Source organism: Olea europaea, chromosome 5, assembly GCF_002742605.1.
Source record: "Olea europaea var. sylvestris chromosome 5, O_europaea_v1, whole genome shotgun sequence".
Classification (NCBI taxonomy): Eukaryota; Viridiplantae; Streptophyta; class Magnoliopsida; order Lamiales; family Oleaceae; genus Olea; species Olea europaea.
The window spans coordinates 12,912,867-12,984,955 of NC_036241.1; the positions used below are offsets into that span (position 1 = coordinate 12,912,867).

General features: G+C 34.4%; 3 protein-coding genes and 1 long non-coding RNA gene across 21 annotated transcripts in view; 2 read left to right on the top strand and 2 right to left on the bottom strand.

Moving 5' to 3' along the window:
- The first annotated feature begins 2,388 nt into the window (after window positions 1–2,388).
- On the top strand, window positions 2,389–4,060 carry LOC111394701 (NAC domain-containing protein 104-like). Its single transcript, XM_023020645.1, has 3 exons — window positions 2,389–2,802; window positions 3,390–3,652; window positions 3,758–4,060. Exons 1-3 carry the CDS (start codon window positions 2,640–2,642, stop codon window positions 3,911–3,913), a joined length of 582 nt encoding a protein of 193 aa, XP_022876413.1. The 5' UTR covers window positions 2,389–2,639; the 3' UTR covers window positions 3,914–4,060.
- A 19,732-nt stretch (window positions 4,061–23,792) lies between these two features.
- On the top strand, window positions 23,793–46,561 carry LOC111394702 (phosphatidylserine decarboxylase proenzyme 2-like). The gene is made up of 21 exons (XM_023020646.1): window positions 23,793–24,237; window positions 24,351–24,430; window positions 26,524–26,548; window positions 27,298–27,357; window positions 27,563–27,631; window positions 29,195–29,284; window positions 29,366–29,416; window positions 30,106–30,189; window positions 34,971–35,062; window positions 36,282–36,437; window positions 36,811–36,895; window positions 37,080–37,191; window positions 37,499–37,599; window positions 39,507–39,554; window positions 41,264–41,410; window positions 42,521–42,616; window positions 42,702–42,776; window positions 42,858–42,950; window positions 45,450–45,536; window positions 45,629–45,679; window positions 46,163–46,561. The coding sequence occupies exons 1-21, from the start codon at window positions 24,004–24,006 to the stop codon at window positions 46,304–46,306; spliced, it is 1,980 nt and encodes a 659-aa protein (XP_022876414.1). The 5' UTR covers window positions 23,793–24,003; the 3' UTR covers window positions 46,307–46,561.
- Window positions 46,562–46,771: 210 nt separating this feature from the next.
- LOC111394703 (putative clathrin assembly protein At4g02650) lies at window positions 46,772–49,615 on the bottom strand. Its single transcript, XM_023020647.1, has 2 exons — window positions 48,670–49,615; window positions 46,772–48,155 (listed from the first exon to the last, which is right to left on the bottom strand). The coding sequence occupies exons 1-2, from the start codon at window positions 49,310–49,312 to the stop codon at window positions 47,050–47,052; spliced, it is 1,749 nt and encodes a 582-aa protein (XP_022876415.1). The 5' UTR covers window positions 49,313–49,615; the 3' UTR covers window positions 46,772–47,049.
- An 18,988-nt stretch (window positions 49,616–68,603) lies between these two features.
- The window catches only part of LOC111394704, a 15,399-nt gene continuing 11,913 nt past the window's right edge, over window positions 68,604–72,089 (bottom strand). For 13 of the 18 annotated variants that reach the window (XR_002702682.1, XR_002702679.1, XR_002702678.1 and 10 more), the window contains one exon: window positions 68,632–72,089. This exon is cut by the window's right edge. This is a non-coding gene — a long non-coding RNA (uncharacterized LOC111394704). The other 5 variants (XR_002702688.1, XR_002702677.1, XR_002702686.1 and 2 more) reach the window with 5 other exon arrangements.

Consider the following 72,089-nt stretch of genomic DNA (forward strand, 5'->3'; position numbering starts at 1 on the left):
AGCTTACGAAAGAAGTGATTGTTTAAGAAGTACTGAATATGATTACTGTTGATAATCATGATTTATTTGTTTGATCCCAATATTTTTGAAATATATTTTTCTTTCCGTTCTCTTCAACTACACATTTTTCAATAAAATAATATTACACGTCAGTTTAAATATTTTCTTATTTTTTAACCACACATTTTTCATCAATCTGCTATTTGAAAATGCATTCTTAGCTCAAAAATGGGGCTTAAACAGGCGCTAGATGTGTTATCTACAGTTTCTTGAAAAAAAGCCAAATAAAAAAAAAAAAATCTAATTGTTGTAAATGCATTGTAAGAAATTAGGGATGATATTAAGCTCGATCCACGTACAAAAAAAGCAAGCAACTTTAGATGCATATTTTAAAAGAAGAATTGAATAAAACAAATATAAGTCGCTAAATAAAATTTTATGTATTTAACTAGTTATTATTTTATATTTTCGTTAGGCTTAAATAATTTTAAATAATATTATTGTCTTATACATTTAACCAGATTGTTAATCTAGTATATTTATCCGAATCGGACCCATTTTTTATTATTTAAATGAGGTTATTAATTTATCGAGGTTATACTGTAATTGCAAAATTTGTCTCCAACATCAAAATCTCTATTAAATTGTTGTGGCCCTCAGGTGTCTAATTTTATAAATCTATGTTTCATTTACCAACTTGGACCAGTAACCAAAAACATACGAAGTAAGACATTTTATTAAGACCTCGTAATTTTTAAGAATCGGGTTTTGCGTAGAATTGGACATATTAGTTCTTGTAGAATACGAAGGGGAGTTAATTATGTTCAAGCAAATTATAAAAATATTGTTCCCCTAATTACAAATGTACGAGATTGGGTAATTTCTTAGTCCTCAATCTATACTTACGGATTCTAGAGTACGAGAAGAGGAACACCTTTCGTACCTATTATATAGCAGAAATGATATTCATATAGTAGAAGATTAAGGTTTGCAACGAGTAGAAATCATGATAACGTATAGGTCCCGTGAAAGTTAGAACCTTTCTTGTTTCCAATAGCTGACTGTGTAAATATATTTAAAAAATTAAGAATAGTTAGAAGTGAGCACGGTCTAATTCAACTTGGTATTAAAGAGAATCGAATCGAATTGAACCAAGTATCTATGAGAATCTTAATAATGAAATTATTGGTTCCATATCCAACTATGGAAGTGAACCGAAACCGAACCAATTGGTTTCTATTCTATAAAAATAAAATATAAAACTAGTTGTTAGGTTGAAAATAAACAAAAATAAAATATAAAATCACTTGTCCTTCTTATATTCTAACAATATAAAAAATCAATTTAACAAGGCTACAAACAAAAATCCACTCCAAAGTTCAAGATCAACTCACAAAGGCCATAAAAATGATATACTATTAAACACATAATAAGCAGTAAAACTTCGATTGAAACTCAATTCTTAAGAAAATTCATATGATAATAATCTGATTATCTTTATTAATTCTTAAGGTTCTTAATTCTTGATGGTCGATCACTGTGAAAACAGCAAGAAATTTGAATTATAATTAAATATTGAACTATATATATATATATATATATATATGTTTATTGCGTTGCATTAAAGTTATGAATTTGTAAAACATTTATAAAATTATTTAGACTTGAATTTTAATTACCCATTAAAGGAAAGAAGAAGCGTATAGAAAATTAAATTTTAACATGACATAATTTTGGGGTCTAATGTTAAAAGATTTAGTATATCTTGATGCAAGTAAAAAGAGAAATTTGGAAAAAACGAATTCACTATTGGTTTTCAAAGCAGAACCAAGAATCCAATCGGAATTGATTGGTTCTCAATGTATGGTCCCAAAGTCGGCCCAACTATTAGAGGAATTGAAACTAAACTGACCGATTCTATTAGACTTCGGTTGGGTTCCACCGATTTCGGGAGAAAGTGCCCCCCTATAAGAATATTTTTTTATTTTATTTAAAGACTTAAGACTAACTTACTACTCACTCAAAAAGTTAGGGATCGCAAATGCCATGCTCCCTCATACAAAAAAAAAATAAATATGAGACTTGCAATTGCTTACCATAACAGACTCTTGCTATACGTAATTTAATAATCACCTGCTATGTGTATATCACATAGAACGACCGTCGTAGTATACATCAAATAATGACATGCCATGTGCATGCTATGTAAGACGACTGTCGTAATGAGCATTTGCGCAATTACGAATAGCATTACTTTAGAAAATAAAAAATACACACCCTACCATGTCCTATCCCACTCCATCCCTTACGGTAGGTCCCTACGTCCCATTAGTCCCATATGAAGAAAACCTGTTGCTTGGAAAGCATCCAACATATATATCCCGTTTTCTGCCGTCTGTGAGAGCTGCATCCACACTTTTAAATGCCAAAAACGCCAAAACTAGAAGAGCATGTTTCAATCTTGATGGTGGTGTTGATCGAAAAAAACCCATCCTTGTTTCTCACGTCAATCCCTTTCTCTCTCCTCTTTTTCGTACCTATAAATATATCAGTCTCTACCAGTATAGTCTCGTCATCATTCTTCTTCACAGTATTCCTAAGTATACATATTCTTCTTCATTTTGGTAGGTTGATCACTAATGGGGGATAACAATATGAATCTGCCACCAGGTTTTCGATTCTATCCAACTGATGAAGAGCTTGTGGTTCATTTCCTCCATCGAAAAGCAGAACTCTTGCCTTGCCATCCTGATGTCTTTCCGGATCTTGACCTTTATCCCTATGATCCATGGGATTTAGAGGGTAAAACCAATTCTTATTCTTTTCTTATTCGCGTAAAAGTTATATTAGAGAAGCGACGAGTTTGCTTAGCCTTTGTTTGTCAACCATTCTACCAAGTTATTTTTTCTACAGTATTCATTTTCAATCACACATTCTTCATTTAATAATATTACACATAAATAAAAAAAATTTCCTTCTTTTTTAACCACATATTTAAATCATCAATCACTGTTCCACAATACACTTTTTGAAATTAAAGGGGCACAAACAGGCCCTTATTCAATTTATTATTCAACACTCTCCTCAATCTACGCTTGCGGGCCACATTCACTTTTTATCGAACCACCAAATACATGCACAATTTTTCATAGATAGACATCCGCTCGACTTGAATACCAAAAATATTATTATTTTATTATTGAAGATATTCAATCCAAAAATTGGATCAATTACATTTTGTTCAAACACAATGGCCCCAATTGGCCCTCAAGTGGCTCTCCCTATCGACCTCTTATGATACTATGTTGAACTAGCTCAACTAAAAACTTAAATATTCAGTGAAAGTGGATATATTACTTATTTAAATGTGTTTTTTCTATGTGATGTAGGTAAAGCAATGAAAGAAGGCAACAAATGGTACTTTTATAGCAGAAGGACACAGAGTAGAATTGGTGGGAGTGGATATTGGCAAGCTGTAGGAATTGATGAACCAATTTACAGCTCTAGTACTGCTAACAAAAAGGTTGGGATGAAGAAATATTATGCATTCTACAATAGCGAAGGTGTCAAAACTAATTGGATGATGCAGGAATATGGGATTTCAAACTCTTCTTCTAGTAGGAGATCATCAAGAAGAAGAAATTCCAGAATAGTAAGTACATATTTATATAATTTTTGTAATGTTGCTTATCTATGGAATAACATTTTATTTTTAAATTTTTTGAGTAAGAAAAATTCTTATTATATTTTCTTGTAGGATTACAGTAACTGGGTGGTGTGTCGAGTGTATGAGCGTAGTGGGGACGATGACGATGATGATGACGACGACGATGAAGACGGGCAGGAACTTTCATGCTTGGATGAAGTTTTCTTGTCGCTTGACGATCTTGATGAAATTAGTTTGCCAAATTAGATCCAAAAATTAAATTTCGGAATCTAATGCCCCGCTTTTGTAGAATTTTCACAAAATGTTGTAGCATATTAATTCAATATATTTATGATGGGAATCTGTACTTTGGACGATAAATATGTAATATGATCTTTTAAATATTTATGCTTAGCCGATGATATGACATATTAATGAAACGTAAAATCAATAAATCAGAAATCCATGCACAACCAATCACATGCAATGTAGTACTAAACTGATAATTATATGCCCCACAGTTGCTTCAAACTTGTGTACACTCGATTGATCCATTTTCATGATTTTGTTGGGGGGCTTTTGAGCATTTTCTTATTTTTGGTGAGTAGACCTTTTAGCTTTTTGTGCTATGATAGATATTTGCTAGTTGCCTTGTACCACAAAGCTAATTAAGGAACTATATTTTTCTATTTGATGATTGATTATGAAAGCATTAGTCATTTGTGAGGAAAGCATGCACCCACAAGCTTGAAAATATGTCCATCAATCAAATAAATTTGTTTTATATTATAATTTATTCGAAGTTAGTAATTGGTTTAATTTAATTTGTGTTGGCCTAACTAGTTTTCATCTCAATCTCAAATAAGATTGCTTGACTCGCGTCAAATTGAATAGTAATGGATTTCATGCGTTCATATTTTGATCAATTTGACCTTAATTAAAGGGCGTTGGGAGATTATATTGAAAATTCAATCTAAAAGAGTTCGATTAGACTTGAATAAAATAAATTTGGTAAAATTTATATTCATGAGAATCAATATTTTTCCTAATCGATTGTGAAACAAACAACTACGTGTTATAGAGGTTCGTATTCGACATAAAAATCGCTTTACATGTCTTTATTCAACCCCTACACTGTTACTAAATAAAGAATTTACCATTATCAAACAATATTTCCTCATTACAAAGACTATGCTCCACCACCAAGAGCACAATTCCTTCATGTAAGTACTACTCATTCTCTATAAGTAGTAACTTTCATGCAACTAGCAACTACTTATATTCATCTAAATTGCAATTAATCTATAGCTTTGAATCCATCCCTTTTTTTGTCCTCATTTTTAACTCATTTTTTTCATAGAAAATTTTAACTATACATTTCGTGGAACCTAACGACCACACTATTCATCAACATTTATCAAAATTAATTAATAAAAATTATGATATTTAGCTGTACCAAACAAGGGTTCTCCTTTTCCACTTTCGACAAGTTAACGACTACCTTTGAAATAATTATAGAAGTTGATGTAAAATGAAGTAATGTTGTATTTTGTTAAAATTAAGATTTATACGTGTAGTCTAATCTAAGAGGTTAAGTTTTTGGATAAGTTTGTTTTATATGGTATCAAATCATAGCAAAAGACCTAGATTTGATTCTCGATGGCGACCTATTTATTAAAAATTGTACACTTGCGAGGTTTTGATGTGAAAAAAAAAATGATTTGGCCTATATAAATCGACAAGTTGAAAATAATATTTAAATAACTAGTAACCGGTACATAATTAATACCTTAAACATTGAATTGAGATGGTTAACGAATTTTCCTTGCCGAGTAAAAGACGAACAATTTGCCTTTTACTTTCATTTTTTGGTCAAAATTGCAATAAATTACTGGAAACTTTTCCATGGATTATGGAAATCATGGAATATTGCGGCATTGCACTTCTTACCTCCTTTATCTATTTACTTTAATTGCTTTACCTTTTCCTAACCTTCAAATTACCCTCAGGATCAGGCTTGATTGATGTATCTTTTGCCCAAGTATTAGTCATGAATTCACATTGACATATTTTGATAGAATAATGCCATTTATAGTTGTTCAGGATCGCAATTATTCTACGTGTATTAAATCACTAACCGTTACATGTATGTCACGTAGGATGACTACGATGATGAATGACTGCAAATAACATTATTCATTTTGATATGACACAAAAATAGCAAGTTTATTAATCACTTGCTGCGTGTCATATCATCATAATAAATATACATGATCAAATAAACGCTAGAGACCGAGCTTCCGCTAAGTTTAAAATCATCTTTTAAAGCATAATTTAAATCATGTATTAAATTTTAGTAGATTTTGATAAATGTTCATGAAATGTTTAGTTGATAAGTTGTGGATTTCATAGAATTTGTGGTAGAAAATGAGTTTAAGGATAAACGAGTTTTAAAAATGGAGGATCAAACGGGGGCTAAATAGTGATACAAACAGATAAAATAATAATTTAAATAAAAATTTATCGTTGAAATATTTTAACTAGGTGAAAATTGAAGTGAGAGAAAGACATGACTTGGTTAACAAGTGATCCTGATTGTCAGCATGTGTATAGAGTGCTTTCAAGAAAATCACATGTATTGTAAAATATAACTTTAATTTTGTATATATTATGAAGGACGGACAAAGATTCCTTGCTTAATTAGCTCGTCAACACTGGGCATGCTAATCATCTCATTGCATATACTTACAACGGCACGTGCTAGAGAGACAAGAAAGAGGATTTATATGTTGAAGATTTACGTTCTCAATTATTTAAACTTTTAGATGACGAAGCAGGGCAATTGGTAAAGGTTGTTGGTCCAATCTCATCGTCAAGCAAAATTATTTACATGTCGAACTTCTGATTAAAATACATGCTACTCATCCTCTACAATTTAAACTTTTAGATGTAATTGTAATCCCACGCAATTTTTTGTTGTGACTAAAGATAAATCAAATTTGTTTGTTTTTGTTTAGATATAATTTAAGACTTGTTTATAGGACTTCTACTTTTACTTCTATCTTAAACTAACTTCTTTTAAAAGATCTTTCAATCAGACACAATAGTTTTAGAAAATTATTCAAATATATCCAAAAACAGCTTCTTGGTCTGAGAAGTTATTTTTAACTTTTCAAAAATCATGTCAATCGAGATCCAACTATCTTTCGTAAGTCATTATGACATGGCTGCACTCAACACATGCATGAAATGTACCAATCTCAACTTATTCATGAAGTTTTTAGGATTCATAGATAGAGACAATTAGAAGGTTGCTTATTCTTATGGTTTNTTTACTCAAGTGAAATTTGGGTCCCTATCTTAATTACCTTGTATATAGAAAAGTCAAAATAGAGAAAGAAATGTGATATCGAAAGTCATCAATCCTCGTTTATGTAATTATATCCTGAATCGACTTTTGATTTTCAATATTATATTCTCCTGGCACTTGAAGTTACATTTGAAGGAATTCGTTCAATTTCATTGTTAAGTAATTACTAGTTAATGATAAAATTATAAGAAACAAAAGGAAAAAAGAAGAAATAAAAATCTTTTTTTCTCGATTGCTACATATATGACATATTAAAGACTCAAAAATTGCGCGAATTTGGTTCGAGTGACAAGTTGGTGCCTACTTTGGAATAAAGCACCAACCGGAAAGTTACCTTAATTTTCTCATGTTCAGACTTAATTTATTTTCTAAAACAATTATAAGTCAATATTAAGGGCCCATGTCAAAAGGAAAAGGAAACACATAACCTTTAATTAATTTACTACTAACCAAATTCACATAATTTAATATGAATATTTTTAAAATTAACGGCTTGAAAGCATAATTCAAGAATTATTATGAATGATAATATAAACTATAAATTGGATTAAACAATGACTATTTATGCAACTGAGCCGTAATATTGTAGTCAATGTGGGCCGTATTGAGTAGATTTGGATATCTTTTTAGGAGTATCAAATTGGACGGGATAACCTGTGGCCCGGCCCGTGAGTTCAGTGGGCCCAACACAAAGGCCCGAAAATCAAACAAGACAATAACAATTACATCTACTCATCTTTGGCAATATCAAAGATAATCATTTGTGTTAAAAAAAATTATTATTAACCTCTCATATTTTTAATTTCCTTTCATATTTATTATTACATCTCATTTTTTTATAACGATTTATGTCTGAACATTCCATTGCAAGAAGTGTAAAATAACTTGTTTGTCCATCATATTTAATAAAAAATAATAAATGTAAAAGTGGGACAAAATATTTTTCTCTTATTTCAAAACACGCAAGCAAAATATTTTGATAGAAAACATCTCAAGGACAAGACATGACAATCAATGAAATGTTGAAGATTAAATTTTAAAAAAGTAAGGGGCGTTAGTGTTATAACGATCAAAGATTGATAATTTTAAGTGCAATTAAAATATGATGCAGCAAGTAAAAAACTCAGTAGTGATGGTAATAAAATTCGCCCCGCCCTGTGAAGGAAGGAAAAAAAGATTAAATTTTTTTTTTTTTTAGACAATTCATCCGTTAAAAATCCATTTTAAATTTGTATTTTATTCTCTAATAATAACATAATTCGAAATTTTGAAAAAAATAAATTAAACGGGACAAAAAGTTGAGACTTATTACAACATGCCGAGGTCATAATTCTCGTTTTCCTCCTACTTTTTGACAAACAAAATTCAAACTTTTATAATATTGCATAATTTTCATGGCAGGTATATTTGTTAACAATACCGAATGTGGGTAAGTTGAATAAAAGTCAAGAAAAAACAATATGGACAAGACATCAAATCTGAACAACTAATTAGAAACTTTTCCACTCTGTTCATTTTTGGTACGTTGAAAAACTATTAGAATCTAAACTAACTTGAGAAGACATGAAGTCAGCTTGTTCTTGAAAACCAAGCAACCAATTCATAAAGAAAGACTAGGTAACGAATCTCAACTAGAACAATAGATCTTGCCAATATGCTCCAACAAAACTGTTGAAATCGAATCGACACCGGTCTCAACTTTCGCAATTTTTTTCACCGATCTAGATTTTCTATGATATAATTTCAGCTCTTAACATATTTAGGACGTTCACCAAAACAACTCAAGAGAATATTATGACATATTCACGTATTGTTAATCATTTGTTTTTGAATAACTATAAATGACATATTTTATGAGCCCTTAGATATAAATAATAATAATAATAATAATAATAAGGAAAAAAGGAAGAGTACATAAAGAATTAAAGTAAATTTCTCAATTAATCATGTTCTTACATATAGTTTCTTGAGTTCTTTTCAAAACCAATTAGCGAGATCGTACATTAACTGCATTTGTTCTTCAGTTATCGGAGATAAGATAGGATTTATTTGATTGAAAGTTATTTAGATATGAATATAGATACAAAAGTATTGTACGCAATATTATGTTGAGAGTGACTTGAAAATCTTAATTATTTTTATTTAGTATATTTTTTCCCGTTTGATCAAATTTTCGTTTCTTATAAAAAAGTTTTCTGAGAAAATTACTTTAAGTCAACTTCATTTAAAAACTTTTTTAGCTAGAGAAAATACTCTCTAAAAATTATTCAAACATGTTCAAATACAGCTTTTGATTTTTCCTAAACCTTGCCAAATGGATCATAAATTTAACAAGTCTTCGATTGCATAAAACATACCTCATTGGAGCCAATCTCAACTTGCTCATAAAGTTTTATACTTTTTAAGAATAAAAACAACCAAAAGGTATATATAGCTTATGAGTAAGCCTACTAATTCTAGTCATAGTATGCACATAATAAAAGTCAAAGGCAAAGTTAAAATTGAAGTTTACATAGGATGGAGATGTGAAATAGTACCACACAAATTGACTATGCTCGACTCCTCAAATGAAAATGTTAGCTCATTTTCTCCTTATTTTCACAAAACTCAAATTATATATATAAAATATCTATGTTTAAAATTAAAAGGAAAGTTTGTTGAATTTTGTTTAGTTTCATTGTTAGATGGTAACAAAGTCATAAAACAAATTAGAAACAAGCAAAGGGGAAAAAAGGGCAAAAGAAAATAATAATAATAATAATATTGTCTTTTCACAATTGCTTCAAATTGAATGAAAGAATAATTTGGTGTGGGTGCCAATTTTTTCAATAACAAATTGAAACAAAATATGAAGGCTAAAGGAAGGTTTCACCTTTAATTTTTGACGTCTAGACTTTATTAATTTTCAAAATATTTATTATTATAATACGTTATTGGACTCATGTTTAAACCCTCATTTAGCAAAATTTATAAATTATTTATGAATGGTGAAATTTTATTCAATCTTACATTTCAATACGGTCCATGAGTAATATCTGTTTATCTACCACTCTTTTCTATTTGTTTATAAATTATATTGTTTATAAATTCTAATGAACTCACAGATATTATCCATTCATACTCATTTCTATTTATTTATAAGTTAATTCGTTATAAAATTTTCCCTAACATATACTCCATCTGTCATTTTCATATAAATTGGCTTTTTTTTTATTACACGGATTAAGAAATCTTATTTAATGTTATTGAAAAAGAAATTTTTGTCAAAAACAATTCTAGTTGATTCTTATTTATTTTGACAATTTCAAGATTTAGTGAGAAAAATTGGATATAAGTAGATAAATTAAATAAGAGTATATTAGTAACGAACAAAACAAAACATTTTCAATAAAGAAATAGGAATATATAATTGGAACAAGGAAATAAGAAAAATCATCATATATAAAATGGAATTGAGAGAGCACTTAACTTTCAAGTCATCCGACAAATGGAAAAACATGACATTTTTTTTTTTTTTTGATAACCGTGGATGTCCGGACCAGTTTACTCATATCTCGACTAACTCCACAGGGCCCTGAAATTTAGAGTCGAGTACTCATTTCAGTGGCTTTGATGAGATTCGAACTGGTGACTATTGGGGAGCAAACTCAATACCTGATCACTGAGCTACCCTCAGGTTGGAAAAACGTGGCAATTAATTGAGAGTAACCAAATTCATTGTATTATCATAGTCCTTTATTGATTATTTATTATGATGTAATTTATATCGACAGGAGTGGCTAATTTTCAACAGTTTGCGATATTTACTGCATAAAAGCATAATTAACAAACAATTTCATGTTCAAATATAAATATACAAATTATGCTGCATTAAACAAAATAATGTACCTTATGCCATTGCGCCGCTATGATACAATTAATGGGCCACCCGAATTGATTTGACCTATTATATAAGGGTGTCAAGCTGCATAAACGAATCGATCCATCTTCATTCGGCTTGGCTTGCCCTGAGTGAGCGGCTCGCAAGTCGAGATTGTTCAAGTAGCCATGCATACTGCAATTAACCACATCCCACGTTAGAAGGGTGTCATTGAGTTAGACGATCAGACAAATTCAAAATTCAAAATTAATTATTTTTTGTCCGTTGAATTCGCGGTCTATAAATAGGGCCAAGTAAATCAATTTCATCACATTTTAGAATTCTCTATAATCCCGTTAATATGCCACTCACATCTCTTTAACAATATAAGTTTACAAATATCACACAATTCTTCCATTGTTTTTAATTATTTCTTCTTTTTCAAATTTTCATTGTACCTATTAGTTGTAGTTCTTATTCCTAAATTTTCTACAAATTCGATATGCATTACACTAGATTCATGAACCCCCTATGAGGAAATTAACCAATTTTTCTGTAGTTTCAATACTCATATCTACGGGTTTTTTTCGAACTTGCGATAATTCAATTATGATAAATGTCAATACTACCAAATTGACAACCATTGAGCCTGATTACAATATGGAAGAAGCGATCTCTATAAAGATACGCAAGACGGCCAATGAGCCTACTTTTGAATGTTGGAAATAATTCACTAAAAAAATGATAGCACGTTGCTAGAGCATATTGCAATTACTATGGAAAGAACTTCACTTGAAAATAAAAATTGGCACCATCTGATACAACATGCATTATGAAAAGAGTAATGCTTGGGGTACATAATGGACACCATAATGGTGTCCATAATACCCAAGTGGTGCCCCCCTATTGGAGGGGGGGGGGGCGCTTATGGAGCAGCTATTGCAAACTGAATTTATCATCCAGAAAGAATGCTGGAATGCATGATAATATTCATAGCTGATGCCGAGTTTCCACTATCCATGGGAGAAAGCTTGCACTTAACGGAATTTATACAAAGATGATTTTAATCAAGGTGCAAAATCTACTAGTAGAGGTACACTTCATAAAGGTTTTATAAATTTATATGGTATTAAAAAATTACAAATTATTAACAATTAAAAAAAATTTAGCGGTGTCATTTAATTTACTTCTAAAATGTGTTTTCGAAAAAAAATCATAAAGGATGTATTTGCACCACAATCCATTAAATTGATAAGTTTTCCATAATGCAAAATAATAAATAAATAAATAAATAAAATAATTCCATTGAAGGTCATTGAATTTGCACATAATGTATGAAATAATTATTTTAATGAGTATACTTGAAGAATTTCGTTGCAAAGGTAAAATCCATAGCTTTAGTTTGATAATTATGCTAATGTTAACACTAAAGTTACTGAAAAATTGATTAATCAACAACTTCAATTGAATTTTGATGTGAAACTTTTCACACGTGTTGTGCTTGTCAAAATTTTCATTTGATGCATAAGATCACCTTAAATATATTGCATCCCAATTGACAAGAATTAGACAATCTATTGCTTTGCTCTTATTTTTCTCTCTTCATCTTTCAGACAAACATTTTGAGAGAGCATGCGGACTCTATATTACCTGACATAATGTTTGCTATTTCATCCTGTAATCTTGTGTCAATTACGAGAAAATCTTCCATGGGGAGGTTGCACCGCTACATGATGTGTGTGATCAGCCAACCGACAAGGTGTCACACCATAATAAGGCGACTGCCCCATGGAAGATTTTTTCACAAAAGAGAGACTAAAAGCAATTCACCGCATTGACTGACTAAATAGGATAGATGCGAGCGATAGAGAAAGTTGACCGAAGACCGTAGAAAGCAACTGATTACAAGAAAGGTTCAGAAAGTTGATTGAAGGCAAAACCTCTTCTTCGTCAATTACAATATGATTATTATTAATATTATAAGTAAACATTCATATGATTCTGACTATAATTAAACTTCAATTATTGTTTAATTACTTTTGAGATTACGAAATCTTTAAATATTTCAAAAAAAAAAAAAAATAGTAGGTATGTCGATTATTCATTTTTTTGACAACATTATTACTGCCATTAAAATGAAATTTCGGAAATATTGAAATGACTTGCCCATGTCATTCCCTCTAGCTGCAATTATGGACACTTATATTGTGTTCCAGGATTGTAAATGTGCTATTGAAAACATCTTCTCATTTAATATTTGATATCCCCATTCCCCAGTACATATTGTGATATAGGAAGCATTTTGTGCAATTTACATTTTTAATATGTTACCAAACACGATAGAAATAATGATCCACCGCAGCCACATTTTTATCATTCCTTGATGACGTCAATGTATGAACCTGTTTCAATACAACTATGACAGGAAGTTCATCATTCTCTTGTTTTTCTTCTAGTATTAGCATCAAACAAAATGAAACCATTGTTGAGTTGAGATAGATATTTTCATATCATATATTCTTATATTAAAGCGAGAAGAGACAAATAATGTTGATTTTCTCAGATGGTAGAGAATAAATGAATCTATCCTTTATTATTTTTGATGGTACGTGATCTACCAATACTCTGTGTCAATTATAGCATCAAATACTGCGTTTAGTTCATGTGAAAAAGTGCTTTGTAATGAAAGAAGTATGTTAGAAGAAAACATAATTGAAGTTCTAATATGCTCGAAGAACGGATAATATACATACTATCAAATACAATACATGATGGCCAGTGCATTTGCTTAACATTTTGAATAATTATAATTTTCATGATGTTTTTGTACACTTAGTTTTAGACTTATTATTAGTACATTGACATCTCATCGTGTATGATTTTAACTTCAGCTATGTATTATAAATGGTTCAAAGTCCGAACAAAGGAGGATGATATTTATGACTTTTTAATTCTCTTAACAAAATAATTTTTTTAGTTTATCATTTTCTAACAAATTCACTTCTTCATTATATTTCGAGGGTAAAATTATAATTTTCAGTTTTTTACAAAAAAAGAAAAAAAGAAAAGAAAAGAACCGCAAATGACTTGTGAACTGACTTGACCTACCATCTCCCCATCAAGAAATGAGTTGGTGGGATGAGTCGAGCCGAATTGAAATTTTGTGAGGCAAGCAAGCTCGTGCTTGACTTGTCTCGTCCACACAAGCATGTTCGCTAGGTGGATGTAGTTGAGCCACTTGTCTCGATCAATTTAACACCCCTAGCCTAACATTATAAAAAAATAATGAAATATATTAGTATTGTCTCATACTTTATACTCCATGTTTTGAATGGTGCAAAGCAACGATGTCAAGTATCGAGTTTACGAGCTTAGATGTAGTAGAATATTTATCTATTTCAATATTATTTTGATTATTTAAGATCATTAATCATTATTTTTGAAAAAAGAATAAGAATTCTCGTTTTCTTATTTCTTTCATACATAATGTACATCAATCTACACCCTTTTATAGTACAATAATACAAATAAGAAAGAAAACCAATCAACTAATTTAGGAAGAACAATAAAACTATCAATCTATTTATCTAACGAAAGGTTTAGGTATCTTTCCAAATCTCTTGATTCCCTGTCATAATCTTGGTTTCCTACACACCCCTTCAAGTTGGATCGTAGATATTAATCATATCCAACTTGCTGATACAATTACTAAATTCTTGTTGAGCCAATCCCTTGGTAAAGATATCAGCAGTTTGTTCTTTTGTAGGAACATATACCATGCAAATAACTCCACATTCAACCTTTTTCTTTAATAAAATGTCTATCAATTTTTACATGCTTAGTACGATCGTATTGAACAGGATTGAGTGAAATATTGATAGCTGCTTTGTTATCACAATACAGTTTCATTGGAAATTTCACTATAATCCTTAATTCCTCCAGAAGTTTCTTCAACCATAGTCTTTCACAAATTCCTTGTGCAGCTGCTCTGAATTTTGCTTCGACACTGCTTCTTGGTACTACATTCTGCTTTTTACTCCTCCAAGTCACCAAATACCCCCACACAAAGGTACAATAATCAGATGTTGATCTTCCGTCTTCCACCGATCCAGCCCAATTAGCATCTATAAATATCTCCACTCCTCTTTTTTCATTTTTCTTGAAGAATAGTCTCTTTCCGGAGGTTCCTTTCAGATATCTGAGAATTTTGTATACTGCTACAAAGTGAGCTTCCTTTGGAGAATGAATGTGTTGACTTACTACACTAATCGCAAATACAATATCAGGTCTAGTGTGTGATAGGTAGATTAACTTACCAACCAGCCGTTGGTATTTGTCCTTTTCAATTGGGCCACCTAGATCTTTTGTTTTTCTTCTGCTATCAATAGGTGTCTCGCTTGGTTTGCATCCAAGCATGCTAGTTTCAGTCAAAAGATCAAGGCCGTACTTCTTTTGTGAGACACTGATACATTTTTTTGATCTTGCGACCTCCATTTCTAAGAAATATCACATTGGTTCTAGATCTTTTACCTCAAATTCTGAGGCTATATTCTTCTTCAATCTGTCCATCTCAGTAAAATCATCTCTAGTGAGAATTATATCATCCACATATACTATTAGAATTGTAATTTTTCCTTCTCCAGATAGTTGAAAGAACATGGTATGATCTGACTATCCTTGTTGATACCTTTGATTTCTCAACACCTTTGCAAATCTATCGAACCAGGCTCTGGGTGACTGCTTAAGACCGTATAATGATTTCTTGAGTTTGCATACCAATTCTTCTTCATCCTTGTGATCAAAACCTGGTGGCACTGTCATGAAAACTTCTTCTTCTAGTTTCCCATTTAGAAACGCATTCTTAATATCCAGCTGTTGGACAGGCCAATTCAAATTTGCAGCTAAAGATAAAAGGACTCAAATGGTATTTAATTTTGCCATTGGTGCAAATGTCGCCATGTAGTCGTTACCATATGTTTGTGTATATCCTTTGGCAACAAGACGAGCTTTGTAGCATTTTATAGTTCCATCAACTTTGTACTTTACATTAAAGACCCACTTAAAGCCTACATGTCTCTTTCCTTTGGGTAACCTCACCATATCTCAAGTTTCATTTTTTTTCTAGGGCCCGCATTTCTTCCATCACCGCTTCTCTCCATTTTGGAATTTTCATTGCCTCCTGGATGTTCTTTGGGATTTCTGTACTGTCAAGGTTAGCAGCAAAAGTACGAAACATTGTTGGTAGAGCTTTATAAGACAGGAATTTTGAGATAAGGTGATAAGACAGGAATTTGAGATAGGGTAAAGAGTACATGATCGTTTTTGTTTTCTAATAGCAATTGGCAGATCATCACTTGGAGAACCAGGCTTAGTAGGTAGGGTTTCATCGGATCCCATCACCGGTTCAGACTCTTTGGGTGCCTCAGGTGCAAGGTTCTCATTGTACTTAGATTTTGGCCTCCTTGAGTAAACTTGTATCTCCTTGTTGTTTTGTTCTTTTGCATCTTCCCTTGATTTTAAGTTTTCTTCTATATATGGCATACTAGACTTGGCTGGTTCCGTGTTGGAGGGCCCAGGAAGAGAGAGATCAAATTTGAAGAACTCATCAAGGAGCCGATTTTCACTCACATTCTCCCCCTGAAGAGAGGGTTTCGTGAAGTAGGGTGTGTTTTCAAAAAAGGTGACGTCAAGGCTAACAAAGACTTTTTTTATGGAGGGGTCATAACATTTATAGCCCTTTTGAGTGGGTGAGTATCCAATGAATACACACTTGAGTGCACGAGGATCGAATTTGGTTTGGCGAGGTGGTTTGAGTAAAGACTGTACATCCAGACACCTTTAGAGAGAGATCATAGTTAAGGCGAGAAGCTGGAAAATGTTTATGGAGAATTTGAAGAGGTGAGTCGAAGGATAACGTACGACTGGGCAATCTATTGATGAGATATGTGGCAGTAAGAACGGCATCCCCCAGAATAGTTTTGGCATATTTGTAGTGAACATTAAGGCACGGGCAACTTTTAAGGGTTGTCAATTTTTTCTCTCTGCGATCCTATTATATTGAGGAGTATTAACATAGGAGATTTGGTGGACTATCCCATGTTCCCGTAAATAGTTCTGTAAAGTATTATTGAAGTATTCTTTTCTATTATCAGTTCGGACTATTTGAATTTGTGTCTGAAATTGTGTGTGGATCATGGTGTGAAAATTGGGAAATACAGAACAAACATCTAATTTTTCTTTTAGTAGGTAGACCCAGCATATTCGAGTATGATCGTCTATAAATGTGACAAACCATTTAGTGTGTGTGCGATTAAGAATTCGAGAGGGTCCCCATACGTCATTGTGGATTATAGCGAAAAGTTTCGATGGTTTGTAAATAGAATTTGGATAAGGAAAACGCTGATGTTCTGTAAGTTCACAGTTCTCACATTGAAAATCAATAGATGTTTTATTCAAGAATATCGAAGGAATTACACGTCGTAAATATTGAATATTGGGGTGACCTAGTCTATAATGCCATAATAAAATTTCATTATTCATAGAAGTAGGTGCAGAATCACAAATTGCAATTTGATGTTGTTTACTCATATCAGCCTCTTCGAAGTAGTATAGTCCCTCACACTCCTTACCACTGCCAATCGTCTTCCCCAATGAAAGATCCTGAAAAACACAATGAGAATGAAGGAATTTAGCATAGTAGGAAGAATCTTTAGTTAGTTTGCTAATAGACAACATATTACAAGACAAGTTTGGAACATGGAGGACAGATTTTAATGATATAGAGTTAGAGATTTGTATACTCCATTTTCTTGCAACTGATGAGAGTCGGCCGTCTGCAATTTTTACCTTAACATTTCCAGCACAAGGTGAGTATGAAGAAAAGAGATGATATGAGTCCGTTATATGATCGGACGCACCAGAATCAATTATCCAGGGGGTTTTAAATCTTGAGGATGTATATAAAGCTCTTAAGAAGTTACCTTTATGGGCTAGGGAGCTAGAAGGATCGTTAGGGGGGGAGGGTTTGACTGGATGTTTGGAAACTAGAGAAAATTTGATAGAGTTGTTCCAATTGTCTGGAGTTGAATGCATTATTTTGAGTAGAGTTATTTTTTTGTCTTTGCTTGATATCCCCTACTCCGAGTGTTCTGTTTTGGCTTCCAATCAACAGGTTTTCCATGTAAATTCCAATAGGTATCTTCTTTATGTCCTGGTTTGTGACAATGTTCGCACCACGACCGACCACGTTGTTGTTTTTGGCCCAATCCATTTATTGCTCCTTTAGAGGACAAGCCCAAGTTTTCAAATCCATTATTTAAATTTGGCCCGTTACTCTTACCACACACAGGCTCAAGAGACATGTCTTTTCCACTTATTCGGCCATTATTTGTTAGCCCAAATTTCCTTTCCACCGCTGGCCCATGTTTTTTAGAGGATAACAAGGCCGATACTTCATTTGGGCCAAGAGAACTCTCGGTCAACATAATCTGTCGTCTGGTTTCTTCCCGTCGAACCTCAGAGAAGACTTCGCGAATTAATGGGAGCAGTCACCGGCCGAGACTGCGACCTCTGACGTCATCCAAGTTGCGATTAAGGTCGGCCAAGAACTCATAGACCCTCTCATTCTCCAATCTCTTTTTGTACCATGTACAGTCGTCGCCACAGCTCCATTTTTCTTCGCTGCTGAGATCGAGTTCCTACCATAAGGTCGTCATCTCCATGAAATATTCAGTTACCTCCCTCGATCCTTGCTTAGCCTGCTATAAACGAGTTTTTATTTCGAAGATATGGGACACATTCTCTAAATCTGAATATGTTTCTCTTACGGCTTCCCACACATCCTTTGCGGTTGGAAGGAAGATGTAGGTTTTCCCGATTGCTAGTTTCATTGAGTTTACAAGCCAAGCAGTGACCATGGAGTTCTCTGATTTCCACTTCGACAGGAGGTTAGCGTCGAAAGGTCTTCTTGTGTCACCGGTCAGATAACCAAGTTTGCCTTTTCCATCAATTACCAATTTAATTGACTGCCCCCACTCCCAGTAATTTTTTCCGTTTAACTTCTCGACTATGAGTTGGAATGAGGCACCCTCGAGACCATTAGAGTCCATTATGGGGTTGTTTTCTGTTTCGGCTTGAGGATAGCCCGAAGAAATAGACCCCGTGCTATTTTTGGGGACTTCAGCCATGGTTGTTAGTTAGATGCCCAACTTGGCTCTGATACCATGAAAAAAGAATAAGAATTCTCATTTTCTTATTTCTTTCATACATAATGTACATCAATCTACACCCTTTTATAGTACAATAATACAAATAAAAGAGGAAAGCAATCAACTAATTTAGGAAGAACAATAAAACTATCAATCTATTTATTTAAGGAAATATTTGGGTATTTTTCCAAATCTCTTGATTCCCGTCATAATCTTGGTTTCCTACAATTTTAGCCCTTGTTTGATCCCCATTACGTAGAAAAATTAATGGTGGAAATAGTATTTTTTTGAAAAATGAGTGGTAAAAAATGAATGAAAAGTTTTCGATTTACGTGTAATATTATTTTAGGGAAGATTGTGTAGTTGAAAATAGGAGAGAGAAAAATGAAATGTAATATAATTTAATGTAATGGGGCTCAAACAGGGGCTTAATAAGACCATTATATTATTTATTCCTTTTATTTAACTAGTTTATTTAAACTTAAAATTAAAATTAAGAGTATAGGTGCGGTTTTTGACGCCTCGTCGCCTAGACTTGAATTTTGAGGTCAAAAATAGAGTTGACTATCTTTTTCACATAGGGATGTCAAAATTATCCTCCCCTTCATCCTGCATTACTATGCCCAAAAGTAAATGGGACATGGACGGAACGTAGTCCTTGTCTTGGATTCTCTGAACCTTGTCCTAATATTTTTTATTTTTGTAATATTTTATTCTATTTTTAAATTTAATTAATTAAAATAGGACAGTAAATGAAGAATTTTTAATCCTACCCTGTCCCGACTGTCGACTGACTCGCCTCGTTTGCCATATTTCCAAACTTTTCCTATGTGTGTGGCTTTTTATTCAATGGAAATTACATCATGGCCTCCCTTAAAAATTCAACATTCTAAAATTAGGTGGGAAATTTCATAATTCAAAAATAAAATTTTTTTATATTAATTATTTAAATAAACTAATAAAATTAAGAAAATATCAAAATCCTACCCACTACCCAAACCCGTAAATCTCTTTCCTCTCCCTCCTTTCTCCGTCGTCTCATCAATTTCGCCGAATAGCCTCTGTGAGTGCAAACCATAAACATTCACCGCAGACCACCAACACACCACCTTCGGGGAGATGGCACACCCTGATTTACCACAGATTCGTCACCTAGATCGTGACATTTGTAGACAAATTCAATCAATTTGAACAATACTTTTGCAATGGCACCATCTTTGGGGTAAACTTCGCCACAAAGGTAATTGTGGGCAATTAATTTCTGTATAGTATTAAGGGCAGGCTCGGCAACTTTTGGGTAATTTGACGAGGTAAGGATGGTTTTGGTTTTGTTTGTTGGAGTGGTGGAGATGGCTAGTGGCAACGCGGTTTGTGGTGGTGGTGGTGGTGATGGGAGTGGAGACGACAACCAGGGTGATGTGGTGTGATGATGACAGTTTGTGGGATGCTTGCAGTTTTGGATTCAATTTGTTGGTGGTGGTTGTGATGTTGGTTTTGGTGGTGGTCATGGCAGTGGTTCTTGCTTCGTTCTTGCTTCCATTGTGGTTCTGATTTTGAATCTATTTTGTGGTACCGTCACCGTAATAATGAAGTAGTGGCAGTTTTTGGTAGTCACAGCTAGGAATTGAGGATGATGGTCAAAATCTAGGTTGTGCTGGTGGCGATGGATGACGAGAGATCTAGAAAATTTGGGTCGGATCTGTGGTCATGACGATGGCAATTACTATAATAATTTTTTTCTTGGTGGTGGATCTGGTGTTGATGATGTGGTGGTGTTTTTTGTGATATTTTGATTTGTTTAAGGTGGTGGTGGTGCTGGAAGTAGTGGTGAGATGGTGGTTGCAAGTATTGGTAGTGGTAACAAATTATTTGGTTGATCGTGATCATTAAATTGGTTAATCTGTGAGCAATAAACAATATATGACCAATAAAAATAAACATAATTTGTCAAAAATATTTATTGTTAACAAAGTCTGGTTACACATGTCATCGTTAATACAAACTTGGCACATACAATCTAATTAAGACCGACATGATCACAGACAGTCACAACGAAAACAGAGGGTTACCATTAACAAACAAATAGTCACAAATTTAAATGTAAACATGTTTTGTCACTTCACTATTAATAGATATCTGGTTATACGTGTCAACGTTAACACAAATTTGATTACATACAGTCACATTAAGACATGCCTGGTCACAAACAATTACAACAAAGACAAGCGTGGTTTCAAATAGTCACAGATAGCATATGCTTGGTCACAAAAAATAATAGCTTACACAAATATGATTACAAATTGTAAAATGTCCTTGCATGCTCTTAATGGAATTCCATATTGTACAACTTACTTGAAATCACCAAAATGAGGTTGAATCACTTGCCTTGTACTAACTCCTTGGTCGAAAATTTGATCACTAAGGATGGCATTTGATAGCCATAATCCAAGAACCAATTTAGAGATGATATAATTTCAAAATCAAGCTACCACCCTCATGTGTTTTTTCTCTTTATGTTGCCGTACGAATTTTTATGCATCTTATTATTTGTTGTGGAAGTTGTATATGGAAGTTATGGGTTGTGGGAAGTTGAGTTTTAAATTCAATTTTCTAAACTTCCTCAAATTCCTCCCCCCCCCCCCCCCCCACGCCCACTCAATTTTCTTAAGACAGTTTTTTTAATCAAATAATTTCACTTTTTTATTTTATTTTATTTTTTTATTTATTAATCAGATGGGTGTATAGATTATGGGTTGAACTTTGAGGTCTTTGTTGGATCAAGAAATATTGAGAAAGTGCGAATAAAGTCTTATATAAATGCTAGACATAGGGTAGATAATTGTATTACATTTTGAGATAATACGCTACATAAGTTAAATTTTTATGATGGAACTCCAAGTCCCAATAATATAAATGTTTTAAGCAAAAGAGAATGCACTCATCTAAATTGAATAACAAAAAGCCGTAAGAAATGAGGAAAATAAAAAAGGAAACAGTGAAATATCATATAGATTATTTTGAAATTTGATTTATGCAACTTTATAAAAGATCTTTAGAGTGATGAAACGGTTGAATAATTATCGAAAAAAAAAATACTTTATAAAAGGTTTACGGCAATCAAATCTAATTTCACTATTTGCCTGAATTATTGTTATTCATCCAACTGATTCATAATAGACTTCACTTCAAAATAAATTATATGCTCTGAATCCAAACACGAGAAAATAATAGCAAAATAAATGATTTTGGTGGAACAAATAAAAAATATTTTATTTAAAAAAAAGGTTTAAAAGTAGGGTTATTTTTTGTAACTTTAGTTATGGTCATATTAGTAAATAGAAAAAAATACTTTAAAATGTGATGAACCAAACAAATATCGTAGTGGCAATATAATTAGACTAAAGGAAAATGTTTCGTTATCGGTCCTCCTTTGACTAATGATTACACCATTTTCTAGTCAATTAATTTTTTCTATTATTTTTAAATTGAAATAAAATTTTGCTTCCAAATAATTAGGTCAACCAATTCATATATAAATCCTACTCATATAATTTATACCTGCTATGGCTTGCCCACCATGAGCGAGCTGATGGGGGTGGGCAGCTTGCAAGGCGAACAAGTTGGCTCATGCTCGGCTAGTCCCAAAAGCGAGCTCAAGGCGGCTCGCCTAGCAGGGGCGGACCCACATGGGGTCATGTGGGGTCAAATGACCTCACAAAATTTTAACCCTGTAATTATTTTTATTTTTATTTTTATTTTTATTTTTCTTTTACAATCTACTTTGATGCAATCGTTATGAGATGTCAAATGAAATCAAAATATTGTATTTTTAATATCATTTCGAAGTGCTCATAACCTAGTTTTTCACTCATTAATGGCGTGCAAGTAATCAATTATAGCAAAAGTTATGACATGTCAAAGTAGACCATTTGAAACTAGTATTTTGAGAATTTGATAATATCCTAACTTTAAAAATTCGTCTGCGATCATATTCTATCCAAATCCACAAATCATCTATGTTATATAGAAGCTCGTTTCAAAAACTACATCGTTGTCATATCGAATGATTCAAATGGATATCGAAAATAGTTGAATATGCATCAAACTTATGTCTAAAAAAAGTCTAACTCGTCAATTCTTTTAAACAATTCAATTATTTCATTAGTGTTTATTATTTTTTCATGATAAATTTTTCAATATAATTTATATAATTTCATTTGGAAGTCTTACATGAAATATAACGTAAATTTTTTAGGATCGTTACGGATTAAATGCAATTTGAATTACTTTCGAATTATATTTGCTTGAAATTTGAATTTTATTTACTTCCTGAACTAAACTTGAATTTTATTTCAATTCATTTAATTTCTATATTCAATTTAATTTACTAAATGTTAGCTCAGCATTTGCCAATGAAATTATAAACAAAATTATACAAGTAGCAAAATCTATTTAATAATATTAATAATGATGTAATTATACGATGTTTTCAAAGTGTCAAAATACATATAAATTTATTTTCATTGATATTATGTTATTCATTAAAAAAATTATTTTTAAAATTTTGACCCCACAATACTAAAGGTTAAGATCCGCCCTGCCAAACAACACAAATGTACGGGCCTCGGCGTAATTTTATTTTTTCATGTGGGACTGCCCCTACCGTCAACGAAAAATGTCAGAAGTTTTAATCATTGACGTTTTCACTTTTTGTCCTTATTCTTTGGTCTTTGCACTCAATTTCTGTACTTTGAGAATCTTACAAAGCTTCCATTCTTGACCCCTACTTAACTGCCATCCATTCGAGTCGACTAAAATTTCTCAGAACCCATAAACTACAATTCATAATTCAAGCCATTGTTTCGGATTCTTTATCTGTCTGTGTGTTTCTGCAAGTTTTTGCATCGTGTAGCGAGAAAAAATGGGGCACGGGGCTTCGAAAAATGAAGCCTTTGACGAGTCAAGTGACAGTTCAGGCTCAATGTCATCAAGAATTCATGAACTCCGGCACCGGCTCCACCTCCACCGCCGCCGCCGCCACCATCACCACCACCGTCGTCGCCACGGGAGTGGCTCAAACTCGAAGCCCAATCTCTCCAAACAACTCCTCAAAGAGGAGGACTTTGTGGGCATCGCCCTCCTCCGCCTCATCAGGGTACACCTATGATGTTTTCATATAAGCACACACAGGGAATCAAATTCATGCCAATATCTATAAATTATTGAAGTGGGTTTGCTAGTTAATTTATGTTTTCGTGTTTACTGTAGGCGGAAATGAAATTCAAGGACAAATGGCTTTCTTGTGTTTCGCTAGGGGAACAGACTTTTCGCACTGTTATTTCTGATCAGTTAAGCGTCCGGCGCTTCTACTTTTCGTACTTGTGTACACATATATCTTGTAGGGCCCTGTCAAACTTTTGATTTTACTTCTACAAGAAGATCTTCGTGAATAAGTTATCCAAGGCCAACTAAGACAAAATACTTCTAGAATATTATCTAAACATTTTCAAAAATTATTGGCTTTGCCCTGCCAAATGGACCGTATAGTGTTCTGAGAGAGTGTGCAACTGGATAATAGAATAAGTTATATTGTTCTTAAGCTGGTTAATTCTTGATAGTTTTATGGAGTTTCACTTGAATGCTGTTAACCAAAATACTGGTTACAAGTGCAACATAAAATTGGACAGGTTGCATGGCAATGTGAAATAAGAGAGAGTATTGAAATTAAATGTAATCTCCTATTGGCAATAGCTTGGTATGAAGAAGGGGGCCAATTAGCGTGTATCACACAACATAAAATAAGTTAGAATGAAAGATACAATCGAAAGGGGACCTACTATGAGCAAATTGAAGAATCTGTCTTTTCAGAATGAAGTTAATTATAGCAGATTATTCTGTTCAGTATCGAATAAATATATGTGTATTGAAAATGTTTGTTTTCTTACACTTGGTTTTGGGGTGGCAGATATATATCATCATCATAGTTGTCACCACCATTATTTGATGTGTTATTACTGGGAGATAGATGGAAACATTTAAGTCTTCAAATCCTACTTCATGCATGCACAAGAAGTCATTATGTCATGCTATGTTTGTACATGTATCTTTGTGATCATGCAGTGTTAGACTTTTCTTTGGATGGAAATGGAAACATCACCACCTGTAGCAATGAAGAGACTGATAATTGATAAAGAGAGAAACAGTGAAACATTTTAGATATTATTGTTATTTAAGTTCTTTGTTGAGGATAGTTTCATCTTTTACGTTGTTCAGGATTTTTGTTTTATCTTTATATTTTTGTCTTTTTAATGTTTTTCATATAATTGAATAACTAGCTTTTGTTTTTTGTTTAAATAACAAAAAAGAGAGAGTAACAGTGACTGAAAACTTTATGGTCTGATGTTTATATTGGACTTGTATGGTTTATAAAACTATCATTAATTCGTAATTTCCCAATCGCCTTGTTTATACATTTAAAAAATTACATAACAATTTACATACACGTCCTTAACCCTCTTGAAACTGTGTTTTTCTTCTAGTTTTTCACTTTCATGTCAGTTAGCCCCCATTTGATGGCCATTGTGGTGAGAAAATGATGTTTTGAATTGTGATTTTTTTGAAGAATGTGTGGTTAAAAATTAGGGAAAAGTTTTGGGTTTACGTGCAAAATATTTTCTTATGCAAATGTATGGTTGAAAATGAGTATGAGAATTAATTAATTAAAGAGTTTTGTTTTAGAGGCTTAGTTACATTGCATTTCCCTAACTTTTGGCACCTTTGAATATAATATCTTTTTTTTTTTTTTAAATTAAATTTCATTGTGAACTCTTTTTATCTTTATAGACCAAATACTAGTATTAACTATCATAAACCATCAGTATGGTGATATCTTAATGGCATAATCATCAAGGCAGTTTAGTGGATATTTGTGTACAAACACTATGCTGTGTTAAAGATAATTTTATTAATATTTTCCAAGAATAGGAGCTTGGTTGAAATAAATTTTGATAGGAATTGATTGTCTTTTGGAGGAAAAGTTGGACTGATGTAAAAAAAAAAATAAATTCTTTTGTTTATTTTGTTACTTGTTTCTTATAAAGAATATCTTCCCATAAAATATCCTACTAAGTCTATTCCCATGATAGAGTGCCGTCATCCCCTACCATTTAATTCTTCTTTGATTTTTTTTCCATGCTTTTCTCTGGACATGCAAGAATCGGACTTTTTTTTTTAATATTTAGATATCTGGGACTCATGTTTCTCATAACTAACTGGTTCACTTTGCCAAATTAATTTGCTGCAGGGTCACTATGACAAATGATATTCTTTCCACTGAGATTATACCATGTCAATTATTCTGAAGGCATTGACTATTTTTGCATATGACTTATACATTCTTCCCTAATTCTCATATGTTGATTTTCTTTTGTTTGCTGTGCAGAACTGACAAGCCTGTCTGGAATTCTGTAAGTAAACCCACATTAACTTCACTTGACGCTTGAATTTCTGAGTATTACGTCCAAAACTCTCTCTATCCACTTCAGTGCATATATCATGTTCTATGAGACAAATCTTTGTTTGATAATTATTTCAATTTTCAAGTTTATGATAATGGCAACTATGAAATCCATCGTCAATACCTTATACCTACACATGGTACTGCACGTTGTAGATTTAGGATTTGAGCAAGTAGAGGATGAAAGGAGTATCAAAATTTGAATTTTACTCTATGATCTATATGGCATGAAAGAATTGCCTTGTCTTCTGGAGGACTGAATTGCCCATTTATGATGAACTGTAGGTAGGGGCTCAGCCCTTTCTGGCTTAGAGGGCGTTCCCCAATTTGACATTCTCCAAGAGATTCTTCTAAATGGATATGAGGCAGTCTTTACCTACTGAAAAATTTGTGTGGTGAAGATGTTTAATTTATATTCTGCCACTAATTAAAATGTTTTGGTGATTATATCTTCTGTTACCACATAGGAAACCTGTACTATGTTTTTTCTACTATATTCTTTTGTCAGATAGAGAATATTGAGATACGCCATAGTAATTTCTACATCTTTGCCTCATCATTTTCTTCCATGCTCTTGGATACCTACACAATAACAAAAGTGCCATTTTATTCCTGGTTTCCAGTCAGTGATGGAAGAATTTAGCATATTATTGATTATTTTGGCATACTAATATTAGCAATTGATTTCGTTTTCTACAGGAGAAAAAATTTCTTTTGGATAAAAAGGGGGCACATGTTGCGAGAATATCTGTATTTGAGGTATGTATTTTATCTGCATTTGTTAATGCCAATTTATCATGAACTTTATCTCAATGAGGAGCACATATTCATCATACAAATTTATATTCTATTGTTCTGCTGCTCTTTTATGTTCTTAATATATATAATTCTTGATCGTTTGAGTTTACATGTTCACTTCATTGTATCATAACATACCAACTCATCATATTTGTTGTTGATGTAGACCAATAGATTATCCAAGAACAACCTTATTGGCTATTGTGAGATTGATCTACTTGAATTTTTTACTCAGGTGAGATATGCTGTTTCCAGAGGTATGTTTATGCCTTTTAGTTGTTGGAGTAGATAAACTTATTTAAATATAACGAATAAATGTGTAGGTTATTTGCAGATATGAATGGAAAGATGAACATAATCAAAAGTTTCAATAACAACCTAATATGGTCATGGAGTCTTGTGAAATTTTCTTTTATATATTAAGAAAATAATCAGCAAGACTCAGTTTGGGTTTCCTTCTATGATCTTTCATTTCTTAAAGAAGAATTCTATGGATGAACATGTTACTTTGCTATAGATCCATGCAAAGAGTGCACGGGCATGTGGGACTGATGCTTGGTCTCATTCATTGATCACACAATGGCCTTTTAGTAAAATTTGGCATGGATTGCCGCCACTTTAATGGCTAAAGTTGCAATATTTGTAGTTTTCTTGGAGGTAATGGGTTCCAAAGCAATGATTGGTTCAGCCGTTCAGAAGTAATACTACTCCTCGATTGTTTCATTTCTCTTCAACTTTGAGCCAACTATTTTTTCCTTTATAATTTCTTCACTAGAATGACAATGTTACTTGGTATAGATTTTCACCATTCGCCAAGAACTAACACTAAGAGATTGGTTTGTAACATGATATTTCCGAAATTTTTTCCCTTTTCGTTGTAAAATTTGGAAAACATTAACAAAAAAGCATGTCTTGTAAACCTGTTTCGTATTGCATTTTTTGATAACATTTTTTATAACAAGTGGAAAACATGTGAACACTGAAAAGGTGCTTTGCGAAGTTTTCAAAACAAGCCCAAAGTGCTAAGTAACTTCCAAAAATTCACAAGAACTTATAACTTTAAATATTGAGCTAAGTATATGAACCCTGCCACTAACTAATATTGGTTGGCATTGTATAATCTATCAAATTCTGATAAAATGTGGAGGATACAAGTTGTTTAAGAAGAGAGAGAACTGTTCGTTTTTGAAATTTATATAATAGTTTATGTTCAGTTATTTTCTTGAGCGTGAATAAGGAATGGTCATGTTTGCTGAAGAAGCACAAACATCCTGTTGAATTTCTTAAGCTTTCAGTCTTTTGAGCCATACCCTTGCACAGTGATTTGTTTACTTCTTTTACTCTCTTGCTAACTGGGGATCAATTAATTACTTTCTAAAAGTGAACCAGTGATGTGAATTTAGAAGCTACTTTTAAATTTGAACTATTCAAGCTAACCAAACTAGCAGGGAGATGAAACAATAAAATATCTTAGAAAAAAAGTCAAGTGCACAGAATATTCTTGAGAAAAAAACTAAAGCATTGCTAAGAACTCGATAATTTTCAAGTAAAAATTTGTTCTTTTATTTGTTGCTAACATGCTTTCATCGGAATCTTTTATAGACATTCTGCTTACTTGTGCAAGTTCTTCTTATTTATTAAGTGCTTTAAATACAGATTGTTATTCCACTATACAGAGTAAAAAATAATGGAGTGATCATATAATGTTTTTGCCAGATTTTTTCCGTTAATTTTTCTTGACAAAATTGTGGACAAGATGTTTTATATGTATTTTGATTCAAAAACAATTATTTGGCAGGATTCTGATTTGGAGATGAAGGTTGATCTAAAAGATCCATCAGCTGCTACGGTCGTTGTAGGCAGTATATATCTATCATGTTCAATTGAGGTGCAAATCTGTGTGATGCACTGCTCTTTCTGCTGGTTATCGATACCATCTGTGTGCCTACGTAATATTTAACACTTTCAGGATCCAATAGAAACGGAGAAAAGTTTTGTGAGTCGCATCTTGTCTATAGTGGTATGTTATAACTTTCATCTTCTTTTCGGATACTGGCATTCGGTATATCTTTTACCCTAGATCATTGCAATAGTTGAAGCCGTTGTATTTAAAATGAAAGCACTTTGGTGTTGCACAAAGAGGATAACTGTGTTGCTTGAAGGACATTTTTATAGTCTAACATTTAGCTGGTTGATTCGTATCAGTTTAAAATCATATACTGTTTGGATTTTTTTTTTCCATGCACGTGTCTATTTAATATGGTTCATCGATCAAACTTGTCGAGGTAATCTCTATGTTCAAAGAAATGGGCAGTTTTATCCATGCATATCAAAGTAAAAGAAAAATCCAAAATCTTCTTTTGCAAGCCATGCATATCAAGGGAAAAGAAAATGAATGATCCTCATTCAATTTTTTTTTTTTTATCCAGATCACAGTCTTTATATGAAACCTTCGAATAAAAGTAACAGTTAAAAGTCATAATTTTGTCTTGTGATGGAATTTGTTATGGTGGTACATTTTGGAAAATGTAATTCTATTTACTCAATGTTAAACAAAGGGCAATGTGCCTACTTAATGCTGATAAAGTAATCTTTGGACTTTCACTTTATCTTACGATGAAAAGATTATAGCCATATACCTTCTTTGCATAGTTATCACTTTGTTTGTGGTCTTATAATGGCATCTCATATATCCTTTTCTTTATACAGGACTACAATGAAGACGGGAACCTTTCGTTTGCTGAGTTCTCAGACTTAATTGATGCATTCGGCAATCAACTGGCGGCTAATAAGGTTCACATTTCAAATGCACTTTGTGCAGCAATAATTGATTGACTTTTCTCATGCCTAGTCCATGTAATATTAGTATTACTAGATTTGGATCTACCCTGCAAATCACATCCCAGGGTATGAATTCTGTGAATTGCCCATTATATTTGTAATATATCTCTGGAATATTATCAACTTCTACGATTTATGGTGGAATATGAAATAGCTGCTTTAGAGTGTTATAAGATTGTATGCTAGGAATCTTTACTTATTTAATAAATTAATATATGGTAGGTGCATAAATCTAGGATTATTTCCTAATTGGAAATAACCTCCGTATGTATGTAACCCATTTATAAATTAATGAGATATGTTTTTCTTCCCAAATCAACATGGTATCAGAGATCTAAAATACTTTTCTCGTACTTGTGATCGTCTTCTTGTTTCCGACACTTCCTGGCTGTTTGTAGTTGGCGGTTGGATCATAGTGGTCGGTGGGCTTAGTTGGACCATTGTTCATCAGAGTTGAAGTCGTCTGTGATCGCATCTCATCTCTACAGCGTTGTCTGAGTCACCCATAGTAATGTCGCAGATTGTTGGTGCCATTTGAGGATCTGGGTCTACAATTTTCAACATCTTCAAGGTTGATTCTGGTCGACGAAGGTTGTTTCGGCGCCGTCAATAGTCGCCGGTCACACTTCCAGCGTCGTTGAGCTCCTCTTGTGGACGATTTGGGCTTTACATATTTTATCTGGTTGCTCGTATTCCTTCTCTGTTGTTGGGCTACACTTAAGTGGGTAATTGGTTTTTGTTTGGGCTTACCTTTCGGTTTCCTAGAGTGGGGCCTAATTACTTGAATTGCTTTGGTTATTGGGCTCACTATTAATTGGTGGATTTTCTAGAGTTTGGTTTTTTTTGGCCTAATCTAGGCATTTTGGTGAGTTGGGTCTTTGACAGTAAATTTCCATTAGTTTGGGCTATTTCTTTTGGTTCTAAGCGGGTCAGTTTTATTTTTCTTTTTAGTTGAACTGTTTACCTTGTTTGGGCTGCATCTTGATTGAGCGTTCAATATTGTTGGGCTTATACTATTATTAAGTTACTTTGGAGTTTATTTGGCTACTTCCTTTTATATTTTTTTTGGTAATCTATTAATCATGACTGAAAGTGATAAGAAAATGATGAATAAAATCTCTAGTGGCGATCCTTGTGGTTGTTATTATTGTGGAGAGCAAGGACGTGAAAAGGAACTATTGGAAATTGAATGGCAAACCAGCAAAGAACACAAGTCAGAAACCTGTGAGGAAGTTTGCCAATGCTGCCACTCAGGATGGTTTTTTATCTACACTTCCATCTCAACATCAAATTACCATTCTAGTAGATGAATATGCTCGCCTTACACAATTTTACGCTTCTCAACAGCTTGTTCCACCTTCCGCTTCCGCTACAACTTTAGCCAATACAGGTAATTCTATAGCATGAATTGGGTCATTGATTCTAGTGCCACAAATCATGTGATTAGGAATACAGGTATACTTTCGTCATTTCAGTATTCTTCTAAATTATTATGTGTCACTTTAGCTAATGGCTCTACAACTCCTATAGTTGGATGTGGCACTGCACATCCAACAAACTCTCTACCATTGTCTTCTGTTTTATGTTTATATCAGTTTTCTTTCGACCTTTTATCTCTGAGTCAAATTACTAAATCCCTTAATTGTAGTGTTCTTTTCTTTCCTACCCATTGCATTTTCCAGGATCTTAAGACTAACAGATTATTGGTAGAGGGCGTGAGCTTAATGACTTGTATATGCTAGACTCTTTTCCTACACAGGTGCCAAGGTTGATTGCATGCACTAGTACTTCTTCTCTTCTGCAGCTCCATTGTTGTTTCGATCATCCCTCCCTGTTTTGAAGAAATTATGCCCTAGTCTTAGTGAGGCGTCTCAATTATATTGTGAATCGTATCAATTAACAAAACACCATGGGGTGCTATATTTCCCTAAATTGAATAAATGCGCTGCGTCCCTTTTCGATCTAATATACTCTGATGTTTGGGGTCCCTGTCCTGTTTTATCTAAGACCGGGTTTCGCTATTTTATTACATTTGAGGATGATTATTCTCGAGTTACTTGGTTATATCTTATGAAAAATCGTTCTGAACTGTTCTCAATTTTTTGTGCCTTTTGTGCTGAGATTAAAACTCAATTTGATAAATCTGTCCGTATCTTAAGGAGTGATAATGCTAAAGAATATTTCTCCTTCACATTTACTTCCTTTCTGTCACAAAATAGCATTCTTCATCAATCTTCATGTATCGTTGCTTCGCAACGAAAAAAAAAGGATCGTCATTTATTAGAAGTTGCACGAGCTCTCCTTTTTCATATGAAAGTTCCAAAAGGATTTTGGGCATATGCAGTCTCTACTGCATGTTACTTAATCAATTGTATGCCTTCCTCTGTCTTAGAAAGTAAGATCCCTTATTCCATTCTATTTCCATCTCAAACTTTATTTTCTCTTTATTCTAGAATATTTGGATATACTTGCTGTGTCTAAGATGTGAGACCTCAACTTTTCAAGCTTGATCCTAGATCCCTTAAGTGTATATTTTTGGGCTATTCTCGACATCAAAAAGGTTATCGATATTTTTCTCCTTTAGGACGATACTTAGTGTCTGCTCATGTTACCTTTTTCGAGTCCACACCTTTTTCTAATACTACTGTGCCTTCAGCTCCATCTTCTATTGAGTCTGAGGATGATTTCCTTACGTTGTGACTACACCTGTGGTACTAGTATCTTCTCGCCCTCCTATTCAAAGTGTTTACACTCATCGTTTGCAGCAATCTCCGGTGACACCTATTACTGACCATAACTTGTAGCCTCTACCTACTGCTTCGCCTCAAGATTCATTGTCCCCTCCTGATCCTACTCTTGATCTTTCCATTGCTCTCCGAAAAGGTAATATGGTCATGTATTTATCTTATCTCTTCTTTTGTTTCTTACCATGCTTTATCACCATCTTCCAAGTCCTTCATTGCTTCCTTGAAGCATGTGTCCGTACCAAAATCTATTTTTGAGGCTTTGTCCCATAGTGGCTGGCAAGCAGCCATGCAAGAAGAAATGATAGCACTGTAACACAATCACACATGGGACTTGGTTCCAATAACCCTCAATAAACAGGTAATCGGGTGCAAATTGGTGTTTGCTGTCAAGAACTAATGGATCTGTTGGTCGGTTGAAAGCTCGTTTGGTTGCTAAGGGATATGCTCAAACTTATGGTGTGGATTACTCTGAGACTTTCTCTCCTGTTGCTAAGCTAGCCTCTGTTCGGTTATTCATTTCTCTTGCTGCTACCTATTATTGGCCGTTTCACCAATTGAATGTTAAACATGCATTCCTCCATGATGATTTGCTTGAAGAAGTTTACATGGAGCAACCACCCGGGTTTGTTGCTTAGGGAGAGTCAGGGAAGGTATGCAAACTACAAAAGTCATTGTATGGTCTGAAACAATCACCTCGTGCTTGGTTTGGAAGATTTAGTGAGATTGTGACAGAATTTGGCTTGCAAAGAAGTGCATTTGATCACTCAGTATTCTTTAAACAATCTACAGCTGGATGTATTTTGTTAGTGGTATATGTTGATGATATTGTGATTACTAGTAGTGATAGCAGTGACATAAGTATGATGAAGGCTTTCTTAGGCACAAGGTTTCAGACAAAGGAGTTAGGTCCTTTGAAATAATTTTTGGGGATAGAGATCTTTCGAAGTGGTAAATAAATTTTTCTGTCTCAAAGGAAATATGCTCTAGACTTATTGGATGATATAGGATTAGATGAAACAAAACCTAGTGATGCCCCCATGATACCAAATGTGAAACTCGGAGCAAAAGATGGAGATCTGTTTGTTGATGCTGACAAGTACACAGTTTATGTCATCTCTTAGAACCTCACATTGGGGTGCTGTTACTCATATATTAAAATATGTTAAAGGAGCTCCAGGACGTAGGATTCTTTATAAAGATCATGGTCATTGTAGAGTTGAGGGTTTCTTAGATACTGACTGGGCATGTTCTCCTGTAGATAGGCGCTCTACTACAGGGTATTGTGTTTTCGTTGGAGGAAATCTAGTTTCTTGGAAAAGTAAGAAACAAATTGTTGCAGCTAGATCAAGTGCAGAATCTGAATCTTGGGCTATGGCACAGGTGACTTGTGAACTTATGTGACTATATCATTTACTTGAAGAGATTGACGTTGATCAGTCCCAATCTACAAACTTGTAGTGTGATAATTAAGCAGCTATTTACATTGCCACTAATCCAGTATTTCATGAGAGAACAAAGTACATAAAGGCAGATTGTCATTTTGTTCGTGAAAATCTACAACAAAGATTGATTTCAACTAAGCATGTTAAAACAGGAGATCAATTAGCTGATGTGTTCACTAAGGCCTTAGCTAGGAATCAAGTAAACTATATTTGTAACAAGCTGGAGCATAATAATTGATATTTATGCTCCAGCTTGAGGGGGAGTGTTATGAGATTATATACTAGGAATCTTTACTTATTTAATAAATTAATATATGGTTGGTGCATAAATCTAGGATTATTTCCTAATTGGAAATAACCTCCATATGTATATATGTAACCCATTTATGAATCAATGAGATATGTTATTCTTCCCAAATCAACACAGAGGATTATGAGATACAATAACTGAATCCTGAATCCATCTCACATTCGTAGTATAATTGCAGATTTTGCCTCTTTTCCTATTCGTTTTTCTTACAAAACAATTTATAATTTTTACTAGAAAGAGGAGCTTTTCAAAGCAGCTGATGAGGACGGGAATGGTGTTGTAAGCATGGATGAGTTGGCTATGCTTTTGGTTGTTCAACAAGAGAAGTATGGCTCTCAAACATTTTACTTGAGGCTTGATTATAATGTATACATTTTTCTTATTTACAGTTTGTTCTACTTTCCAGTACTACTCCACATAACTAGGTTTTCTATGTCTTAGCAGTCTTTCTGATTTAATTCTGCTAGGGTCTTCTGAGGTTTATTTTCACACACACACACACACACATACGTGAAGTTTATGTTTTCTGTTTTTGTATATATTTTATGTAATTCAAAATTATAACTCATAATATTCTCAGCTTTAGCTCAAGTATGCTCTAGCTATATCGTGCTTGGCTTGAAGAATTTACTTCTTGCAAAGCTTTGAGGCTGATTTAAAGCCTCTCTTTAACTAAAATGATATTCTATTTATTGTATATTAGTTGTAAACATTTATATCATAGTGATGACCAGAATTCATATGACGATGTCGACATCAGAAGTCCCTTTTCCTTGCTATAACCATTGTCCAAATGTTTAAATGATGGAAAAATACCTAAAAAAATGATTAGCAATAAAAGATTCATATTGTTGACAAATTTATGGAAATTTTCTGTATATTTCTGAATAGAAAAAGTATACAAAATGTATAGACATATGATTACATAAACCTAAATTTTGTTACCACCACTTATCCTATTTTAAAAGTAGGATAATGATTACAACAAAGGATGAAATAGTTTGTCCCTAATTTCTACGACTGACAATTTATCTCTTAAATTACAAGATTCCTAAATTACATAGTTCTATTCCCTACGTATATTATGGTGGTACTGCTTTAAGTAACCATGGTATCTTATTTTACATAGTTTGAAAATGCTCAGATACATTTGTACTTGCATATACCTCTCACTGGAAGTACTAAGTGTCTCACATTGGAACATGTGCCCTGGAGAACTTCACTGAACATTTAATCCTCAAGATCCTTCTTCATTTCCTCATCCCAGCCTGAGCCCTTTGTCTTTTTAGTTCTTGAAGCTGAAAGGTATCTGTAGACCCAGTTGATGAAAAATATGAATATAAGCCAAAATTTTAGTTAGCTAGTGTCCTTTACTATATATCTGAGGTTCTGTTACAGATACTTTTGACCTGCAAGATATCCACCACGCCCTTAAGGGAATAAGTTGTGTACAGGACTTGAAATGTTTTACTGATACGATAAATTAATCTCATCACTAAGAAAATTTTTCACCATGCTTACATATTTTGTCCTTTTTTGTTGCAGGGATCCACTTATCAATTGTTGTCCCGTCTGTGGTGAAATTCTTGAAGTTCCAGATAGGTTGAATACCATGATACATTTGACCCTTTGTTTTGATGAAGGAACTGGAAACCAGGTTATGACAGGAGGATTCTTGACTGATAAGCAGGCTTCAAATGGGTGAGGCCTGTGCTGTCCTTGAAATAATAACTAGTTTACCTTACATAGAACTAGGATAATTAAGATACATAGAAAGAAGTTAATTGGGGAAAAAAAGGAGAGAAATGAAGAAGACGAGAGAAGTTGTCAGAGTAAAGAAATGAGATCCAAGAAAAGGCAACAGGATACAACTCCCATAATTCTGCCCCATTCTTATCAACTGGTAAACACGAATTTTAAGAATATGCTTCCTCCTTATAAACTAATCTAGATAATTATAATTATATGCACAGACATAATTTTATTTCCAATGTTAAAAAAAATGTATCTACCCTCTTAGATTATTCATTTTGTAATTTTCATTATGTTATTCTAAGATCAAATAGCTCAACAGGTGGATGTTTAAAGTAAGTGAATGGGCTCATTTTTCATCATATGAAGTTGGATTGAGATCTGGATCAGGTGCTTCGCATATTTTGGTATGCTCTCTTTGCTTCAGTGTCTTCTATTCCTGGATATGCATGTGTTTGAACAGAGGGAATCCTCTGTAGTGTTTATGACCTCTGTTATTGAAATTCTTTCTCATTGTTTCTTTACTTCTATTCTTGAAGTTTCTGAGCTCTTTCATAACACTTCGATGCTGCACACTCTTTTGACATGTAGGTTTTTGATCGGAGAACAAAGAGATTAGTGGAGGAAATAATTGATGCCAAGATTATTCTGTCAATGAGAGCCATATATCAATCTAAACTAGGGCTTGGCCTTATGGATAAAAGTATGGTTTTTAACCTATCAATGTTTCATAGGCCAATCTAAGGGAAAACATTGAGTTATATGTGAATGTTGTCATCGCTCTCTTTCATGCATCTATCAGTTTCTGGTTGGGTTTCATGTGATGCTTCCATCAATTATAGGAACTTCAGTCAGTAAAGATATGAAATGCTGATTATTTTTCTTGCAAAGTACATGCCTACTTTGTTAATACAGTGTGTATATATATATATATATACACACACACACACACACACACACACACACACATACACACATCCTTGATTATGAGCAATCCAATTTGGATGCAGGGGCAAAGGAACTGTTGCATAGTATCTCAGAAAAGCAGGGCAGGAAAATGGATTCAGTCAAATCTGCTAAAGACATACCGAAATTTGTTGATATGTTTAAGGCATGATGAACTCTTGGCATAAATACAATTATCTTATTAATCCGTTGTGTTTTTAGTTTATCGAACTGTTTTACCCTTGGAGTTTGAGTTCTTCTACAACATGGCTTATGCGAATAGCTTGTATGTTTTGCTTATTTTATGTACATTGAAGTCAACTATGATGCAAGAAAAGGTAACTGGCCTAATTTTGTTTACTGTAGCATGCTTTCTCTGTTTACTGTAGTTGTGAGGTTACAAAACAAGCTTTCTTGTTATATTTTGGTTTTTCCATTTACATGCATCACTGTAGTCGAGAGAGGCTGTGAACAATTTGGTGGTGAGATTAGTTAGAGTGCTATTAAACAGACAATTTTTATTTGTTCAAAGTTTGTTGTTATTTATTTTGGCACCTCGTCCTCATTTAAGTGCTGGTACCACTTCTATTTGTTTCTCTATATTCTTTGTCCCATATGACTAGTAATAAGATAAGGGACTATGGCTTAACATGGAAAGTTGTCTAGTACTGGTGATATCAACATTGGATATCGCAAAACTTTCCGGCATTCGTTTAAAAAGATTTCACAACTCAAACAGACCTAGATAATAGCTAAACCATTTAATTAGTACTTTTAATGCAATGATACAAGACTTGGACATAAAGTTATAGGTGAATATCAAATTAATCAGGAATTCAAACATAACATTCTGCAAGTTAAATTATGATTGAAATGGCAGTCTCTGATGACCAGATTTTCCTGTCTTATCTTCAACCATTCTTAAAACTTTGAACACAATGTTGAGATATAACAGATTTGATGGATCAGTTATGGTAGATTTAGTGTGAATATGGTAGATTTAGTGATTCTAGTTAATCTGCTGTTTTTGGTAAACTAGATTTGTATAATATCAATTATTCTTCCTTCTGTTATTGTATAATATAGATATGACAACTGTCTATTTTCCTTATTAATTTCTCAACTACAATATCAATTTTTTCAGTTATCTTTAATGTATAAACAAGTAAAGAGAAGTTTGCTGGTGTGTGCATGCATATATTCATTTGCTGGCCCTGTTGTCTTCTAATGTATTTAGGCACTTATACCGTGAGAAAAGCAAATTTATTCATGATTTTTCCGTTGTGTAGCCCAATCCATATCCTGCAGAAAACAAGGAATCGTTGGCTTGATAAACCTGTAGTTTCTGATAAGAGTTAGCGATGAAGATTGTGTCAAAATCATTCATTTTGCTAAAGCAGTTAAATGTTTAAGTTTTTCTAGTACTCTTTTTCAGTTAGCAAGAGTGGTGTATGGATAGGCTAATGATAAAACCTTCATCTGTCCTACTCCATGTGAATTTTGCTGAAGGTATTCATCTAGAGCTAACTCTGAACTTAAGATAGATATTTTATAATTCCTTTAGGATTGTGATTTAAGGAGTTCTGATGCATTTACTTATGGTTTCAGACAATCACAGGACTTTCATTCTCTTATTTTAGCCTCTAGGTATTAATAATAACTTATAAAATGGATAGAAGGATTGATCATCTGGAAACATGTGGTAAAATTAACTGATCCAGACAATTGTGCAGTTGAATTAACTATTAAACCCAACAAATTGGATTCACTAAAGAGACAATCCGATTGATTTTTCTCTTGAGGTGTTACAAAAAATATTTACACAGTAGAATTGCAGTCACATGGGCTCCTGTACTTCAGTTCATATAGATTGTACACGAATCTATATGTACAGTATTATCTTCCTTTTGCGGTCTGATCTTGGGATAATTGTTTTATATTGATCTATATGCCTTATTGTATGCTTAAATTTGTTTCTCAGAATTCCTTTTCTACATACTTGCGATGTAAGTAGATTTCCTGGAAAGTAGTATTTTTCCCCCCTCCTAATCTGGTGCCTTGATCATGTTGCAGGATCAAATCAATTTATCTGAAGTCAAATACCCTTTAGAGCATTTTAAGGTAGGTCAAGAGTTTGAGACAAATCATCATTGCTTGAATGGTTGACGTAATGAAGTATTGCTCGAATATTCACTTCTTCAACCACATTGCGTGAAACTGATTACAACTGACATCTTTGTCTAGTTTCTGCTTAAATAACGGAATATCTTGTTTTAATGTTGTATTGTAGTTATTGATGCTAGTAACTTGACCAATCACTGATGATCACACATAAGAAATTTACCTTCTCGGAAATAACTCCCAAGAGTTATTCCATTTAAGGGTTCAAAACCACCAATTACAAGTTTAGCTTTCATATAGACTAGAAAAAATATATTCTATAATTATGTCCTTGTTTGAGCCCCATTTTTCTATCAAAATACATTTTTAAACAGTGATTTGACCTCATTTTAATCATACATTCTTCAATAAAATAATATTAGACGCAAATCCAAAACTTTTCCTTATTTTTTAGCCACACGTTCTTCATCATAACACTATTACAAAATGTCTTATTGTGAAAAGAATGGGGCTCAAGCAACCCCTATATCAATTGTATTCAGTTGCTGTACTCTATGTGAGAAAGAAGCAGGTACAAACTTGGAAAAAAGATTCAGTTGAATGTACTCATAGAAAATGGAAAAGGAGAAGAAAGAAGAAGAGTATTGTGCCCATCCACTTATTGTTTAACCTTTCTTTTAGTTTACTTGGGAATAAAATGAAGCAAAAGGCAAAGATAGCTAAATTTTTTTCCCCAATTATGTGACCTAGTAAGTATGCTCATTTTTCTCTACTGAACTAACTGAATAGCTGTTCCAGCTTCATTTAAAAATCAGCATATGATTTATATGAACTTGGTATCTGGTGATCTCTGTGCTTTAGAATTTTCATGCTTTATGAGTCCTTTTTAGTTGTGGTTAATGACATCTCTTCGTACTAAAAATGCTGTTTAAGAAAGTAACAAAAGACTAGAATATTAAACAAAAAATTAATCTAACAGGACTGAACAGCAGTAGTAGGAAAGGTGTTTTTACTGCTGCTATTATCTCATCTTGCTTTTCCTCTTGTTGGAGATTTTTTCTTTCTTCCGGATGATTACCTAATTTGTTATTATTGAGTTCCTAAGATGATGCAGTTCTGGTATACAACTCAGATACCAAACTGGAAGCTATGAAAAGAAAGAAAATGAAAGCAACCAAATGTAATGGGTGTATACCTTAGAGGGTGAAAATTCTCCAGCAATGTCAACATTCCGGATAAAATAAGCTCACTCTTTTTGGTTTGGAGCTTCAACTTTGACACTATAAGAAACCAATCTTTCCTTAGAAACAAATTTTGGTTATTTATCTTATAGCATAATAAAAGGCCCCGTAAAATTTGTATGGCTTGGTTTATAACCTTTGGTGTTGATCTCTTCATGGGAGGAGAAGAGGAAGCGTTACTTGTGTGACAACTCTATCTGGTTACTTCAGTATAAACCGGTGAAACAAATTTGAGTCTTCTGTTGTAGGGAGAAGCCTCTGTTCCTTTGTCACATTTGAGTTTTATTGTCATACTCCAAACACCATTTGGATACCTTCTGTCTATGTGGATTGCATCCCCTCACTTTGATGCTAGTTATGATTACAAAAATTTACTCACTGAGGAGGTTGATATCAGTTTCGTCTTTATGTTTATTTTACTTTTAACTGTATTCTGTAGTTTTGAACTCGTACATTTTCTGTATGCAGACATTTAATGAATTTTTCATAAGAGAGTTAAAACCTGGTGCAAGAACAATTGCCTGCATGGAGCGTGATGATGTTGCTGTGTGTGCTGCCGATTGCCGGCTGATGGCTTTTAAAACTGCTACAGATAGTCTAAGATTTTGGATCAAGGTATAAGCAACTTCTCTGTTAAAATGATCTTGAAGAGAAGCACAACTTTCCACTTTTGTGAACTTGTAGCTATTATTTTTGTTGATGGATGGGTAAAAAGTTAGATTGCTTGCAATAGCTTTGGCTTGAAATCATCGTCTACTTGTTTCTTGTGATGTCTATAATTTCTAAAGAAATAATATTGGGCTGGGGAATGGGATAACGGGGAATAACGACTCGAACAGCAGATATACATACAAGATTCCTGTTTGTGTGAGTTCCTCAGCATATGCTTTGGAAGGTTTGTTTGCAAATTTTAAAATCATTTCAATCAGTAAATTTCTAAAGTTTAGGATCTAGGTACTCGCCCATTCTTCTACTTTGTTTTGTCATATTTTAATACCATTCATTTGAAAACCTGAAAGGAGTCAAGGGAGTAACAATCATCATCATTCTCTTTATCAACTTAATTGCATTGCTAAGGTTAGGAAAGCATTTTTACATACATTAAAGGACTTCTTCTAGTTTTTAAGTGTGTTTGCCTCAATGTGTGAGAAGCGTTGGTTAAAAATAATGTGGTCCTGAAATTTTTCTTGCATGTGCTCCTTGTCCTCCCCTGGCCTCTTTTTATTTCTTGGAATTCTTACGTCTGCAGCGTTGCAATCTATTAGTTTCATTATTTAGCAATTCAACATTAAAATTGCCCCATGGATATGGCACCAGGCAAATGCTCAGAACTCTCTCTTTGTGTTGTGTGTTTCTGCTTGTGTGCATGATTTCTTGAACAAGTCTTGTGCTGCAGCAATGGTTTAGCAATATGCTCTATCAGAGAAGTCATACAAGAACTTTTGAGCATCTTAGGTGCTAACAGATGATGCACTAAATATTTCTAGACAGGACATAAACATGTGCCCTATTAATTATAGTCTCCCATGCTTTGTCCTCTGTGTAATGATTTACTTCTCTAAAAACAATTTGTAGTACATCCCTCACTGCTTGTCCATTGCTGGAGAAAATTGGCAAAATGGAGAATGCATTAACCGTTATTTGGAAAGCTTGTCTTCACCACTTTACATATATATTTTCATGGTGCCTATCATCTTATCCTTACCATCTGCTGTGTCACATTAGGGGCGCAAGTTTTCTATCCAAGGTCTTTTAGGTACAGAAGTGTGCTCCAGCTCGTTTCTTGATGGCACTTTAGTGATATTTCGGTTGGCACCACAGGTTCTTGCTTGTCAATTTCTTATTGTTCATGAAAATATGTAGGGTTCCTTATTCTGTTGAAGTGAATATATGTAAATATTGGCAGGATTACCATCGTTTCCATTTTCCTGTTTCTGGAACTATTGAGAAATTTGTGGATATTCCTGGATGCTTATACACGGTATGCTCAGATGTATACCTTCTTACCTTCTTTGTTTTATCTTTGAGTTGTCCTCATTTCAGTTATCTTTACGACTTCAAGGTGAACCCTATTGCCGTGAATAGCAAGTATTGTAATGTGTTCACTGAGAATAAACGTGTTGCCGCTCTCATTTCAACAGCAGATTTTGGAAAGGTTTGTCATTTCAAACACTTTCCCCGAGATTTCTTAGTTGTGGTAGAAATTAATTTGTATCTAAAAAGTGATTTCCATCTTTGAGATTCTTTGTCCCGCTACATTTCTAATCATTTCTCTTTGATATAAGTGCCTTTTTTGTCATCAAGACTTTAGATGATTATTATTCCGACAGTTCCTGAGTAAATATCATATATTTGTCAGCAATATCCTTCAGCATCTAGGATTCCTAGTCACTTGTTGTCGATTTTATATCTCGCAAGTGCACAGATCGTAACAAGTAATAAAGTAGACTTTTGAGTTCGGATTATCGTTCCCACGAGGACTATTATTACTTAATCTAATATTTCTAACTCCTATTTGATGAAACAAAGAAAGAATTATATGTTGTGATTCTTAGTCTAATTATTTGAAAATATGTGAATGCACATTTAAATTTCAATGTAGCATGGATATTAGGGCGGAACAATTTCACATATTGGTCACCTTTAAGTCTTAAATCAAGATTCAAAATTGCATGTAGAGTTCGATTGAATTCTTCTATTGTATTCAATTTACCTCTCTTAAGTTTTTTCATTGAGCCTATTTAACTAATTTAATCCCATATTTCTATGCGAATCAACCTTAGTTAAACGAAACATTGGTTGTAAGAATTCATATATGATTGCAATATTCAGTATAGGTATCTCTACACGTTATACTGATTTATCAGATTTTATTGTATGGTTTAAATCTTAAACTCACCTCTCGATTCATAAAATATTTAGAAATCATCAAATTAATGATCAAGTAATTTAGCATATTAAACTTATAGCAAAATCAATACATGAAAGATAAAAGAACAAAAATTTTAAATAACAGACATAAAGGGTCTCAATAAGTTATATATTTTGCCCTAATATTAATTTAGCTATTCAGTATAATGGAAGAAAAACAAATAACAATTATGCAGTACATCACCAGGTTTTAAATTGAGATGTAGAGAAATTAATGAATGTTGCACCAAGTTCCTTTTCTCGTTCTAAATCTTAATTTCAACTCCTTTGAATTGTTGTTTTTCACCTTTTCAATTTGCTCTCTAATTCTTTAGGTGTATTCTCTTTTTCTCAATGTGTGAAATTCCCTTCAAAAGTGTGAAAAACTTGTATTTATAGTTGCTCCCTCATTTATATTGAAAGTAGGATTTTTATGGACTTCAAACGGGTCAAGACACGCCCTATATGTTCCCAGGCGACGCCTCAACGACGTAGGAGTAGCACTGCGGCTTTGTTTTGGTGGCGCCTCGACGTCACGGGATGCCACCTTTTGGGTGAAAATCAAACTGCACTTCCTTTAGTTTTTTTATTATAACTTTCAATCCCGATATCCGATTAAAGCGACTCAAGTTGGATTGTAAAGATAACTCAAAGAGCTACAATTTTATAAGCAGTAGCTCTTTTCCAATTCGAATGTTTACTAGGCCAAAAATAGGTCTCAATCTCCTGTTGAAAATCTGGAACATCCTTATGCGGTTGAAAATTGATTTGTGAAAATATTTTGATCATATTTCATTCATTTTGACTTCTAATTGCATCCAATTGACCTCTAACATTCTCGAATCTTCACCATGAAGTTCGACACAATTTCTGAGTATTTACACTTTAGTTCTCAAACTTTGGATCTTGCCCCCCTTTTTGTCAATTTTCACTTCTTTCTTTCAATTCCACTTCCATTCATCGAGTTTCACCTAATAAATAAAATATAAAATAAATTAGACTATAAGTGTTCAACAAAAAAACTATTAAATGTCTATATTTTTTGGTCCAAATAAGTTTATAAAATACACCTATCATGACTCTCATGATGAAGGCTGATTTTCTCTACTTTGACCCCTCGTCCCAATAAATCTGAGATAGGATCCTGAAATCAGGTGACGAGTCGGATTGTTTATGTAGGAAGCACAATATGTTAATAATAACTTCCTCTGAAATTTCTGTCACAAGTGCTAGTTTTCTATCGTAGCTTCCACTTTTAGTTGGAATACACTCTGGGTATTCTTTTAATCATGGACTATGTATACTTAAATGATTTGCCTATATTTTTAGCACGTCATGACAATCCTCTTAAGTGATTCACCAAGTCCATGCCTTCAACTTAAATGATACGCCAAGTGTATGAATTTTACCATGGGAAAATTTAGAATTCTTAGACATGAAATCAGATATTGATTTCTTTCATAGTTTTGGATTTCGTAAACCTGATGATGAAAGGATAATCATTTATGAGACCTTTTCTCTTTTTTCATCTCTCACACTTGATGGGCTGAACTTATGCAGTTGATTGCATATTTAAACATATGTAAGCTATGTTTCCCAGTCAAAACAATTAAATGGTTTTCACCTGTGTTTCATGCTTCTAAATATCAAACTCTGTTAACCGTTCAAATGTTACTGTCTGTACAGAAATTAAAAATACACTATCCATGATAGGTAACGAAGTGTTTTTAAAAAATGAGTGCAGGTGGCGTGTGTTGCTATTGGAGCAACTATGGTTGGCAGCATAACTTTCTCTAGAAAGGAGGGTGATTATGGGAAGAAAGGAGATGAGGTTTACATTAAATAATTTTAACTGTTTTAATTAACTAATACTTGCACATTATAACTTTAAGTGCGTTTCACTTTAATCAATTTAATTTGCAGCTTGGTTATTTCTCATTTGGTGGAAGTACTGTGATTTGCGTTTTTGAAAAGGTTAGTATTTATACTTGTCTCATTTGGTGGAAGTACTGTGATTTGCGTTTTTGAAAAGGTTAGTATTTATACTTGTCGATCCAAAAAATCTATTTCTTTTCCAGACTATTTCTTGAAGATACAGAGGCACCGCTTGGTGATTTGGAGGGTGACAAGGCTTACGCTACCTAAATATCTAATCTCTTAGATTTCAGGAAGATAATTTTACAGAAATGATGATGAAGTCTTTCTTTTGCCACAACCTGAGTTTGCCCATTCGCATGCTAGTTGGTTATATTTTCTTTGTAATTTAGTCAAATGTGAAAGAACATCGACGAGCCAAAGCCTTCACAATTGATTTATTTTGTCGATTCCCCAAGAAGTTTTGTTAGTTCATTGAGTAAAAGTCTCGTTTAAAATGGATTGCCAGCATGTTTATACTGAAATATAATGATTTGCTTGATAACTGTTAAAGCTATGTCCAAATTTGTTGAAATTTGGCAGGATACAATCAAGATAGACGACGATCTCTTGGAAAACAGTGCAAGATCACTTGAAACCTTAGTTTCTGTTGGAATGAGACTTGGCATCTCCACGAAGAAACCATCTGATAGCAAGTTGCCAAACATCGAAAAAATCATACTATAGAGGAATTGAACGTGCAGCAAATTCTACAGACAAAAAGTTATATCATTGCTTTAATTATAACGGTAGAGGCACTGTCAATTGTCACCATTATCCAGTGAAAGCAACTGGTGTCTCTAAAGTCTCTTAGTCGTTTCACAGTCACTGTAAGAGAGGTAGCCATCATGTATACATACATTGGGATGTGAATCATAAAAATTCTGTCACTCATGGTTCTTATTTTCTGCATCGGTCATCAATGAAGGCTTTCTTAAAATAGCTTTGATTTGCAAAAGCATGGAGCAATTCTGTTGCTACAGATTTGAAAGCTTGGCATCATGCACATTGCTGGAGTATGTCTACTTTTTAGGTTGTAACAATTATTTTCTTATGTCTATTTTTTAGGTTATAACAATTATTTTCTTGCTAACTAATCTCTATACCATACTCAATTTAACAGAAGCCATAGCATAATAGATTCTATGAAAAAAATGATTGCTGGGTGAAATTTTTCTTAGTCAATTTGCTTCCTGTTTGATAATTTATTAAATAATATGCATCATGCATTTTCAATGCGATTTTTTCTTCTCTTCTCCTTTAGGATAAAATTGCACTATTGTCATTCTACCACCATAATCTGTTAGTATCAGTACGTTTATAGATTCTACTACTACAAAGAGTATCTTTGAAGGATCTGACTTCCCATCGTGTCCACAGATCTGTTTCAAGGTTTCCCCTGGAGAATTTTGCCACAGATCTGTACATCTTCAGTAGGTTCTCATGTAAGCTCCTTTGATGTATGGATATGGATTTTGATGTGGGTTAACTAATCCTACTTGTCCTTGCAGTCCATCTCTTGCGTACTGTTGCCACATTAATTGCTCTTCTACTAAAAGTTTCTGTTTCTTTTCCATCTCGAACATCTGAACATACAATGGTGGTGCTATTGCTCGTGAGGCTGCAAAAGGGTCAGAATTTGTTGACAAGTTGGTGGCTCCACCAGTTGGTGGTGGAGCTGGCAATGCCAGCATGGCCGGCCTTCCAGTCGAACCTATTGCAATGCTACTTGCATCTCCAGTGGCTTTAAGACCTGAAGAAGCTGCTGCCTGAGCTATGGCCCCTTGTTGATCCATACCATCAAGCATCAATGAGTCGAAGCCCCAGGGAAGTGATGCCTTTTGGTTCGACAACTTGCTGGCCGACTGAACCAATTCTGCTTCCCAATCGTCTGATTCTTTGAAGGCTTCCCATGGAGTTTCTGTACACGTAATGGTTGGTGCTGGATAGCTATCAAATAAGGCTAAAGCCAGTTTGTCCCCAGGTTCTTCTGTAGATGGAGCATCTTCACCTAAGTTCAACAAATCTCCTACTTCTTGGGTTTTATTATTCTCCTTACTCGTCACCTCTTCGTCTTTCTTTTCTTCATCTGTTTCTTCAAGAAATTCTTCTGGTGCTGGCAAGGCTTCAATTCTATTCATGTCCTCTTTGGGTTTTGACTCTTTGGTTTCTACAGTTGGTTCAGGTCTTGGTACCATGATCTGATTCCTCCTTTTTTGTGCCATTATTGATTTCTCTTTGATGAATTCATCCATGACGTCTAGTTTCTTTGGTGGTATTTTCCCAATGTCTGGATATTCTGTAGAATGTGCTACTCCAACACTCTTGCACAAGACATAGAAAGCGTCAAGCTGATCATAGTCCTTTGAAACTCGACAGAATATCTCGTAAACTGTTACTGAATCAGGGATATCAAGCTTCATGAACCGATCGATCAAAATACCGATGATTTCTGATATATCATAATATAGCTGAAAGCTCTCTTTTACTATAGGGTACAGAGAAACAGTTACAACCTTGTTAAATTTTGCAACCCCTGTTTCAAAGTTAAGAAAGTGATGTTAGGACAATGTCAAGTGTACATAATTTTTTTATCTAATATTTTACATACTACTCAGGATAAGGGGGAGGGGACCACATTTGAAAATTTTTACATTTACGCGAGGCCCACTTACATTGTGAGAGTAGGGACAACTTTCGATACCTCCAATTCGATACAATATAGGAAACTTTTTAAAACATTATATGTCCCGTATAGTGGGTTAAAATTATATTTTCAGTGGATTTTGATAATGTTGCTACACAAATAGAGTCAATAACACGATTTAAAAGCAGGGATAGGTATTAAAAATTCATTGGGGATTTTGAATAAAGAAAAGAGCCACATAGCGTTTGTCAAAAACCCTGTCAAAAGCCCTATTCAAGTAGCATTATTTTTTTGATAAAAGTTGATGAAACATGTGGTCGAAAAATTGTGGTTTTCACGAAATATGTTGTTAAATTAATTGTTGATTTTGATTTAAGTTTATGTGAAACATAGAAATACAAACCTGCTGGTCTGCATGCTAAAAATCTCTCAAGAAGTTGCATCAGATGCTGAATCCTTGAGAATATCCGTTCATTCTTCATTTCGCACACTGGTGTTGCACCCACACCCTCGGCTTTCCAGCCAACCTCGTTTTCCTCGTCTTCGTAGGCAAATGCAGTGTGCGTCCCCCGCTTGCCTTGCATCTTGAATTCAAGATGTTCGTCCAGGTACAATGCATATGCTCGGATAAACGCAGAATAATCCCAAGAGTTCGACCGAGAACTTCCTCGAAAACCAGACATGTTGAGAAGACGAGTCCCACGCCTCGTCGCAAAGAAAATCTCCTCTGCAAAGGCTGGATCTCCTTCTGTAAGTAGCCTCTGGATCAACACCAATGTCTTCAGTGCCACAACCCAGTTCTTTGTTTTGCTCATGCGCCTTGAAATGGTGCTAACGCATGCGCCTACATATGGACGCGAGTAGCACGTTAAGGTCAGAATTTCTCTGATATGCTTCTCGTTCGGTGGGTATTCGTCATGCCTAGTGGCCTTAACAATGGCTACCTGGAGGTCTGACAACAAGGAGCTCCTACCGACTTTGGCTAAGCCTATGCTGGTTTGATCCTTCACTGCTCCAATAACATTTCTAATCGTGCTAGGAGCCATGAATTGTAAGGCTTCAACTCGAGCAGTACGACCCTACCTGATTGTACGGCTCGTTCTGTTGATCAAGGAATCCGTCCAAAATTTGAGGTCAACAAAGGTAGCATTTTCTTTTACATTTTATGTGGGTTTCCATTTGCAAATGTAAAATCTGAGGATCTGGATTTTAGTTAGCAGATTATGAAGAATGATCAAAAGGGTGGTTCAGATGAATTTATGGGATTTTCTCGACAGGAAAATAAATTTTGGAGACACACTCTCTTTCCCTTTCCTTCCTCACACACGAAAACTCATTTTTCTCTGTCTGTCTGTCTCTTTCCTCTGATTTTCGTTGTGTTTGGCTGGCGTTGATTAATCAGCACCCATTATCATTTCTTTTTCCATTATATAACGCGGAGAAAAAATTTTCTGGGACGGTGCCAAATGCCGAGCCATGATAGGCCCCATGGAAGATTTTCCCTTAAACGCGGGATCCCATTGACGCAACTTCAAGTCAACGTGGGGGTTTAATTTATACGTGGGGCAGGAAAATTTAAGACTGAAAATGTCGGGGAAATTTGGGTTTTTGAGAATTAATAATTGGATTGAAAGATTAATAAAATTGAAGGATTTAATAATGACCTTTTTTTTTTGGGTAAATTATTATAATAGTGGATCATATATAGACTCCGTTTGATTTTCATTTTTCTCTCTTCTTTTTAACTAAACATTCTTCATTAAAATAATATTATACGTAAATAAATTTTTTCCTTATTTTTCATCTGCACATTTTCCATCAATCAATTATTCTAAAATTTATTTTTCCATAAAAATGGATATCAAACACCCTTATAATATGTGATTAAAATTGATACTTATGCCCCGTTTGGTACCAATTTTTGTAAAAATGAGAATAAAAAATATAGTCATTACGGGACTCACACAAGAGATAGATAGTCAAATATGATGACTTAATATGATGGATAACGATCATATTTTTCATTTTTGTGGTCAAAGAATGAGAATCAAACGGGGCTTAATCAATTTATAAGCACTTAAAAGCAGACCGACCCTAAACTAAAACCACCTAGACAATGGCCTACGGCCTCAAATATTTGAAGGGCCCAAAAAATAAACCTTATAATCTACTTCTAGCGGGAAGTGGAAGGAAATCTTGTTATTACGGATTACTGCATGGAATGATGTCTATGATTTGCTCAAGAAAGGAAGGTACTTGGTTTCTTTATCTTCTGTTTGGTAGGGATTAAAATCAATTTTTTAGTAAATTTTGTTAAAAATTGATAAAATATGTGGTTAAAAAGTTGTGAAATCCATGAAATATATGATTAAAATTAATTGTTGACTTTAATTTAAAATAAAATCTGAATTTTAATTGATACCACATAGAAGATTAATTTTGCCTTACTTCTACTCGGCATTCATTTATCAAAATATGTTGAATTCCTTTCCTAGAAAATATGCCCATGCTAGTTTTCCCAATCTAGGCTATACTTTTTGTTGGATTGAAGTGAAACTCAAAAGAGTTTGGTCACATTTTCTTTCCTTTCATTGAGGTCAACGAGAATCTTTGTCAAATCTTTGATTTTTTTAGTCACATTCGTATTCATTGACATTCATGCTATAGGAACCCATAATACCATATGACATTTCATGATTGAATTGATTAAAACACGACTGTTATCCCACCCAATCACCTTCTGCCACGACATCTTCTATCACTACATCTGGCCAAATTCTTCCGACAAATAGCATTATTCATTGAAAGAACATTGTAGCTCAACCTATCTTAGCATTTTTCGTGAGCTCAAGTTATTGTACTAATCAAACAATAAAAAGATATTAAAAAATTTTCCGTAGTATTTTACTTTTTTGTCTAGCACTAAGCATGGCTCCTAAATATCATAGTAAATATGTGGGCTTTTCCTAGGAATTTTCATCTTTTAGAAATATGTCAGTTGTTATTGTGTCCTCTGAGCATGTTTCCTCAAAGATCAATAGACTATAGGTAAGAATTTTTTTACATTTTACTCAAGCTTATTTATTACATGCTGAACGCCTGGTATAGAAATTACATGAGACTAGGGAATGAGGGAAAAAAATATGTTTAAGGGCCTCATATTTACTAATACATGTTTTAATGTATATCTTGAACTGTGGCACAAAAATGGACAGAAAACAATTACTCACAGAATTAAGGAACTCTCTTCCTAATTGGAATCTCTCCAAGACAATGATTTGGGTTTTCAAAAATTAATATCTGCCTTTATTAACAACGAACGGTGGCTTTAAAAAGTCAATTTACAATAATGGAATGGAGAAAATTAAGCAACTAATAACTAGCTAACTCCCACGATACTAAGTCTTAGGAGCGGATTTGCTAAAACAAGGGAAGATTGGCCAAAACAGGAGAAATGGGGCCAATTTATTATAACTGAAATTGAAAGTGAAAGTGTTGCATCTGATATCCATGATCTTGCCACATCTGCAAATACGTGTCTCAATTCTACCAATTTTGCCAGCTATCTGATCATGTTACCTGGGGCTGCCACGTATTGCATCAATTGCCTCCCTCTCCAGAACTTGACTCCGGAAAGTTTTGCTGAAGATAGGAGTGCAAAATTTCTGGCTGAAGGCGCAAGATTTCATCTGCTTGGAGCCACACAGCCTCTGAAGGTGGCTTATTGGCCCACTGGACAAGGAATTTGTGATAACCTCCTCGACGAGTGGAAACAAACTGGTGGTCGAGAATGGCAGATATTTTTTCCATAGGAGTGGAAATAGGGGGAAGATGGATTGGGACTTCAATTGGCTGCTCGATGGGCTCAGTATCCGTAGGGAAGGCAGTGAGATCTTCAATATTGAAGACGCGGCTGATGTTGAAATCAGAAGGGAGTTCAACGACATATGCATTAGAACCAAGACGCTTCAAGATCTTGTATGGACCTGCCCATCGTGCATGTAATTTGCTGTAGCTACCAGGGGAGAATCGCTCAGGGCGTAGGCGAATGAAGACTTGGTTACCTACTGCAAAATGTTTCTCTTTGCGTCGTAAATTAGCATGTTGAGCATATAAATCGGTCCGCAAAGCAATTTTTTGCCGCACTTCTTCATGCAAGGTTGTCATGTAGCGAGAGAAATCAAGGCCTGCTTCACTGATACGCTGTGGTAGAGGCAAGGGGCTGATGTCCAGTGGCGTCTTTGGGTTATCCCCATAAACAAGCTGAAAACGTGTGCTTCCAGTAATCCTATTAACAGAATTGTTGTAGGCAAATTCTGCCTGAGGTAGAATGAGATCCCAGCTGGTGGAATGGTCTTGAACAAGACAGCAGAGGAGGTTGCCGAGGCTACAGTTGACAACCTCTGTTTGCCCATTAGTTTGTGGGTGAAACGCGCTAGAGAAGGATAGTTTAGTGCCCAATTTCGCCCACAAGGTCTTCCAAAAGTAGCTAATAAACTTGACATCACGGTCAGACACAATGGAGATAGGTATGCCATGCAACCGAATGATCTCTTTGAGGAATAATGCTGCTACATGGGAGGCATCATAGGTTTTCTGGCAAGGCAAGAAGTGAGCCATTTTGGAGAAGCGGTCCATGACAACCATTATTGAGTCATGATGTCTCTGGGTTCTAGGGAGACCCAAAACAAAATCCATACTCAGGTCCACCCAAGGGCGATGGGGAATTGGCAAAGGTGTATATAGTCCCGTGTTCTGCTTCGTCCCTTTATTTACCTGACATGTGCGGCATTGAGCAACAATTTTGTGGACATCACTTCTTAGTCGTGGCCAGTAAAACTGATCTGAAGTTAAAGCAAGTGTTTTATCAAAGCCAAAATGCCCAGCTAAGCCGCCACTATGGAGTTCGTTGATGATGAATGCTCTCATTGATCCTACTGGAACACAGATGCGGGAATCTTTGGTCAAAAACCCATCCTTAATTGCTTATGTGGACATAGAAGGAGGTGGGTTTTGTTGCAGCTCTAACCAGATAGTTCTGAAGTCTGGGTCCATTGGGTAGAGCTCCTTTAGGGCTGCAAAACCAGAAATGTTAACCGAAAAAATAGTCAGGAGGTTGGGCCTTCGGCTGAGGGCATCAGCTACTCTATTTTCCATTCCTGCCTTATGCTTGATGGTGAATGTGAACTGTTGTAGTTAGTCAAACCACCTAGCCTGCCTTGCATTCAACTGGCTTTGTGAGTTGATATGTTTCAGAGAGTCATGATTAGTAAAGAGAACGAACTCACGATGAAGGAGGTAAGGCCGCCAATGCTTCAAAGTCTGGATAAGGGCATAGAATTCCATGTCATAAGCTGAATAGCGTTGCCTGCATTCATTAAGCTTTTCACTAAAAATAGCAATAGGATGTCCCTCTTGTCTTAAAACTCCTCCAATGCCAATGTGTGAAGCGTCACAGGCAACTTCGAAAATTTTCGTGAAGTCTAGAAGCTGCAAACTGGTGCAGTGGCCATGCGTTCTTTGATTTTTTTAAATGCACGGGCTGTCGCAGGGGTCCAGTTAAATTTTTTTTCCTTCAAGCACTCGGTAATGGGTGCTATAATTGTGCTAAATCCTATATGAACCTTCGATAGGAGGTAGCCAAACCGTGGAAACTGCGAACGTAAAAAAAAGAACAAGGTACTGGCCAATCAAGAATGGACTTCACTTTGGATGGATCTGCTTCTACCCCCCTGTGGGATACAATAAAACCCAGAAAATTAGCACTAGGTTTCATGAAAGAACACTTACTTCTGTTGACCAAAAGTTGTTCTCGACGTAGGGTCTCCATGACTTGCTGAATGTGATTGAGATGGTCTAATTTGGAATGGCTGAAAATTAAGATATCGTCGAAGTAGACTACGACGAATTTTCCTAAGAATGACTTCAGTGCCTGGGTCATAACATGCATGAAGTTGCTAGGGGCATTGGTTAGCCCGAAGGGCGTCACAAGCCACTCATAAAGTCCTTCTTTAGTCTTGAACGCGGTTTTCCATTCGTCCCTAGGCCTTATATGAATTTGATGCTAACCGCTTTGCAAATCGAGCTTTGTGAATAGTGCAGCTCCCCTTAGCTGATCCAACATATCATCGAGGCGAGGAATGGGAAAGCGGTATTTGACAGTGATTTTATTAACCGCCCTACTGTCAATACACATTCTCCAACTTCCATCTCTTTTGGGTGTAAGTAGGGCTGGTACCGCACAGGGACTGAGGCTTTCCCTGATAAAACCCTGATCGAGAAGTTCTTGCACTTGTCTCTGTAATTCTGCATGTTCTGTTGGATTCATGCGGTAGTGAGGGAGGTTGGGTAGTGTTGAACCTGGAACCAAGTCTATGGCATGCTGAATGTCCCTCATAGGTGGGAGCTGATGGGGTAACTCTTCTGGCATTAAATCAGAAAATTCTTCGAGGAGTTGGCCCAATTCATGTGGGATTTTGCCGTCAGTTTCTTTGGTGGCCCGTCCCAGAACTAAGAAAATAAGAGGTTCAGTCTTTGCAGCCTTGGTGAACTCTCTAAAAGTTAGTAATGTGCTGGACTCTTTAGGTGACTCAAACTCCACGATGGGTAAGGGCTCAAGTATAATTCTTCTATTTTGGAAAATAAAGGAATAGGTGTTATGAAAACCATCATAGCTCACCTTTCGATTATAGAGCCATGGCCGTCCCAAGAGTAGGTGACAAACCGTCATTGGCAGGACATCACACCAAACCTCGTCAGAATAGTGCTTTCCCAAGGAGAACTTGATGAGGGAACGGTTCTTTACTAATACTGAACTGACGTCATTAATCCATCCAACCTGATATGGGATGGGATGTAATTCCTGTTGCAATCCCAACTTGTCTACTAAATCTTTAGAGACAACATTCATGCCACTCCCATTATCAATGAAAACATTAAGCGCGCGACCATCGTGCTCCAATCTGGTGTGGGATATGGTTGTTCTCTTCCATTCATTGTTCCCCTGATCTGGTTTGCTACCAGTTAATACCCGCTGAACGACACAAAGGGGAAGTTCAATAGCGGTCAATCTCTCCTCCTCAGGTTCAGTTTCCTCTAGTTTGGGTTCTATTTCATGGCTCTCTCCTATTCTCACATCGTCGTCAAATACCAAGTCCTTCTCACAGATGTAGGCAACTTGCCGATCCTTTGTAGGGCAAACAACTACAAAATGCCCAAAACCTTTGCATTTGTAACATTGCGGGCCATCTCCAGCTATCTTTGCCTTTCCTCTCCCATCTCCAGATTTTGTTTGGTCATATGAATGCTTCTGGGCAGGTATATTTGTAGTGTGGGGAGTCCCTGCAGCTGTGTATTGGAACTGATGAGTATTGCCTACAGTCGATTGCCTCTCGAGCTGCAACGCCAATTGGTATGCCTCTTCAACGCTATAGACTCGAGCGGTTAGCATATCCTTCCAAAACTCAGCTTTGAGGCCAGTCAAATATCAGGCCAGTGTTTGGGTCTCCGTTTCAACAACCTTACTTCTCACTGATAGTTCATGGAATCATTCCGTATACTGATCCATCGTGACTTTTTTTTCCTAGTTCCATTGCAGCAAATCCTCGTAGATTAATTGTTCATAATTAACAGGAAGATATTTGGCTTCTAACCTTTCTTTCATCTCTGCTGATTGGTTCGTTGAAGTTGCTCTTCAATGCTACTCCACCATGCTCGAGCTGGACCTTTGAGTTTGAGTTTCGCGAACCGTACTTTGCGATCTTCAGGTACAGAAAACCAAGCAAAATAGTCTTCCAATGCAATGATCCAATCATGGAAGGCATCTGGATTTAGTCTCCCCATGAAATCAGACACCTCTACCTTCATTCTCTTAGTTAACTCATCCATGGGATCTCGGTGTGGAATAGGCCTGTGCGGCTATCCAGGTGCAACTTTGTGGGTCTACCTTGGAACCCTGCCCATTGGCACTTCCCATTCATCATTACTGTCTCCCACCTCTTCCTTCCTTGGATGACCCCGAAATCCACCTCGTGTCCCTCTCACGCCATCACTACTGCTACGGCCTTCAATGGAGCCCAGTCGGTGCATGACAGCACTCAAGGTCTGAGACAATTGATCAAGCTGCTGCTGAAAATTGGCTGGAGATTGAGTGGGTTGTGTGTTTGGATTGGTGGGTGGTTCAGAAGGAACAGGGTTATGGGATGCTTGTTCCATTGAATTGTAGGACCTCTCGGTTCTGGTCTCAGGCATAGGGAAGTGATTCAGAATGGAACTTGTTCTGATACCAAAATAATGTATATCTTGAATTGAGGCACAAGTATGGACAGAAAACAATTGCTCACAGAATTAAGGAACTCTCTTCCTAATTGGAATCTCTCCAAGACAATGATTTGGGTTTTCAAAAATCAATATCTGCCTTTATTAACAATGAACGGTGGCTTTAAAAAGCCAATTTACAATAACGGAATGGAGAAAATTAAGCAACTAATAACTAGCTAACTCCCACGATACAAAGTCTTAGGAGTGGATTTGCTAAAACAAGGGAAGATTGGCCAAAATAGGGGAAATGTTGCCAATTTATTATAACTGAAATTGAAAGTGAAAGTGGTGCATCTGATATCCATGATCTTGCCACATCTGCAAATACGTGTCTCAATTCTGCCAATTCTGCCAGCTATCTGATCATGTTACCTGGGGCTGCCACGTATTGCATCATGTTTCCTCAAGGATCAATAGGTAAAAAAAAAAAATTCATCATCATCATAATTACTCACCTAGGGCTGACCTTGACTTGCAAAACATATTATATCGACAAATAGGTTTGACTGGCCATTTTTTGATATTTATGTGAATGTAATGCTATTTATAATCAATGAATGTAGTGGTTATTTTATGTGACAGTTTGTTATTGAGACATTAGCTTATATTTCGGGCAACAAAATTTCAGAAAATTTAATGTCTCAAATACCAAGGTGCCACATAAGATGACAATATGACATGTAGAGCAACTATTGTATTTGTTGACTACAGATAGCAATATTCTATATGCAAAGTATTCTCTTGATAATTCTCATCAAAGCAGTTGGATGTCGAACTTAGGCAAAGACAATCATTTTCTTTACAAGGAAAAACATGCAACAAGAAAGCGACTATTATTTTTCAAACGTCGAAGATATAAAAACTTCTTTTGAAATAGTTGAATGTCGATTATGATAGCTATTTATTATATTACTAAATAGGAAGATGTAAAAACGTCCAATTTACATAAAAAAGTTGGTATGGTGCTTCTTCTTCAATTAGAAAGCATATGAGGGCATTTCTATTATTCAATTTATGCTAGGACAGGGGTGCCTTTAGGCCCCTGGCTACTTGAATAAATGGGAATTCTTGGAGGCGGCCAAGAGAGATACTCATTCTAGCTTACCAAGAAGCTCCTTCTTTATAAGAATACGTCTCCAAGAAAGTTACACCAAGAATGCCCCTCTAGAGATGAATGTAAAGCTGACTCAATTATTGTGGATTATGTGGCATCAATGCCAATTGCCCTTCTTCGGCATATTCTAAGAAGAAATCCCATTTTTGCCAAGAGTAGTAAGGTGGAAGAAACTTTTAGACAGTAATATGCAAAGACTTCTTAAATGAATACAGAGAAGGTACATTTATGTTCCTACTCAAAGCAAAAATCACGTTCTTCAATCGTAATTGAAGAGAACATACCCGAGCGTGAATGATATAATTCTACTCAAAGATCGGACTATTTGACAAGAGTTAAGATTGGTGAATCTTAATTCAAGTAGTGGTTGCGATCGAATGCAATAATGAAGTGGCGATAAAGTCATGACTGGAGGGTTTGATTCCATTTTCCCAACAATTATTTTTGTTATTTTTGCGAAGTTATAGAATCGAAATTATTGTATTTTTTTATTATTTGATAGTAGATTATTTTATTCGTGACATGGGACCTATGGATGTTTCCCTTAGGGATTTACCATGTTATACCTGGTGTTCAATCTTATTTATTTTCGTTGTTGATTACATCTCGTAGAAGACTGGTCTATTAAGCTATGCCAGTCAGAATGTTGTTTAAAATTGCCTGTACGAAGTTCTAACTAATTGACGAAACCTTCCTGAAACTAATAATTGAGACAAATTGTTAAATTAACTAGATTTAGTATTTAAAATTGGTATCAGAACGGGTTGACTTTTAAAAATTGAGATCTACATAAAATCTAGTAATGGACAGAGCATCGTTTAAACCTCCTGTCTTAGAAATGACTAATTATTTGTATTGAAAAATTACAATGCAAGTCTATATCCAATCTTTAGATGAGAAAGCAAGGCACTCAATCATGTATGGCTAAAAAATTCCCAACTTAATCGAAAACGATCTAGAAAGAGAGAAATAAGCCAATGAGTGGGTGACTACTGATTTTAATAATGCTAGTCAAAATTCTAAAGCCCTAAATGCTATCTTCTCATCTATAAATGCTAATCAATTTCGTTTGATTTCTACATGTAGTGTGGCTAAAGAGGCATGAGACATATTGTAAGTTGTTAATAAAGGAACTTCAATTGTGAAGTCTTCTAAACTCCAAATGCTGACACATTAATTTAAGCAACTATCAATGAGAGATAATGAACACTTCAAAGATTTATATGCCAAACTAAGTGACATGACCAACTCGGCCTATACATTGGAAAAGAAATACTCAGAAAGTAAAATAGTGAAAAAGATTCTTAGATAACTGCCTGATAGGTTCCACTCCAAGGTAACCGCTATCAAGGATAGCAAGGACATGGAAAGCATGAAAGTGGAAGAATTGGTAGGATCCTTGATCACTTATGACCTAAATCTTCACAGAAAGAAGAAAGAAAAATGATTGGGAATAGCCTTTAAAGCCAATAAGTTTGAGATAGAGGAAGAAGATGATGAAAGTGAGAATGATGACCAGATTAATATGCTTACTAAACAATTTATGAAATTCTTGAAAAATAATCAGAAAGGAAAATGCTCAAACACTAAACCACCCTAAAAGTTCTTTAGTAACTCTAGGCAACATCCTACCTCATTTGTGAAAAATAGCCAAAATCGTGTTCAATGTCATGAATGTGAAGTTCTCAAGCACATAGTGGCTGAGTGCACAAACACATTAAAAAGTCCCACGGCAAGAAAAGTATGTACATAATCTAGAGCGAAGGTGGAGACATTGAGTCAAACTTAGAAAAGGAGGATCAAATTGATGAGAACCAGGTTACCTCTCTAACTGTTGACCTTTAATCTCACGTTAATACGTCACACCTGTTGTCTGCAGGCCAGAACCTAATGAAAACAAATTCAGCTGGAATCAGCCATGTGTGTTCAGAATGTAAAACATTGAAAAGATATCTAGAAGTGGAACAAAAAAATGTTATCCTTCTGGCAATAATGGAATACATAGAAGAAGAAAAAGCTGTGGTAGCAACCTAAAAAAAAGAAGCGATGTTGACCCCAAAAAGTGCGCTAACAGATGTCGGTCCCACCCCGCGCTTGCTTGGGCGAATGTCCAACACGCTAAGACACGTGGACGGTCTAAAACGAGCGGTTCAAAGAGCATGGGAGTAGCCTAACGACGCGGGACGGTGACGTTCGAAATCCGGCGGGTTGTTCGTAATCCGATTGTACAATAATTACCAACCGGTATTCATAAATGTATATGTAAATGTGTATAAACTTGATTTGTGTATTGCAAGTGAACTGAAAGAGAGTTGAGTAAATGTAGTTCTTTGTATTGATTCTTGCATTAGCCTTTTGATATTACATAAGGAAGTATTTATAGTAGTACATATGAAATGGGAGCCCTTGGATGAAGTGGCACGTGGCCTCATCTCTTTAGTTCAAACATCTTTTCCTAGGTATGGGGCTTGACTTGCTAGCTTACAACGCATTTATTGCTTGTGCAGGGCCTCCATGCTAGTGACAAGACTTAATCTTTATGCTTATAACAAACGTTCCATCAATCATTCGAATAAGATCTGTGCAGGCGATCTCTTGGGAGAAGTGACCATGGAGGATGTTTCTTTGTGGTTCAGAGGCTCACGCATCAGCTTCGGGGCTTCGGCCATTGTTATGATACTTCCACTTTATGGCCTCAGCTGCTCTCAACAGGTTCCAGCAGCCTGGGTTCGGTTCGTAGGCCTCGGACAAAAAGGAGCCTCGGCAGATGGACTTCGGCTCGAAGCAATTCGGATGTAGCCCACCTCGGCATTGTGTGCCACCTCGGCAAGAATGCCACGTGGATCGCCATGAGTGGGCCATCGTCCAGGTAAGTTGGCCAGGTGTGACAACACGCAACAAGCGACATGCCAAGAAAATAGTCCAATAGTTGACAATTCGATCTACCCACCTTATTGAAGTCCTTAGCTGTGGAACAACTTCTATTGAAAAAGTTGGCCTGGGTGTAAAGGAAAAGAAAAGGAGAAAGAAAACAGTCAACTGATGTTCGTTAAAGCAGCAGTGGGATATGAAAAATTGCAGGAATCTAAAAATTACAAAGTCAGCCGTTTGAAAATGCTGTTAAAGTGCTAGATAGACCTACCAATAGCGGGATAGTACCACTGACAGACGCTTGACAGCAGGTTTTGACTATCCCGAAAAATCTGTTTAGATCACAGGACACGATCAAATGTAATATTTGTAATTAGTATTGGCAAAATTCATACCACTTGTTAAATTGAATCACACTAAATGAGTTAACTTGCTAACTAACACCTTAAAACAAAATTCCCAGTTTAGAATAAGGCAAGTTTGGATACGTAAAAGTGATCTTAGGTGTTATGTTTTTAATGTGGCTTATAATTGTATTATACGTAGTGTTGGGAAATACACCGATTCAAATGTGCATATTCTATTCACAAAACCTAACTTACACATTTACGAAATCGAAACCTACCGAAATGGAGTTTGAGAAACTAACTAATAATTATCGAACCTAATCATTTCCATTCTTGAATTAAAACATGTGATTCTTCATATCGAACCTTGCATAAACCATATAAATAAAATTAATCATTTTCTAAAATCAAGTAGAAATGAAATCAGAAAAAATTAAATGTAAGTAATGCAATTGGCCGAAGCGAGTATAACTCTTTCCTTAAGATGAATTTGCCTCGCATCGGTGCTAACGATTTTTCGGCAACCATCTCCCAAGATACAACGACCACGTCAAGCCATAGGAGCATTCCAAATGGCTTCGACCAACGAACTCGAACAGAATTCTCTCTCTACTAAGGAAACGCATGAAAATGCTATGAAATTAGAAAGGAGAGAATTGCAAGAGAAGAATGAATGCTCAATGCAATTGGTGTGCCCAAAATCATGGCCATAGGGTTCTATTTATAGATGTAGAAAGGATGCAAATGAAGTAGTGTGGGCCAAAGCATGCATCCTTTCAAAAAGTTGCAACACTTGGCCAAAACTTGCATCCTTTCGAAAAGTTGCAATATCTCATTTCTTCCAACTTTGGTCCGCAATTTCTCATTCATCCGGAATTGGTTTCGAGATTTCAAATATACCACGACGATCTACTCGATGAGTAGAATAAGTTAGTCTATTTACTTTTGTAATTTGACCATCGGATCAAGTCTGAATATTTGGTCGAAGTTGACACATAGTCACACCTTTTCATTTTCCACTTTTACACACCTTTTCATTTTCTAATTTTTGGTTAATTATTTGAACCAATTCCTACACTTAGCTCCTGTTACTTTTATAGTGGATAACCCAGACATATGACTGGTGATCATTCTATGTCAACTAATTTCAAAAGTCATGCAAGAGAAATGGTTACTTTCGGGGATGAAGCAGATGTTTAGTGACTACGATATTAATTAAGACTCTCTTACCATATTTTGAAATAATATTAGTGCTACAAATATCTCTAAGAATTCTATTAAACATTCTAGGACTAAGCACGTTGATATTCGACAACATTTCATAATTGACTTAGTTGAAAGGAATATAATTGTCTTGTAACACATTCACATTGAAGGATGACTGACTGATTTACTTACTAAGAATTCAAATGCTATCATATTTGAAATTTTGAGAAAAGTCGTTGGCATATACATGATACATTAAAAGCCAATTCGACGTACATAATTTTTTTGTTTGATTTTGTATGTTCATTTTGTTTGCATATGTTTTGCATTTATATAAAAAAAATAAAAAAATAAAAATTTAAAGATAGAAAGGAAAATTGGGGCTTTTCTTGCAAATGCCATAAGATATGAAATGATTGGTTTTTAGTTATTGAGATAAAATTGGAATCTTCAATCAGTGTGGTGTGCTCACTTTAATTTATGGTAAATAATTGTCAGATAAGTACACTACTTGGACACTGTGACAATACTATTGTGACAATTTATTGACTAGATAGGCATTTGAAGGTGACATGTGCTTAAGTGTAGACCTATGGTTAGAATCTATGTCTCTCTACACTGCAATATGACGTGTAAACAAACAAGTTCATTGAAGGAGAGTGCTACAGCCGTAGACGTGTAAAGACATCCTCGATAGTGGACGTAACTCATGAGAGAAAAGTTACTCCTATAGTTGTGTGAAAGTCAATTCTATAAATTGAAAAGACTGTGTATCAAAAAAAATATAGAAAAAATCATCATATGAGCATGCAAAATAAATCAAAAATCATGTAGATGCTTCAGTATGGTACACACATATTTTTATTTAAAAAGATAATATCAGATGATAGTTAGTTTGAAACACACTTTAGATGTAGTCATTGGTAGTATTAAATCTGGTTGGGACATGGTTCATAATTAATTATGTCTAGAGTGTCTTGTACTCACGTTTCAATCTAAGAAATTAATTGTGAGCAAACATCCAAGTAAAAATTTCATGCTTATCTTGAGAATTTTTAGCCAATTGTGAAATTGATCTGATTGTAAAATTTGTCCAAATATTGTGATTAATTCTATTTTCAGTAAATTTTCATATTTCTGTGTGATTGAATGTGTGGGCTTTTCGTAAACTTTCTAATCAACAGTTTGAACTTGGCATTAAACTTTCCACTGAAAAAAAAAATGGACAAATGAGCGAAAATGTTTAGAATCATAATCTAGGTCGAATATAAGAAGTCAATTCAATCTTATTTGATACTAAAAATTGAGAAATTGCTCATTACATTTGATCTAAAATTTGTGTAGTTTCAAGCTATTTGTACAGATTATAGATGGCAGGTGTACAAAAGGGAGAGATTAAGATTCAACCAATTCCACTCCTACAGCATTGAAGCACGAGTTCTTGACCTCATATCACATTAGATTAAAGCAATTGTTGTCGTTGCTGCTCCTGCTTCTGCTTCTACTGAAGGGATAGTGGTGTCTGACCCAACAAAGGAAATCAAGAAAGATACTGAGACAGTGAGACTCCAACTCTAGACAGCCAGTCTAAATCAACCTTCTGCGTGCTAAGAAGTTCATTAATCGGCTGGTTCTATCATTCTAACTCTAACTCTAACTCTAACTCTCTATCTAACTATTTGCTCCTTAGCTTTATATTGTATGCTTTTAATTTCAACAAAAAAATGAAAAAGGAAAGTAGTAGATTTATTGAGGAATGGTGAAATCGTGATAACAAAAACATGAGTTTTAGGACAATTGAATTAGAGGGAGCTATGTGTTATATGTGAGAACTAACTGTGGGAAAATAGTTCATATTCTTATTTTGCAAAACTCTACACTCACTCACAAAAGTGATTAAAAATTCAAACGATGTTTTTGAAATTAAGCTAAGCCAAAGGAAGAGATTGTAAGTAAAGTATATTCTATATTTTTACTCATTACTTATTTATTAGCTCACTTAAATTAGGATGATTTTTAAATCTCAAAACATGTTTCAAAAATGTGTTCCATTGGTGAAGTCCAAATAGGTAAATCAATCAGTCATGACTAACTGACTGGGTGCTATAGGTTAAACAAATTTCTTGACTGTGAAATTTAGGGTTTCCATATCCTAAACAAGATGCAATCTCTACCTTCCATACAATAGCATATATAGCAATATATATATTTACCATCTTGGAATGGTTTGATTGGTCAAATAATTAAAAGAATGAAGATTATTTTAACAAATCAAAACTTTCCTTTAAGTTAATTATTTACCATATCAAACAAAATCTAAGAATTCTTACCGTGCAACTGTCATAATTTAGGTAAGGAACGTTCGTGCCATGGATGAGTCTTTACATAGGTAAAGAAAATCATTAGGGGACGGGTTAATGCTTTGAGAAATCTACCTTTGCCTGGTGAACCTGTCTTCTGACCATCTTCAGTGAGTTTTATTCGACTGATGATCCATTGAAATATCTCAAAGTAAAAATCATGTTTTTCAACCGTAATTGAAGAGAGCACACATGAGCATGAATGATATAATCCTATCAAAGATCAGATTAATTGGTGTGAGTTAAAACTGATGAATTTTAATTCAAGTAATGGTTGCGGTCGAATACAATAGTGAAAACTCAAGATCGGAAAGTTTTATTCCACTTTCCCAACAAGTCAAAAGAAGAAAGAAAATGAAGGAGTTGTTCTTTATTTGCTTTGATTGTTTTTGTTAATTTTGCGAAATTTCAAAATCGAAATTATTGTATTTTTGATTCTTTGATAGTGGATTATTTTACTTGTGGCATGGAGCTCGTTGATATTTTCCATAGGAATTTACCACATATATCAAGATGGTGTCTAAAACTATCTGTTGAAATTTCTAACTAATGAAACTTTTCTGAAACGAATAATTGAAACAAATTGTTAAATTAACTAAGTTTTATTATTTACACTCACGAACCAGTTTCTTTAACCTACCATATTGCTAGCTGTAACTCAACTTGGGTGGGTGTATTAATTGCAATTCTTTCATGTGAACCTTTCTAAAATTTCTTTCAAATATTATCTTTCTTGGAATGATATTACTAGCAGTAAAGTGCACTATTTCAAGTTTAGTCGTGTTAAATTCAATCATCACGAATCATGAAAAAATTCTTCTTCCACAATTTCAATCTTTGAAGTGTCATCTTCTTCTCTTCCAATAATCTCGTCAATCGCCTCACATTTGAAGACACCCAAAGTTCTTTTAGCCACAAGTGAGTTGGCCATTGAAGATGAGAGTAAGGACCTTAAATTGTCACAATTTGAAACTTCAATATGTGTCATGTTCTTAAAGATATAAATTCCTTTAGAAAAGATCCTTGTAATGTGCACTAATTTGGGTAGAAATCTAACCACCAATGATGTTAGTTGACAAAGTATACTAATTTCTACATCATCTTTTGTATGCTCAAAGTCAAACAAAATGAACGCATCATTCAAACTTTCCACCAACATTTTTCTTAATTTATGAGATCTAATATGCTTTAGCTCATACAATATTTTTATCGTACAACGCAATCCATAAATTTGCAACCTCTCCAAGTTAGGCAACACCCCCCCCCCCCTACTGCTAAACCATATTCATCGATCGTCTATTATAATTGAGCACACAATTAAATATAGATTTTAATTTAAACTTGCACATTTCATCTCTTTCTACTAATAATTTTCTCAAATGTTGCCTAATTCAAGTCCAATTATCCAAATTCTTTTATTTTTTGATAATTTTCTCCATGTTTTTTATTGGTAGTTATGTTGTTTTGCTCTAATAATTATTGGCTTAAAGTAATTCTCTAATATTTAGATGGAGTAAATATATTGGATGATCACAAAATGTCACAGTAGCTAGGTATTTGAATATTTTTTATTCATTTTCTTTTATTAGTTATTTTATATCATTTAACTATAATAAATGAATTCATGTACTATATTTTTTATATTTATGAAGAGAATGAATCATATATTAAAATTGCAGATGGACGACATTAAGAGTAAGATTATAAAATATTTATATTATGTTGTTGCATTATAATTATTATAATTATTAAACTTTGATTTGTAATGTTTTTAATAATACAATGTATGTTTAAACGTGAAATTTTAGACTAATATTTATGGTTTAACTTATTTGATATATATTATTTTTTTTATTGTTAAATTGTGGTTTTAAATCGAACCAAATCGGAAAAAAATTGTTCGGATTTGTTTGGTTTAGAAAGAAATTGAAGTTATTTAGTTTGGTTTGAAAAAATTCCAAACCATTTTAAATGGTTTGGTTTTAAAATTTGTTTCAAATCGTCCAAACCAAACCATGTTCATCCCTACCTTTGATAAAAGACCGAGTATATTTCTAGTTAATTACGGTACTTGAACTTTACTTCCTGTATGAAAATCATGCATGAATTCAATCTCTTATCAAAATTATACATGATCTCATACATTTGTATTACTTCCATACATGAATTAACTTTTCATTGGTCAAAACTAAAGAAAAAATCCACGAAGTAAATGGAATTTCTGTGACAATGACATGACATACACTTGACAATTGGTCACGTGAATGATGCATAAGCTTTATCCCATGGACGATGTATCAAAAAACCACACATAAATTCAACTTTGAGACAGGAGGTAAATTTCTTGTATTGTTCGCCTAATTAACTTGGTAATTATGTGTCACGTTATTGCTACGTAGTCACTCTATTTGTTATGTAGATTGTTTCTTTATTTTGATTGACAGTAGTTAATTCATGTATGAATATTATACAAACCTCTAGAGTTCATGTTCGAATTGGTTACTAGGCTAAGTTCATGTATGGTTCTATGCCGAGAGTAAAGTTCTTTTACCATTAACGTGATTAATCCGTATATTTCTTTAGATGTGAAAATCTTCCCATTCAAATGGACAAATTGCATGCCTTCTGCCATCTCAAATCTTTTAAGTAATATAAATAAGAGTAATGCTATTCGTAGTGAAGACTGTCAGTAGTCGTCTTATGTGGCATACATTTGACAATTTGATATTTGATACATAGATATGATAGTTATTTTTTGAATTATACATCAAATGAAAAATTGCAAATTTTAGAATTCCCCACCTTTTGATAAATTACTATGTTTTTTAGTTTAAATTACTATTAGATAAAAAGTGCAAGAACTAAAAAATAAAAATAAATTTACTCCCCTACTTACCGCTAAAATAAAAAGAAAAAGAAAATTTGCTATTAAATAATATAATGGGTATATTCTCCGGGATTTCTAACATTTAATAAATGTGACAATCATGTCCTTAATTTTCGTGGCATTTGTGTCTTCAAATTTTTACACCGTATGCGTGATGTCTTACTGAAAAAGCAAAATCATCACAAAAAAGAAACATTTTGTGACTGTTTGTTTTCTTTAAAATTTTAAATTGTTTGTTACAGTATCATTCTTCAACATACATTCACACAATAAAATATTGAATTAATCTACTTGTACAATTGTTGAAATATTCTACACATAGATCGATAGATTCTTTATTTTTAATCACACATTTTCCAAAAAAATATTATTCAAAACTCTTTAATTTTCCAAATAATGGATGACAAACATGGGCTTAATTTTTTCTAAACTTTATTTATTGTCAAATTCATGTTCATAATTATTTCATCATGTTTTTATCCTCAACATTTCATTAATTAGTAAATCTTATCGCTTACGATGGTTTTGTCCAAAATTTTCTATTAGCATACTTAAAACGAGTAGCGATTTTGTTTGTATTTTTCTTTTTGTTTATTCATAAATATGAGGGGCAAATAAGTCTTTGCACCCCTCTTAACAAAATTTCTGAACCATCGTCACTGACAAGATGTGCTAATCAATGAAAGAGTTAAGAGACATAAACATAATGGCGAGTAAATGTATGGACCTCTCGTGCAATTAAAATGCCGTGCAAATATATTTAGCCTTAATTTAATTTGAACAGTTGTTTGGATCTAGAAATAAATTTAATATTTCCATCGATAGTTTTACCCTTTTGGTCAAACATCATGTGCATATCATCTAGAAGTTTAACGGTCAAAAACATTTTCGATAAAGGATACCGCTCATACAATGTTAAAAGGTTGAGACGTGTGTTCTATTAATGAAAGATTGAAGACATGATTGCAACACTAATGAAGATGAAGAGTTGATAGAAATTTAAAAATAATTTACGTGTTTGGATGATAAAGTAAGGACTCAGCAAATCATCGAAAAAAGCGATGGCTCTTTTGTTTTGCATGCCTACACAGTCACTCTCTAAACTATTTGAAGTACAAAGTATCTCAAACTCGAAAAGAATAGAATTATGTAGGTTTAAAAGCTCTTGACCTACATATATTTCTCAAATAATAATTGTTTAAATGTAAAAATTCTTCTTACCATGTCAAAATATGCAAAAATTAATAAACTACAAAAAGTATGAATCCAAGTTATCATACAACTTTTGAATAAATGATCAATCTTTCCATGAATCCAAACGATATAACCATATAACCAATCCGATCATTGAGAAAATATGTGCAATCAAAAAAGGCGATTAGTATAAGAAAACTATTAATTGCAGAATCAATCACATACTCGAAATGACTAAATCGAGACGTGAGAACATTAAAAATACTCCACACGAGATCTTTATCCATATGGCAACTGCACCATATGTCAGCTCATCCCTCCTCTTTTATCGCGCTTGGGACCGGCTGTATCAAGCGAACATGCAACATAGGCGGAGTTAAAAGAGTCTACTACCTAGACCAAAACCGACACAGAATGAAGCAACAATGCAACATGCATCCTAACACCAAACCATTGAATTACAGCCACTATCCATAAACTATGTTAAATCTTTCCCCTCTACATTTTCTTTCTTTGTTGATATCTCAACTACTAAAACTAGTTGGCAATCAACCCTACATAACCTGCGTGGGAACTCTAAGTGGAGTTCTACAAACATACTACATGGGTATAATAGTGCATATTTCGTAAGACCTATAAGTACTATCTATTACTCATTTTCATCTGTTTATAAACACTTGCAAAAAATTATGCTAAGCAAATATTCAAATTATTATGAAAAGAGAGATTCTAAAACTGAGAGAATTGTGAAATGGAGGGAAAATATTGGTAAAATGATAGTAGTTCCAAGCATTCCTTTATAATTCTACCAACTCCTTATGTTTCTTTGGGATCTAGGCAGCATTTGACTATGAACCAAAAATGCAAGAGGGAAATAAAATCATTTATGATAATCAGGAAGACTAATTAAATTCACATAATTAAGTACCAAACAAAGACATTTCAAAAACTACGTTTGTAGCATAGCTGCAACTACTTCACTCACATTACATAACAATCTTGTTAATCACCAGGTAGAATACTTCCAAGCTTCAATTTCCTACATGTACCATCAAGATACAGATAGCTATTTGTATTCATGATATTGCACCCAACATTATCATGAAAGTACATACATATTCCACACTTTCGACCTGATGATAAAGATAAGAAATCCACTTCAACACCTAAGGCATTTCCTATCAAGTGCCTTACAAAATAAATTTCTTTGGAAACTGTGTTAAACTAAAACATATCACGATGGTAGAGGAACTAAATATAACATAAAAGAACTGGGACAACTTATTTTCCATAAAAGACCACATTTGAATCTCAATTGAATCAAGTAACATACCCAAGAATAAGAGTTTCATCAACCTCCAGCCAAGAGACATTTCTATTATCGTCATGTATGAGGTCACCTCAGACGACCAGCACAGTCCTCCCTCAACTACAATCCAATCTTAGGCTTCTCGCAAAACACAATTAGACAAATTTACCAACAAGTTAAGAACCCAAATTGCAAATTGAAAACAATTAAACCACAGTTATAGGTCTATTAAATAATCATAACTAGACGGTACCATTTCCGATGAACACAAAATAGTAATGGGGAAAAAATAATACATTCTGCAAAACTAAAAACAGAAGAAAAGGAGTTAGATATGGAATCTAAAGAAAAGGAAGATCGATAACCACTCACCTCAAAGAACGACGCTCTGTAGAATGAAACGTTAACTGTAACCATACCACCACCCAGACGCTATTGACCACGTCTTGATCCAGTTTTATCATAATATCATATATATCAGTAACCAATGGCTTTAACATGTCATAAATAAATTGCTTATCTTTCAGCATTTCATCCTCACTATAAAACTTCAGCATAATTTTGATCAAAATGCAAAAGGGCAAGGAACTACTAAAGTATTATTATCTGAAGTGCAATCTTCAATCCATGCAATAGATATCTAAACTTTAATCTCACTGCAAGATATCCCATCATACCTGATATTTCAAACTTCTACCAACGAATATCAAATTTCACGAGAAAAGAGCAGAAAAATGCAGCCGTTGGAGTGAGGCATGAGGCACTTTAGCATTGAGTTCACTGCTTAAGTTAGACAGATTATGAACTAAATTTAACAGACTTTGATGCAAACAAAACTGCGTACCAAACACCTTTAGTAACCTCGTATTTGCCAGTCGTCATCAATGTAATACAATTATTGATTTGAATGTGATTCAGATAGTGCTTTACAGAGGCACTTTAGTTTCCTTTTGTTGGTTTGGACAGTTCTCAGAGATGCTTGGAGCTCGTATGTCAGAGCAATAATGAGCATGTTTCCTCACAATTGCTTATTATGTAGCAAACAGCTTACATGGTCCCAGGGTCAAATGCCTCTTTCTTCTTCAGTAAAGAAAGCTTAGGACTTGATGCTGGTACCCAAGGTCAACACCCAGGACACTAACTTTGTCCCTTTTTCTAATGGTGAGTAATTAAACCTTTGCTCAAGATAAAGTTGATGAGGTCAGTCATGTACCACTTGTGTCCCTGATCCCATGCTTGGATGGTGCTGGTTATAGTTAGTATAAGCTGAGCAATTAATATAACTAACCATGCTGTGTGTACTCAGATACAACACAAGAAAATATTATTTCAGTAGGGTTAATGCAATAAATACCACTAGCACCGATAAGATTCAAGCCTCCTACAGTCAGTATCATCTGATGCAGCCACTAGATATGAATCAAAACAGCTTAGATTGGGACTCCAGGTGCCACCATATCTCACAATGTTGGCATGAATAATTCATAGCTAACAGAAAATTTATCAGTTATCAGTAGGCTGCAAAAGAGTCCACATTAGCTGCAAACATAAACACCTTGGTGACAGCAGTACTCTAAATTGTAAAGCTTTTCCACAAGCAATATTTAACGTACACATGTAAGCATGTTTGGACAGCCACCAAACTGAAGTTACTGGAAAGTTATGAAGCATCTTCAAGTGTGGAAGTAACAGATATCACTTTTCTTACACATCTCCAGAGCCTGTTTCTCAACCTGAGGCAGAGCTGCCCTTGAGGCCAAGTGGGGGCAGTTGCACTGGATTTTGTGGACAAAATTTCCTGCTACGGCTACTGTATGTCCAAATAAATTATTGTGCAGATATATTCTTATGCATGGATTAACAAAGCATTTTGTCTCTAAGAAGATATAAAGTGGAAACAAAAGTCATTGTTATCTCATAACATCAAATACATAGTTCGGTCCTGCATCTTGGTAGCTTTTGCTTGTTTTTTTGGGACAACAAGTTGTCTTGTTAATGCCAATTTCTTCATAAGCAAGCCAAGAATTATTTTCTTCTATGTTGAGAATGCAGTTACGGAATTAATTACTGGGAAAATACCCAATTTCACTCTATTTGACCACCAGTTTTCATTTTTTCCCCCTACCTCGGTCTTCGTGTCAAGGAATGAGGAGTTAATGGCTGCCATCCTTCTATTTCTATGAATTGGGTGGGTTCCCGACACAAACCTTTCGGAC

Coding starts and splice junctions, on each gene's coding strand:
- LOC111394701 (XM_023020645.1), top strand. CDS start 2,640: ATGGGGGATAACAATATGAATCTGCCACCAGGTTTTCGATTCTATCCA. Junction 2,803..3,389: donor TGATCCATGGGATTTAGAGG/GTAAAACCAATT, acceptor TATGTGATGTAG/GTAAAGCAATGAAAGAAGGC. Junction 3,653..3,757: donor GAAGAAGAAATTCCAGAATA/GTAAGTACATAT, acceptor ATTTTCTTGTAG/GATTACAGTAACTGGGTGGT.
- LOC111394702 (XM_023020646.1), top strand. CDS start 24,004: ATGGGGCACGGGGCTTCGAAAAATGAAGCCTTTGACGAGTCAAGTGAC. Junction 29,285..29,365: donor ATCTATCATGTTCAATTGAG/GTGCAAATCTGT, acceptor TAACACTTTCAG/GATCCAATAGAAACGGAGAA. Junction 35,063..36,281: donor TTGGTTGTTCAACAAGAGAA/GTATGGCTCTCA, acceptor TTTTTGTTGCAG/GGATCCACTTATCAATTGTT.
- LOC111394703 (XM_023020647.1), bottom strand. CDS start 49,312: ATGGCTCCTAGCACGATTAGAAATGTTATTGGAGCAGTGAAGGATCAA. Junction 48,156..48,669: donor TTTAGCATGCAGACCAGCAG/GTTTGTATTTCT, acceptor ACTTTGAAACAG/GGGTTGCAAAATTTAACAAG.